The following is a 66,042-nucleotide window of genomic DNA, read 5'->3' on the forward strand; positions in this document are numbered from 1 at the left end:
TCCTTTACTTAAGGAAAAAAATAAAAAAAATTAAATTATGATTATGATTGAAGATTTTAAATTCTGATGAAAAATTTTATAAAGATTGATTTTTATGAAGATGGAAGTATATCAATTAAGATTATTATTTATTCGGAAAGATTATATCATATATTTTGATTTAATTATATTTTTTATTTTTATATTGTAATTGGTTTGATTATTATTATTTTACATACTTTAACTTATAAAAAGGAGGAAGAACATTGTAATGCAAAATCAATAAAAAATAATCAACGAAATGAGTTTCGTTTTGAGTGTGAATAGTACGAGTCAATATTTATTTTCTAATGATATGATTATGTTGTTTACGTTCGAGAGTAATTGTCAACCGGAGTTTTTGACGTTTTCCTGTAGTCTATCTCGTCATGTAAAGGTCTGTGATGTGACTGACAGAGAGTGGCTTCTTTGCTTCAGGTGGGAGTTGGGCCAACAGCCTCGTCATACTTTCTACCGTCTAATAGATGGGTTAATAAACAAAAAGAATACGTTTCAAGTTGGGTGTTGTAAACTCGAGAGGAAAGCACGATTGTGACCTCGAACACTTGTTCGTCAGAGTGGGGAACTGCTGCAGAAGTTTTCCGGCACCTTTTACGATTCCATTTCTCATTAACATCGTTGCCTATGCAGTTTTGTGGTCCTCTGCTTATCCATCATTTCAGTACCTGCCTTTTCCTATGGTGTCATTTGAAAAGATTACTAGAATTGATGAATGCCACAACTGTTATCCTTAATAGCACTTAATCACTTGTTTTCAGATGGAATTAGTGGTTTTTAAATTAAGATCCACAAGATGGTATATACATATACATAACAGATCCTTCTATCAACCTACTTCCCAGGATTTATTATTTATTCATTTGTGAAGGTGAAAAGGAACAAGGTGGTGTGCTCTGAAGAACAATGTGCAGAAGGATAAATCTGACTGTTGACAACCGAGTGGGAGAAATAGGAGGTAAAAATCTGGTTCCAGCTGAAATATTTATCTCTAAACAAGCTGTTTCTGATTTCTTGGTTTAGGCAAAGGGGATGGGGGGAGGTTTTTGAAAGTTCTCGAGGAAGAGGAACTTTTGGCCGATCTCTCAGAACCCAAGTCCATCCAAAGAAACAAACATACTCTTGATGACAATATTTCTCTTTTCCCAAACCCATGTTGGCATCTTATTTCTCTCTCTCTCTCCTTCCCTTGTTCCAGGCAGTAGTAACTTGGGGTCTTGGAAAAGCATCAAGTGGTGGGAAAGATGTGGAAAGTTGGAGCTAATCCTGGGGCAAAGCGTGGAGAATATACTAGGCTTACAAACACTCCAAACGCTACATTCCAAGCTGCTACGTAGTAAAACAAAGCTTTGGAGCGAAGCAGTGGCATCAGAATCCCCAGGATAATATCCAAGCCTTGTACTAAAGTCAGCTCACAAGCCGACGACTCCCCACCCTTCAAAAAATTCTCTCCTCTCTCTCTCTCTCTCTCTCTCTCTCTCTCACCCCTTTTGCATATGATCCATCCATCGAGAGATTGTAAGCAGTAGTTTACTGAACAAGCAATTTGAAGCTCACTGGACAGCCATGGTGCTTCGGTAGCAGAGATGCACTGTAGCCGGAAACAAAAAAGAATTGTCTGCATGTATTTGATGCACAAGGTTTTCCTCTTGAACTTCCTGTTTCCCCACGTTCGAGTCTGAGGCATCCGAGGTGGGTTGTCTGCCGAAAGGCACGTACTCGGACAAGCTTCTCACGTGCTACAGGATCTAAACATACATGCATGCATGATACGTGTTTCTTGCGTTGGTGATGCAGGTCGCTCGCCGATGGGTTTACAGATCCAGGAAGAGAGAGAGAGAGAGAGAGAGAGAGAGCGGCACACACCATGGACAAGTATTCCTTTTCTTGTCCTATCCGCCGTCGTGTAGGCTTGGAATTGCGGGCTGGTGGCAACCACATGCATGCCGCGTTACAAGGAATCAGGTGCGTAAACAAATGAACTCCCGTATTAGATCTTCAATTACTGTATCTGAGACCGTGTGGTTTGCCCCCTAAACCACGCAACGCCTCGGGCCTCGCGCGATGAAGCCTCGGGGTGGTGGATGTGGAGAAGTGTCCATGGGGGTTGGTGCCTGCCAATTTTCTTTGAGAGAGAAAGAAGGCAACGGCAGGAACATTTTGCACTGCAATTTCCACTCAAGCAAACAGATAAAGAACTTGGTTATGAGTTAGATATGAGATCATGATATATCGACTGTATAAAAGAGAAACAGAGCGAGAGAGAGAGAGAGAGAAAAACAATGGATAAAGGGGTACCTCCCTCACACACATGAGATGGAGTGTGGCAGCTTTTTCTTTAGGATAAAGGAAGTGAAAGGCTGGTCCTCCTTACTGCACAAGGATGCTAATGGAGAAAATATACCAACACATGGGATCTAATTGAAAGACAAACACATTTTACTGACCGTTGCTTCGTTCAATTGGAATCATCATATGTTCAGTGTCCGCCAATTCACTATTCTACCAATTTAAGACAACCTTTTTGGCGTACATCACTGTTTGTAATTATGAATCCTGAAGTAAGTGTTGAAACACTGATCCTCTCGTGTGTGATTGCCATCCATCATGATCGATCTGTTAACAAGGTTCTCCTTCCTTTTGTGCCCACATTAGAGAGGAGCTGGTTCTTCATTTGTGTTTATAGGTAACACACTCTGCTACCATTTTGATTCGTGTTTGTTGACTCATTAATATGGAGGTTTAGCAAATTGATGTGTTCAAACAAGTATACTTAATTAAAATGGTCATATCTGCCAAGTCACACACAAAGATCGAGTTGTGCAGGGTTGAGTCCATCAAGCAGCACAAAAGGGGAACACCAAATTATGGGTTAATCATTCCAAGTAGGAAAGGCATTGAGGCTCAGCTTTTACTCCCACTTCATCATGTGTGCCATCATATGCATATTCGCTTGCCAACTAACACCTTTTGCACACCTGAATCCATACACTAATCAATCTTTTATTTCAATTGCCACACAGAAGAGAGAGAGAGAGAGAGAGAGATCCTCGTGCTATCTATTTACGTCGGTCCTATAGGTTGTGTCTCATCCCTGTGAATGCTCTCGTTGCGGAGAGAAAAGTTGGCGACTTGTCTAAAGGAGATTAGAAGGAAAGGAAGGATGTCAGGAGAAGCGATCTCAAAGGCCTTCGGATCGATGCAACCGTGTCTGGACTCCAATCCTCCTGCGGCAAAGAAGAAGAGGAATCTTCCGGGAACACCAGGCAAGCAAAAACAACACACCGGAATCGAACTTTACCCTTTTACTTTCGACCGTTAGTTCTTAGACGATCCTCTAACTGGCTTCCCAGTCTTTGCCGATCTTGATGACGAGCAGATCCTGAAGCTGAGGTGATCGCCTTGTCGCCGAAGACGCTCTTGGCCACCAACCGGTTCGTGTGCGAGATATGTGGGAAGGGCTTCCAACGCGACCAGAATCTCCAGCTCCACCGCCGCGGCCACAACCTGCCATGGAAGCTGAGGCAGAGGAGCAGCAAGGAGCCGAGGAAGCGGGTCTACGTGTGCCCCGAGCCCACCTGCATCCACCACAACCCTGCGAGGGCGCTCGGGGATCTGACGGGCATCAAGAAGCACTTCTGCAGGAAGCACGGCGAGAAGAAGTGGAAGTGCGACAAGTGCTCGAAGCGCTACGCGGTGCAGTCGGACTGGAAGGCGCACTCCAAGACCTGCGGCACCAGGGAGTACCGATGCGATTGCGGCACCCTTTTCTCCAGGTACACAATGATGCTCTCTCTCTCTCTCATCTCCCATGAGCAACCAAGCCGAGAGAAACATGGCAAGTAGTTGGTGCTCCTCCATGCTGATCTCCTCTTACATCATCTGGCTTTTAGGGTTAGAAAAGAACCGAGTGTTGTTGCTGTCGTCGTCGTTGTTTCTATCACTGACATGCGACCACCTAATATATCTATCTCGTTGTCTTGTGCGGTGAACAGAAGAGACAGCTTCATCACTCACAGAGCTTTCTGCGATGCCTTGGCCCAAGAAACCGCGAGAGTTACAGCAGCCTTCAACAACGTGGAGTCTAACATGCTGCAGCAGTTCCCAATGTCCCATATCAAGCCCAGCGTCGTCCATGGCGAAGCCGACCAAGAGGTCAAGCAGCGGCTTGCGTTGTGGATGGGACATAGATCTCGGACCACTGATCCCTTAGATAATAACACTGGCTTCGGTGACATGCATCAAGTCGGCCCCGTGAGCGCTGCTGCAACCTTGTATGGTGATCTCCTCAACTCGTCCTCCAACCTGCACCAACTGGATCAAAGCCAGTTGAGTTGGGTTTACGGCGAAAAGCTCCCATCATCATCGAACATGGGAGCCATAACAAGTGCCTCGTTACCAGCTACAAGCACAGTGACGGAAGCTGAGACCTCGCAGCCTCTTCTCGGAAGCCTGCCTGCGTTGTTTAGCTCTCAACAGCGTCATCTGATAGCAGTATCGGATACATCTGCCACAGCGTTGTTGCAGAAGGCTGCGCAGATTGGTGTGACTTCCAGTATCCCATTCACAGGGAGCTTCGAGTCACCGAAGGGCCAAAATGCCAACGTCCGCGACAGATTTGATGGACTATTCAGTTCAAGGAGCCAACCAAGCAACCTCGAGAACATTGTGCCTAATTTTGCAGTGTCGAACACGTTTGATGTGTACGCTGCAAGGCACGGAAGCCCGCGGAGGGATGATATTGGAGGCGAGACGAGAGATTTCTTGGGTGTGGGGGTGCACACACTGTCCCAGCCATCGATTAATGGATGGATCTGATATGATCATGAGCATATATGCACGCGAATCTGTTCGGGGGAGGGGGTGGGCAGGAAAGAACAAAAGTTAGAGAGGGAAACCCTTGAGATGTTTCCTGAGGGAGCATGAAAGGTGGTAAGGTAATGTGTGCTTTATGGGAGTTGGAGGAGGTGTGTAGAGAGAAAAAGGTGGTAAAGTAATGTGAGCTTTATGGGGAGTTGGAGATGTGTGTGTAGAGAGAAGCAGTGATTGTTCGAAGTGGTAGGAGATCCTTGCATATTCTTATGGACCCTAAAGTCACTCCATGAGATGCTGCTGCTTTTGTTTTGGAAAGAAAGTGGGCAACCAGCGCCTCCTTTTTATCTCTATTATTGCACTCCCATCTCTTTCAGGGTTGTTTTTCTTCTTCTTCTTCTTCTTCTTCTTCTTCTTCTTCTTCTTCTTCTTCTTCTTCTTCTTCTTTTAAGATGGTTCTGGGAATGCTTTGGTCTTTCATCTAATAAAACCTAATTCATCAGCTTTCCTGTTAGTCACTCGTCAACTGCAGCAAGGCCAATGCACGAACTATAATACCTACTTACCAAGTGTCGTTGACTTTTGAGGACAAAGAGCCTTTTTTCTTCACAACGAAGCCACTGGCCCATCTCAGTTGCAGTAAATTCAGCAATGACACAGCATGTGACAATTTCCATGGAAGAACTTAGACATCAAGTTAAAACCAACCAGTTTTACATATACCACTTTGTTTTTGATGATACACAGTGGATCAAAGATAGCAAACAAATGTTAGAGAAAGATGTTTGTAGTCGGGAGTACAAATCAAATGAAGAACAAGAGAAGATCCACTAAGTTTGCGTTTCTGCAAAAAGGTAGCCACAAAACCCTGTGTGGTGCTCAATGTTCCTGAAGCATGAATGTGTCCGAGAAGGTACTCTCCCCCTTGAGCTTTACAGAAGAAATGTCACATGAAGATGCGACGCAGCACGCAGCTAACGATCACCAAAGATGGACGGATGACCAACTATTCTGCGCAACAGCCGGTTTTCTTAGCAGCAGCTTGCACGTCGTCGTCGGCGCCGATGTTGATGGTCTGTCCCTTGGGCACAGCCGACGGATCATCACCGAGATCAAGCACCTTCTTGCTGACCACATGGTAGATCTGGGTCAGCACTTCGGTGAAGGCAGTCTCCACGTTCATGGACTCGAGGGCAGATGTCTCCATGAAGAAAGCCCTCTCCCGTTGAGCAAAGGCCTGTGCGTCCTCCACTGAGACGGCCCTTATGTGACGCAAGTCAGCCTTGTTGCCCAAGAGCATCATGACGGTGTTTGCATCCGTGTGGTTCTTGAGTTCCTTCATCCACCTCTCCACATTCTCAAAGGTTATATGTCGAGTTACGTCATAGACGACGAGGGCACCGGCAGCTCCTCTGTAGTATGCACTAGTGATTGCTCGATATCTATACGATCAAAGAAGAACAGGAGATAGCATATATCAATCTGCAATTACGGGAGTAAGCTAATCTCCTAATTACATCATGATATAGCAAGTCAGAACAAAAATTAGCTACAGGCATTAACAATAAGCATTCATCTTTACATTACAACCAAGCTAAACTAGCAGTGCACTTACTTGAAATTATAATTTGATTTAGAGAATAATATGCATTTCTCAGCATGTCAATAGGTCCAATCCAATGAAAATTGAGAGAGGATCAAGGAATCGTTCCACATTATTAAGTATTGAAAGGATCGATGATAAATTTTGGATTTGACCTACAACTTAATAAGTCTAAATATACGTTAATCTTGACTCAGACTCAATAGTTTTTTAATCTCAAAAATCACAACTGAAAAATAGTCTGACATCAGACTTACAGAGTTTAGTTTATCTGTAATTTATTTCACATTCAAAAGACTTAATCAAAGCTCCAAAGCCATAAAGAAATGCTAATTACCAACAATCTGCAACAAAAAGTGACATAGGTTTGGAATCTTACGTCAAAATCGATATGAATGTTGTTTCTTGCTAAGGTAGATAGTTTTTTATATTACTTGGACTATAATATCGAAGAGTCCTGCATCCTAGAAACGACAAGCATCTTATCATACCATGTAGCATCTTGAGATAGCAACAATACAACATTTTTTGAAACTACATGATGCATTACTTGGACTATAATATCCAATAGTCTGGCTAGCATTCTTGAAAGAAACTACAAGCATCTTAGCATACCATGTAACATCTTGAGATAGCAACAATGCAACATTCTTGAAACTACAGAGCATATATTACTTGGACTATAATATCCAATAGTCTAGCTAGCATTCTTGAAAGAAACTACAAGCATCTTACCATACCATGTAGCATCTTGAGATAGCAACAATACAACATTCTTGAAACTACATAGCATATTACTTGGACTATAATATCCAAGTTCTTGCATTCTTGAAACTACAAGCATCTTAACATACCATGTAGCATCTTGAGATAGCAACAATACAACATTCTTGAAACTACATAGCATATATTACTTGGACTATAATATCCAAGTTCTTGCATTCTTGAAACTACAAGCATCTTAACATGCCATGTAGCATCTTGAGATAGCAACAATGCAACATTCTTGAAACTACAGAGCATATATTAGTTGGACTATAATATCCAAGTTCTTGCATTCTTGAAACTACAAGCATCTTAACATACCATGTAGCATCTTGAGATAGCAACAATACAACATTACTGAAGGAGGGATCTCTTTTACCCCCCCCTTTTTTTTCCGGAAATGAACAAACACATGAGAAAAAGAGCAGGGGAAAATAGAAACAACATGATAGCATTAGATTGACATAGAATCATATGCACCTAAAAGATAATTAATGTATTCTAAACAAGCAATTAATTTGTTCTTTGAATTAAAATCGGATATCACCAACTATAAAAGAAAACAGAGGACAGAAGAGGAAGAAAACAGAGAAGAATTAGGGCACATGGAATGGACGGGCAATGATCGAGTCAACAAAGGGAGATGGAACCGAAGAGGCATTCTTTTGTTAGGTTGTGGTACGGGATCGGACCTTTCTTGGCCGGCGGTGTCCCAGATCTGGGCCTTGACGAGCTTCTCGTCGACACGGATGGTGCGGGTGGCGAACTCAACGCCGATGGTGGACTTGGACTCGGAGCTGAACTCGTTACGGGAGAAGCGGGAGAGCAAGTTCGTCTTCCCCACCCCGGAGTCTCCGATCAGCACCACCTTGAACAGGTAGTCGTAATCCTCGTCCGCCTTGTACGCCATTATCACTCTCCTCCTCCTCCCTCTCTCCTTGTATTAGTCCCACAGAATAGAAGAAGAAAGACGTCGTCGGGAGAGAGAATGGGAGGACGAGAAGAATGGATCGAGGGAGAGGAGAGAGCGAGAGGGAGGCCGGGGGACGCCGAGCTTGACGATGGAAGGGGATGGTTCGTTGGCTGGAAGTTGGAACGAGAGAGGGAGTTCTTTTGACGGGGTCTCTTCGGAAACGGTAGCTGACGTGGAAGGTCGTTAGGAGCTATAATTTTACATGTGTTTTCTTTCTTTCGGCCTTTTTATTCGCTACCCCTCAACCCACTCGTTCTATGATTGGATTAGAGACGTGGGTCCACAGATCACACGCGTAAGACGCGAATTCCTTTGTTTTCGAAGAAAAGTCATTTTCTTGTTTTACCCTCCCACATACCAGAGTCTTTATTGGATATAATTTAGGTGGGCCTCACGTAAGCTCCGACGACCTCAAGAAATCGGACCCGTTGAAAGCCGAAACACGGTGGGAACCTGGAACCGTCTCATTGGGGGCCCACAACAGCCTGGTCAACCAATAGCGCCACTCTTCGCTGTTGACCCAAACTCCCAGTCGGATGTCCACGTGGCATAAGTATCAAGCCTTACTATATATAGTATGAAATCTAAAACAAGCATGTTTGCAAGTCAGATTGGAAATAGCATATTTTATATTAACTATTTAAAAAAGATTTTCTAGCAGAAACAATTTTATTTCTGCATTATTTATTGGCATAATCTTAAGTTTTTTTTTTTCATTTCAACTGTAAAGATAGATAGCATCTTTCCAACTACACAGTAGTGTTTTAGGTTTTTTCAGCATTTGAAAGATGAAAAGAATATTTTCATTTCCTTTTTCTTACTAATCAAATTATTTTCATTTGCTTTTCAGAGAAAAAAAAAGAGAGTTAAAAATCATCTTAACTGAAGACATCAATCAGCATGACAACATGTGAGATGGGCTTAGACAACATCCCCTGCCTTTCTATTTCATGACAGATATCAGACACCAAATTAAAACATGTTTTTCTTTTAACAGTGTAAATAAAATAAATATACAGAAGCAAAGAGAAGAAGAATCAACACTATATATATATAACAAGCATCAAACAAAATTTTTAACAGCTATTACACCGAGAAGAAGCATCCGCTACTGTTGTTTACATATCAACATATGGCAAACACACTTGTCTATAACTGGACTTTGGTTCTGCCATGGAATCAAAGATGACAGACATTCTGTGCAGTTTGCAACATTAGCAGACTATATATTGTCTTTCTTGTCATCTTCAGCACTGACAGTTACCTTATGGCTACATGGAGCAATACTAATGGGCAATCCCCCTATAACAAGTGGATCATCCACCAAACCATCACTTGAGGAGTTGGTTCCCTGAGAATTATCTTTGTCTTCAGCTCCTGGTGACTGAACCTCTTTTAGCTTGTCGGACTCCTTCCTGCTCAGCACGCTCTTTAGACTCTTGGATGATTTGCTTATGAAGTTCTTCGGTGTCTGCAGCATACTACTGCCTTTGCCTGGGCTTTCTCTCTCGCTGATCTCAGAGTTGCATCTCTCCTCATCCAGCTTTGGCACTCCATTTTTTTCATCAAAACCGTCAGGCATTATGACTTTGATCGACGTCCGCTTCTCCCCGATCGGCCACAGGTTAGGTGGTGGTGGAGGAGGAGCAACCACCTCCTGACATTGTCGGGGGCTTCCTTTCCTGGGACTTCTATGGAATACAGAACTCAACTTGTGCAGGCCCTTTTTGATTATTTTAAGCCGGGGTTTCTTTCCATCTGCAGATTCTTCGTTACTACTAGAATCACTTTGTTGAGACCTGGATGATGATGATCGACTTGGGCTTTTAGTGGAGCCATTGTCCTCCCGATGGAGTCGAGTATCAGGGTATCGAGCACGCCCCTTTCGAGGCTCCCATTTTTGGGAGACATCGCTCCCAGGACGATGCACCCATAATCCTATCTTTTCTTGCCCTTTAATATTAATGGGCTCAAACTCATCAGCCATCTTATGATGATGATATTCTTTCGCGTTAAGTTTCTCAGCCTTTTCATCTGACCTGCTCGTCATTGGTTCCGTCGTCTTTGATATTATTTCTTCATCACCGAGATCTTTCTGCTCCTATAAAAAAAAGTTGGTGTTTCAAGCCAAGATAGATTATCAAGCTTTCTTATTATCCACAAGGGTTGTCAAACATTGCAGCTGGCTTACCTTCTGTAATTCCTCTTCCAGTACAGTAATCGCTAGGTGGATCCTTCCCATTTTGACATTTTGCAGTGACAGCCACATGTCATGCCTTTGTCCACCCCTCAGATCATTGATGTTCACAGAACAGTTTCTGCAAGGCACATGAAAACCAGACTAATTAAAATCTGAATGATCTTAGTAGACATCTAAAATAAACAGAGTCAACAAATAGAATCAACTTTTTAACTTGCATTATGTTTAACACAGTCAATGATAACACCCTTTTCTTTACTTGAAACAATTGATAGGATTCTCAAAAAAGAACAATAGGTCGAGACAAGTAAACATATCTTCTGAAGAACAAGACAGATTCATGCTCGTCTTCTAAAGACTGCTCAAGTTACATGTGGATGGTCCATGAACCTTAAATTATTTATCACTTTTAGACAAACAGATAACTGTGTGTTCTTTATGGGCAGCTGTGCTTTCATCTACGAGTAACTGATTAGCCAGACCTTTGAGCTCTCAAATAAATTAAAGAAACCCAGATTTTTCATGATTTTGCACATAAATAACATGTTTGAAATCTGAACGAACCCAAGAATGTCATCAAAAATGGTATCCTTATCACGAACTTGAAGAACGAGTACATTGGTTCCCTCCCATGAACTGATGGGGATCTTGAACTCCTCCAACCACTTTGGAAACAATGTTTTCCGTTGGATCTTTGTCTGGAATCTGTAAGGTCCAAGGTGTCCCTTTACATATGGATCAGAAAGTCCTGCAACATAGTTTTGGTAATAAATCAGAGACTTCGTTTCCATAATGACATCAGACATTTCTCTCCAAAGGAAAAAGATAAAAAGAAGCATACCATTAAAATCAGATGGTTTCATATCAGCCCCTTCTAACATCTCCAATTTTGCATATCCAATAGGAGGCTTCACATTGACAGTAAACCAACCTTCTAAAATTTTTAAAGAATATATAATTCAGAAAATCATTCAAAAGTAGAATAAAATAAGACAAGTCAGTTTTCAATTGCTGAATAGCATGAAAATGGAAAACAACAGGTTTTTTTTGTCCCTTAAAGATGCCATATCTTTTGACACTACAACCATGGTAAAGTAATCACTCTTCCAGTTAACATCTTGGTCTCCTCAAAGTTTGTAAACCACATGTTAATATTTAACCATTGAAGTTGCAAAACATAATATTCTCTATAATATGAATAGATAATCCAAAATAATATTCTTTACTTAGCAATTAAAGCTGGATAAATGCGATGATTTCTACTGTCATTTACCTTCAGGAGCCAAAACAAATTTCTCCACATCAATGACCAGCATGTTTGGCTGCAAGGAAATATAAATATTAGTTATATTTGGCAGATAAATTACTTGTAAAATATATAATAGGTATTATAATCAATACCTCCTCAAGGAATTTTATTTAGAAAAGAATGTTAAATCTTTTGATTTAACATAAAATAGATGTATGATATAAACCAATTTATAATTAATGAGACTAATACAATGATCTTTCTTTGTTTTTGAAGTTCTTCAAATCTTCTCTTCGTTTTTGAAGTAGCATATTACTAAAAATTTCTTTTTTGAGAAATGAACTATGGACGTTAGTCAATTGGTTGTTATTACTTCTCAAGGTAACTAACTACAAATTCTAACATAAATAAACATCAAGCATTCCTATATATAATATACTATCAAAACAATTTTTACCATCATATCTGTCCAGTTAGTTCTTTTCAAGATTTGACATATAAGTACACATCCACCTATTGTACTTGTATCCATATCCATCTTACAGGAGTTTTTATATTCACCAATCTATATTAATATATTTGTTATTTCTTGAGAAACGACTTCCTAGTTACTTTTTAGAAGAACAAGCTATATGTACGGAGGAAAAACAAAAAAGAACAGAGAAGACAGCTATGGAGAACCAACTTACTGACCTCAACCAATGTCTGCCCAAATGCAACATCGAGCAACTTATCCTAAAATCAAGCAAATGAAAATATTTAATTGAAAAAAATGTTCATTGGATCTGATACCTACTTAAAAGTGGAGTCAACCACTTGTTTCTTACTAGCCATCCTGAAATTCCAGGTAGTTCAGTAACATCAACTCCATGTCCAAATATTGGTTTTACTGTCATCTGAAAATATGGGGGCTCTGCAAAGCATAGCCTGACTCGTCCAATAAATGGCCATTGCCGAAGAAACTTTACTCCCACCAAAACCTACAAAAAGAAATTTATATATTTATGTCAAAATAGCCTCCATTAAAATTTGATAATAACCTATCAATTTGTTCTGTATTTTCTTTTACATTCTCGATTTGTTTCTTTTATTTCTCATTTACACGTCAGAAATCTGACATTGTTACTAGAATAAATAAAACAGAAGCTCATATAAAAGAGACAACCATCTGTCATTCAAATCCCAAAATCAATATTTCATTCGGATCCGTATTTTCTTGTGGAGATACTGCATCTGGAATTTCTTGTGTATTACAGCTCCATGAGCATAAAGAGAAGGAAGGAAAGGGGAGGGATGGGGTGTTGCTGCCAAAAAATATCATCAAAGACATCTCTGTGACATGTGAATTTGAATATCTAGAGAACATTTGGACTCTATTTTAGTTTCCTTGTCAAACAAACATCAGAAAAGTTATTTTTTCATGTGAAAACAAATTTTAAGAGAAACCAAGCACACCTTAAATGAATTTTGGAAATGCACTATGAGCAACACTTATCTGTGCAAGTGCAATGTTGCTTGCAGAGCAGGAGATAGATTTTCGTACCTTTCCCTCAACATGCATGCCTGTGATATGCATATTCGCTGTTATCCCAAATCCCAGTCTTTTCCTCAGCTGCACCGCAAGTTTTGCACTCATATCATCTGCTGAAAGAAAATTCATTCCCAACTCTAGAACCTGTATCACATAGCTAGAACACTAAATAATTATACATGATAAGTGGCATCTGGTATCTGTTGCAAAAGAAAGAGTATGGCATACCAAGTGATCATCATCTGATGATTCACGAAGAACCCTTGCATCTATAAACATAGGTGGGTTCCTACCCAAGTAAAGATGCTGCATAACGGCTTTCCGCTGCAAAAATACAAGGCATACAATTAAATATTAATATATATCACAGAAAACCTTTTATAAAAAAAAGTATGAGCCTATCACAAGACCAGCATTTCCAACAATAATTTTCACCATATGGAAACTTATCAACTGCCCAGTCTAGACAAGTAATTTATGCAGCAACTACATTCTAAAGATGCCCTCGAAGTTCATCATAAGAAGCTAAATGCATCACAATGATGATACTTTCTTGATAGTATCAACAATTACAGTAGAAGAAGTCATAGTTGTAAAGTCCATACAGCTGTCCAAGGCTTGAACTTATCCAGAAACCATGGTATGATAGGCAAGAGAAATTGCTGGGATGCAATTTGTTCCATGCATACAGGCCATATCTTCTCAATAGCATGATTTAACCACCTGACTGATTCTGCATCAGAGAGAAGCTGCCACACCAAAAATAAATAAAAATGATGATAATAGCACATAATTTGAGGTATGTGGAACTTTGGACTAAAATGCTATTAAGAACCAGAGAAAAACTATCAGTAAATGAGAACCAGCAGAACACAAAAGAAACGCATGTAATATTATGGCCGAGGAAACACAGTCCAAAGATCAAAATATGAGAGTATATCATGCATACTCTTCGCTGGTTGGCAAATTTTCTTTCCTCAAACTGCAGTCGCTTCTGCAATCTCAATGTATAGCGTTCATTTACCTGGAGTATAACAAAGAAATCGTGACACAAAATAAGCATGTATTAACATGATCGAACATATATAGCTTATACAGTCAAAACAGAGACTCTCAAAAGACAGAAAAACAAGAGTGTGAAATCAAGATCATAAACATGGGAATGAAAAGGTGAAAATACATAACATCCAAATAAATGGAAACAGAAACAAAAAAATAACAAATCAAGAAATTGATAAACCGGTGGCCTATGTTGGACCAGCAAAAGCAACCAAGCACACGATGCTGGATAACAAAACCAGCAATCAGTCCTTGGTTCCCATGGAACGACAAGACAATAGGTCATAATCAAACAAAGATTACTAAGCCAATGTGAGAACTCCTATAAAGTTTGGACATCATCTCCACTTGTGAGTTGTTTTGTTGAAACACAAGGACAGGAATAGTAGGAGAAGCAGGTAGGCTTTTTCATTTTTATGGAATTTTTTATATAGTCCATGATTTCATCCATAATTTTCACCCACTAACTCAGCTGACATTAACGATCAATACACCAAAAGTACCGAGAGGTCCAACCAAGGACCAGAGGCTTATGGGTGTGCAACCAGTAAGGCAATCTTCAGATGATGAATTGTTGGTAGTTACTATCTAAACCAAGCATATAGCTAACATTCTTTGCCTGGTAAACTTATTTCCAAGAATTTGCCTGTATGTCTTGATTGACTATCTTGGAAACAATGGCCAGAAGCAAGCCCAGATTTGCTCAAGAAACAATGGCCTCTGTTCCTGACTATCTTGGAACATACTGAGACCAATTTCTGAACTTCTTGATACCATGGCTTATGTTCCCCAGTAGTTCCAAGACTGTTGGCAAGGTATCATAACTTCAGTTCCACAATACCAAGTCAAAATGTCAATCAATGGGCAAAGTATCATAACACTTTGCATCAATGGGCAAACAAAAGAATCAAAATGCGAAACTTGTTGCATCTCTAGTATCAACTTTGACAAGACTGCAACTAAGAAGATCATATGATACGCTCACAAGGTAGTCCCTCAATGTCTTAAATCTAGCTTGCCCAGTTTGGATGTCACGTTCAACAGTCTATATCAATCATTAAATTCCATGTTACAAACAACATAGTTTACTTTTATTAATCATTATTTATGAAATTATCCCTTTCTTAAACTAACTTGAAGCGTAAGACGCCCACTGCAATCAACCACGATGGGATCCCACTCCAATATCTAATATTTTTAATGTAGACAATTTTCATTGTTTAGATATCAAGAACATGTCGTAGAATTTCATAAAGAATTCTTTAGCACATGGCATAAAATTAATTCACATAATACCAACTGCATTTCATACAACCGACCAACCCTAATCAGCCAATCGTTGCAAGTCTAACATCACAACAGAAAGTAAAAGAAGAAAAAAGGAGGAAACTTTCTTCCGAAATAAACACGAGGAATTAAAATCCAACACAGGAGGATCTAAGCACAATCAACGGTCAAATTTCTTGGTCTTCTTCTCACCTTGTAGAGATACAACAGTGCCACAAAGAAGACGACCGGGTGCCCCTTGCCCAACTGCACGAGAACCCAGAGCAGCAGCAGCACCAAGGCGATGTGATGCACGATCGTCACCTCCGTGATGTCCATCCTCCTCTTCCCGGTGTTGTGCGATTCGGGGTCCGCGGGCCCAACTCAGGCATCCGCAAGCACCCGATCCGGCTTACTAAACCCCGTGGCGGTATCTCAAATCGGTGGGTTTTGCGGGGAGGATACGGAATTCGGTGGGTTCCGCGGGGGCGAACAGAAGCACACACAGCAGAAGGGTAGAGAGTCGAAGAGCGAGCGAGAGCGAGAGCGAAAGCGAGAGAGAGAGAGAGGATAACGCTTAACGGCCCCTCGAAGCGTGAGTACATTGACCTTAAACCGAACCGTCGAATAGACGACGGGGACGACGCTTGGAGCGTTCCTCCTGGTCACGACTTACGTGACGACTCGCGGATGCGCCGCGCATCAGACGGCGCATCGCCCTCCGTCGTGAGTGGGTCCCGCGCGGGCGTTGCATTCCATGGGCGGAGAGAGCGTCACAGGACGCGTATCGCACGGCAGATTCAGCGAACGTGGCAGGTGAGAGGGCCTTCCTCGCTTGTCGGCAGTGTCGCGACGTGGAGGACAGGCCATCGCTGTGGCCTCGGCCGTCTGATCTCCATCAGAGGGCCGGGTGAAGGGGATTGACAACCGGTCCAAACTGGAGGGCTTTAGGTGGGCTCTATTATTTTGGTCGCATCAGAAGACACGTTACAGTCGAGATGATTGACCATAGAATAATGGTTTAATGCTCGTAATCGCCTATGGCAAGGAAGGAAGCACGTCCGTCTGCATCGCTGTCGCGAGTACCAAATGATTCAAGGGTGAGACAGCTACGGATGACGGCTGCGACGAAGGGGAAGCGAGACGAGCAAACGGAAGGTGATCGATCATCCATGAGAGTCAGTTATTAGACCGATTGGGCTAATAGGCCATGCGCATTATGGGCCTTTTTGGGCTTTAAGGCAGGCTAAATTATGGTTCTTCGCATGTGGCATACGTTAAGGATATATATCCACTAATTTAGTTGATAAAAAAATTTATAATATATTATAAAAATAATATATATGTAATATAATATAATATATTTCATTAATCGAGTCCCTCGTGTGGCTCTTAGTAAGTCAAGTACCAATAAAATAAGGTAATGACACTTTCCATGTGAATTTTTACCCAATCAATTTTAATACGATGAATATTCACCCTGACTATATACAATTAAGGGCTACTATTCTTATGAATACAAGCCTTTTTCAGATCTAGCAAGCTTTCTTATATTATTTTATTTTTACGTAGGTATTTACTAACTTGAACATTAGAAGAGTATCATTGTGTATATTCTTAGTACAAGTTTGACAGAAAATGCTCAAGTTATTACTCCTTGTCGGAGAATTCAACTTGAAACTTACGTCGATACAATTACATTAGACTAACTCAAAATTTAAGCTTGACTTCATAAAAAAAAGTGTGCTAAATCAAGTCGACTCTATATGAAGTCGATGAAAAAAAATCAACATTACCATTAATATATATATATATATATATATTCCATAAAATATCAATGTTAGTATTTTTTACATTACTTTAAATATTAAAAAAAAGTTTGGAGTTAATTTTCTCCTCTATTACATTACTATAGCTGTATATCCTTTCCCTATTTTATCAACTGGAGGTGGGTCTTTGACAGTACTTGCCAAATAACCATCTTTTCTCTTACAAAATAAATTTGATTCTTAAATTCTTACCTAATGAACCTAAGCTGCTTCTTTGTTAATTTAAATCTAAAATACTAATTTAATTCTCAAACTTAATGAGGCTCAAATACTAATTTAAATCTTCCCATAGAGCTATCAATTAGCATGGAGAGATATAATATAGGACATATGTTTATCTTATCCGATCCAAATTGTCCACAGTCCAGTATCTTTTCAATAAACAAAATGTATATATAATTCAGGATGATTTCATCGAATTATTAAATGAATTATGGTTTACAAAAGAATGCATATGATACTTTGGTTTTAGCAAAATGTGGTTGGAATTGGATTGATGGCATAAAAATGATGAAGAGAGGAGAAGCAAAGGTCATTGGTATCAGTCAGAAACACTAAACACACATTGAGACCTTTGCCACTATAAAACATAAGTGATGCCAAATTCCCATTTAATCAGATTGTTCCCTTTCTGATTTGCATAAGAATAAAATTATTGGTTGAATTGTAGGAAAAGAAAGAGAAAACATCTTTTTTTTCTTTTCTCCTTTTTTGTTTCAATACAAAAGTAAATATATAGATAACTTGATCAAACAAAGCACTACATCATTGCAAGTGATTTAACTATTTTAATGCAAGAGATTGGTTTAGCTAATAATAAGCACACAGATATCAAAGCAATCTAATTGATATCTCCCTTCTATCTCTACCATATTCTCGCTCACAATACCCAAGTCCTCAACTCAACACAGACCATGACTACACCTTCCATTTAACATCATAGATTGGAGAAGGTGAGGATTGGCCTCACTGTATCACAGATTCATAGGCAACCAGCTATCACTACTGTGAAACCGAGCTTTACGAGAGACAGAAGCGAAGAGGACAATAAGCAAAGCAACAGCAGATGAATCTGCACAAGGATCGGACACTGCAGACTGCCGGAATCTTTGCAGTCAGATCCATGGAGGAATGCGCATCCTGGTCGTATCAGCTTGCACCATCACTGCCGAACTTGAGATCAGTGCTTCGTCGACCCTCCGGCATTTGGTGTGCCAGTCTACTCTATCGCATACTGTTCCAGCTCGGCTCCTGCTACGTCTCCACCGAAAAGATGGATGTCATAGTCAGCTGGGAAAACCTGGTGGTGACAGAAACCCTACTCACATGTCACGATCTCTTGATGTGAGATATGCTTCCCTTTGTGATTCTTGATGCTTGCTGCTGCAGAAGAAGACTTGCAGCTTCCCTTGGTTCCTTCTATTCTTTCCTTCACCGAGGCCAGCAGGAACCTGTGAAGCAAAAAGCCTTCAGGAGTGCGAGCTAAAGATCGAAGATCGATCAACAAGAAGGAATAAGATGGATCGAGTGATGGGCGGATCTTGCGCAGGACCGCGCAGCCTGGCCATAAACCAACGCATCGCTGTCCAAACCTATCGCCCGCTCCTTCCATGCCTTCTCCATCGGTATCTGCTGATGGATAGATGAGCACAGCGATGCGATGTCATATGGAAGTGTTGCGCGGTCTTGAGCAAAACCATCTTACCCTCGCCATGTCTTCTCACCCAACCCAACCTCGCCAACCCTGCAACAACAAGGTATCAGAAAAACCGAGACACAAGCCAAAGCAGTAAGAGAGAGAGAGAGAGAGAGAGAAAAGGATGGAGAAGAGGCAAAACACTGTCGAGGGAACACGAACAAGAAGAAGCGAGATCTATATTGTGAGGAGTGAGTCTCTGCAAGGGTCTTGTGCATAGAATTTATAGAACTACAGTGCAAGACAGACCGACGACTCCAGAAAACACTGCCATACATACAAGACTTTCGTCCAACTTTACTGACAAATCCATTCGCAAACACTTACTGCTCGTCAAATCTTGGTTCTGCAAGTTCTTAGTCTGTAGATGAGGAACTGGTTTAGCTCGAAGCTCATACATGAAGGATATAAATAGATTCATGAACCGTGGCCACCCTCGTGCTTTGAAGAGCGTGGTTTAGGGCAACAGTGACGTGCTCCGGCTCCACACAGAGAGGCCATTGCCGTATACAGCGGAAGTAAAGATCGTATCCCCACTATTTTGACGTCAAAGGAGTAATTTCTTGCCCTTCTGTGCGCGGGGAGCAGATTAGGAGAGATGAGATGCGGTGCTGCAGCTGCACTGAGCAGCTCTGACACCAGCTTTCAAAAGGTTTGCACGTTAAAGCTTGTCATGCCATTTAAACCCCTATCTTCCCTCCCCCCTTTTCTTTCTCTGAGAAGGAAGGAGGAGAAGTAATGGGCCAAAAGGGGATACTATGAATAGCTTGTACTTGATGACTGTTAGAGAGGGAGGAGTAGCATTTCCCGCAAAGACTGTGAGAGATTTATTGGTGGGGTGGCAGAGCTTTTTATGATGCATTTTAAGGGTTACACATGTTAAAAGGAAAAAGCTGGCCTTCAGTCACCCTTCAAGCAACCTTCCCCTTTTATGAAGGCCTTAACCATGGAAGGAGGACCCAAAGGAACTCCTGCTTGAGTACTAAAGGACATCTGGGGACTCTTAAGCATTGAATCCTTTACCTGTAAGCTGTATGATTACAACCCATCGAGTGCATCCCTCACTACCATTTAAGCTATGCATCACCGGTGAAATGAGCTGGTCCTCCCTCCACCTCGACATCTTTGGACACTCATGGCCTTAGTAGGAAGAGCATTAGCACAGTAACAGTGGAGGCTTACTGGATCCTCTCCTCCTCCTCCTCCTCCTTCCCATGGAGAGTGATTAGTGATGTCCAAGTCGAGAGAGGGGCTGTGAAGGAGGACGACACATGCTGATTCCGAGAACCAAAATCCACTGAGGTTTGCTCGATCGGTGATTGATATCGATGTCTTATTTTGCCCGCATCGAAGTTTGACACGGCTAAACATCGGAGCTAATTAATCATAGTGAGAAGATTCAAGACATATTTATATATGAGAAAAGAAATCACAGAATAACATTGATCTCTCCAATAATAAATAAAACATATTTATTATTGGTACCAACACTGAAAGGGTTTGCTCATTTGCAAATGGAAATTAACACTTCAGTGAGAAGATTCAAGATTTGCAAGTTTGATTGAAGAAACAGATGGCAAAAGAAATCACAAGTGTGGGTTTTGAATGCCAATATAAATTCGGAGGTCATTGCCATGCCACGCCATGCCGGGGAAGAGCTTCCACCCCAATTTCCAGTGAGAAGGAGAGGCCGGCGGACGCCAACGTCGGCGGATGGGATGGGCGCATCAGCAGCGTCCAAAGCCCACATCATTTCGCGAATCCCACCACCCGGAGAGTCACGACAAGGAACGAGAACAGTGGCACGAGGTGGCGGCCCCACCGATCCCGTACCACCACCTCATTTCGAAGCATCTGCGACGGACATCTCCACGTCGCTCTCGGTCACCTTCCTCGGCAGGAACGCGGCAGCGGAAGCTTAATCATGGAGTTAATTATCCCCACTTGTTCTAAATATGTGTTGGTTATCCAAAGCGACAGCCAAAAAGGAAGAGGGCGGCAGTGGTGGGCTCCACCGCCCACCACCCACCCACTGTGCTAATGAGTGACGCATGGCCATCATGTGCGTCATTCACACATGCCCATGCTTTTTAAGCCCATGAATCGCTTGGGGAATACCCCCCTCCCTCCATAGGGTAAACTGGTCTAATTATAATATTTTTAGCAATACCCAAAAATATTGTAATATAGTAACAGATATTATATTATAATATTATATTATGTTGTAATATTTTTATGCTATTGTTTTTATTATATTGTTGAAAATATTATACTCTAACATAGTATAAAAATATTGTAATTGGACAAATTCACCATATGGATTGGTCCATAGGAAGAAAAGGAAGAAAAATAGAACCAAAAAAATTAAGGATATTTTAAATATTAAATAAAATATTATTTAAAAAGTCTGAAGGACACTTCCTTGAAAATGACTTTAAAAAATAATTTTTTTAAAAAAATTCACTCATTAAGTTTCATCATAAAATAAATAAATAAATATGGCTTAAAGCAATCGATAACAAAATAAAAATATAAAATTTATATGTCAACGTCCATATAGAAATATATATATTTTTTATCATACGTAAATAATAATTAAAAAAATAAAATTCTCTTTCAAATTTAAATTTAAAGTCTCTTGTATATTCATTCCCTCATATAATATCTTTACATATTTACTAAAACCAATTGTAGTAATAGTAAAACTATTTTTCCTTCTTAAATATATATGATAATCATAAAAAAAAAAATAGTCTTTTCATACTTAAATTCTTCGTACTTTAGGTAACTTATTATAGGAACAACTCAAGAAAGTCAAAGAATCTAATATTTATTTATGTTTAGATTTGAGATCAATTATTACTATGACTACGATCACATCCATCTTACACTCGTGTGTGTGCGTGTGAAAACACAAGTACGTGACTTCGACGTATCAACCTCTCCTGCCCGAGCCGGGGAAGGAAAGAGCATCACTCCCTATCATTGCCGTCCATTTCACTTTTGGATTGTGATGCCCTTCTTCAATATCTATAAATATATTCATCAATTAATTTGATTTAGAAAGGCATTGGGCATTCGAATTGGATAATGGGTCAATTAGTGCACTAATGCCTTGTGTCGGATGCATGTCCTTAATTACCCCACACTGTTGTTGCTTGGCACCTAATTAAGTACCTCAACTCTCTCTCTCTCTCTCTCTCTCTCTCTCTCTCTCTCTATATATATATATATATATATATATATATATATATATATATATATATATATATATATATATATATATATATATGAGACTACAACCACATTTTAAAATAATAAAAAATATTATATCAAATGATATAGTGCTTATATAAAAATTTAAATATGAGATTAATAATATACTGATCGATTTGGATAACTTAAGAAAGACAGGAGTCAGTCAAGTTAGCTAACTGAGTCTTATACACTTAATTTCGAATTTATAAAGACAATATTTTTTTATTATTTATATTTTTTTATCATCATAAATTATGTAATGATTTTAAATATGCTTGTTGTCTAATTTCACATAATTATTAGATAAAAGAAAAAAAGAGATTTTTGTGTGTGTGTATACTTATGACGTCACCTCATCATCACACAATTTCCATGAGATTAATAAATGGGAAAAAAGTGACATAAATCCAATGAGTATAAGTAATGGACATTGTTCCAATTATATGTCTCCCAAATTAATATTTGAGGTGGCATAAAATAAAAGGCACCATCTTATTTATAACCAACTCCACCACCGACTCCTCCATTTCTCTCCTATCTTTTGCCCTTTCCAATTCCACTTCCACCTCCACCTCCACCACCACTCCACAATGATCTCTCCCTCTTCTTCATCGGCATCATCATCTAGGAAGAAGAAGATGAAGCGAGCGGAAACCAAGTGGCGGACCGCCGCGCAGGAGCGGATCTACCGCCGTCGCCTCCTCGAAGCCCTCCGCGCCACCGCCTCGGGGGCAGGGCCGCGGGCCGTCAAGGAGGCGGCTGACTCGGCCCTCGCCCTCACCGCCCGGGGCAAGTCCCAGTGGAGCCGGGCCATCCTCCTCGGCCGCTGCCGCCCTCGCCGCAAGCTCCTCCTCAAGGCCGGCGGCAAGGTCCGCCGCGGCCGCCGACGGCCGAGGCTAGCGGCTCCGGTGCCGGTTGCGGCTGCTGCTCCGGCGGGGAAGAAGGTGAGGGACCGGCTGCGGGTGCTGGGCCGGCTGGTGCCCGGGTGCCGGCAGCTTTCGGCGCCGAGCCTTCTGGAGGAGGCGGCCGACTACGTTGCGGCGCTGGAGATGCAAGTGAAGGCGATGAGGGCGCTCGCGGACGCGCTCTCGGCGGCGTCGCTGAACGCTGCGGCCGCGGGTGAGGCCGAAAGCCGCGTGGTTTGATGGACTCCTCTCTGCTTTCTAATTGTACATGATCGATGTGGGTATGCTGTGTATAATCAATCATAAAGTCTATATACTACTTGTATATGCCCCACACAACAATGATGATGAATTAGATATTGTTGCTTGCAAACTATCTCACTTCTTAATAATTTACTCTACAAAAGTGTTTATGTTGGGATCAAATTAGCAATTGGGAATTGGAGATTTGAGATTTCTGTGCAGGTTATGAAATCTTAATCCACTTTTGGTAGAGATGAGAAAAAGATGTTAGATTTTCTTTTTGGTGGGAGTGTGATACATCTACAGGGCAATTAGGTAGCTCACATGACTTGATTCTTCTATGTTTTGGGGTTCTTTTGTTTGCTAGTATGTATGTGTTTGCAAATAGTAATCTTTGCATTTGGGGTGGTAAAAGTATTTAATTATCTGATGCTAAATAGAGACAAACTAGAACAAAGGTAGGGGTGTATTTATACTTAAAGCTCAATTCAGGCACAGAAATAAAACTTATAACCATTACCAATGATGTCTCTATTAACACTCACATCTTCGACTATTACACATTCTTAAAAGAATCACTATCATACAAAAAACAATAATAAGCAATAATAATCAAAGATGGAAAATATGGGACTGTAGGACAAATTGAGCTCAGACACCAATTCCATAAAGGATGTGGTTGAATTGTGACTACATACACAGGTGACAGTGACTTGGACCACAAAGGAGAAACAACAGACTAAAGAGATAGAAACAGCAGAGGAATTAGAACAGGGCAAGTGGTGAAGGTAGTGAAAGTGTTCTAATGGTAATCATGATGGAGTTGGCAAGCCAAGCATGAACTGCAGCAGGTGATGGCCATGCCCTCAAGGCGATCATCAGACAAAGAGAGGAGATAACAGCTGCTTCTTTATTCTTCCTTCGATTGAAAGGGAAGGTGTCATCAGGCATGCATCATCCATCAGAAAAGAATCTGTGATTGCAAGTCCTTTTCATCTTTTATTTCCAGAATCTTGCGTCAAAATATCACAGTATATAGCAAAAGTATTTCTACTTGTTTATATCTCAGTCTGGTTCTTCTTCACTAGAGAATAATCTATGTTTTCTAGTTTTGGAGAGTTCCAGAGAAACCTAAATCGGTGTGGAACAAGAAATGTTTTAGATTTGATTCTGACAACAGAATAAAATCCCAGTGTTATTTCACAGAGATCATCTTCTATCCTAACAGAGATAACTTGACCTTCCTCTTCCTGTATGTACGTACTTCACACATCGATCTCAGCCTTCCATCCATATAAGGTGGGATTACAGATCTATATGATTCCACTTCATTAGAAACAATTGATGCTATTAAAAATATGGCAAGAGCACATCACAATCTCTAGCCAAAACACACTGCCAACCTCCACGAGGAGAATCTTTTTGCCACAGGACTGTTTTCTTGAATGATTTCCAGCATTATAGATCCCCTCAAAGTCATGGCTGACAAGCTTTCTAACACGATGACGCTGGAGAAACCACCCTGTTGTACATAAAGATCTCTCACGAGAGAGAAAAAATGAGATTGTTGCCTTTGATAACAAAAAGAATAAGCAAAACCTTCGTTGTCATCTGTACTCTGTCTCTGTGTCCTGCTTCCGTTCTCGCATTCGATACAAGTCTCTGAATAAAGAAGCTGACGAGTAAAAGGATCTTTCGGTCACCCTAGTTGTTTGCGTCAAGAGTTCACAGCTCCTAGTGCAAAATCGGGACAGTTTGCATTCAATCTCCATCTTCAGAATCTGTGATCGGGAAAGATGGATATCAGTAGTTTGCTTAGGCATTGCCGGCAAGTAGTAGTATCATGACTTGCAAAGCATAGGAAATATCCACAAAGAAAAAGTTCAGGTCCTGATCGAATGTCCTCACCAACTTGACCTTTATTACTCATCTGTGTCATAATCATTGCAAATATTAGTTTCCACCTGTAGGTGTGGAAGACGAGGAGGGTAAGAAGCATCGGGTTGAATATATAATATAAAGTGGTTGGGAAATTGTCCATCCATGACAAGGCTTCGATACACTCTTAGCTGGAAATGCAACCATTACAACAATTAGGAATCTAATAATAAATAACATGAGGAAGAACAGAGAGAGAGAGAGAAAAAGGAGGGCGAATCCACAAATAGAAAATGTTTCATCTTTGACTGATGCCTCGGCGCTAAAAATAAAGTGGGCGAATTTTCAAAAAAAAAATATTCTACAATTCAAAATTTTCTATATAGCATATTTATTTAAAATATATATAATTTTTTTTATAAATAATCATTTTATCATTGACTATTGTCAAACCTGCCATCGCCCCGCACGTCTTCACCACCATGTTCCCTCCCTATTTGTCATATTGGATTTGTCTTGAAAGAGGTTATCGTCGTCACACCCCTTCTTGCTCATGTGAGGGTGGCAAAAGTTGTCATCGCATACGATCTTTCCTCTCCTTTATCTCATCATATATGTTACAAAAAATGATTGTCATTATCGCAACCCTCTTGCTCGTGCGAGAGAAAAGATTGCAGGAGTAGACTCGAGAGGATGGACGTGATGCAAGGACGATAAGAAATGCAGTGCAAGCTTAGTGCAGGGTGACGACATAGGAGTAAAGTAGTATTTTCACATGATCAAGTGTGTTTTACGAAAATTTTTCAAAGCATGGATGTTCTGTTAGAAATTTTGAAAGTTCAGATTTTTTTTTTTTCAAAATTTCACTCAAATAAGTTTATTGATTAAATATATAGCTAATTTTATATTTAACGTATTACTTCTCTTATATATCAATGTTTTCTTATGCAATTATATTTCGCTCTTTTCATTAAGGGGGTTTCTAATTCCGAACATATCGTTGATTTGATAGCCAGCAACCTATCTATTTTCTCTGTTTTTTTTTTTTTTTATGGATTAGGGTGAACAAGTCTATCAAATTGGACTGGTTGTTAGTTATAGTATTTTTCTACTGTAACTCATATTGTAACTGATTTTTATTTTTAGATTGATTCCTAGCATAGGAATCATAAGTCTTTATGTAACATTTTTTTCATAGAAATAAAATAGTAAAGATCATTGGTATTTTTTTTCTAATATTTTTCAGTTGATTTGTCTTTTGTTATAATATTTTCTAATAAGATTATAGTATTTTTTTAAAAAAATATATATATACTAAAAACACCATAACCACATTGAAAAATATTATAACTTATATAGAGGACAAATTATTGGAATATTAATTTTTTTTTAAATGAAGAATCATACCTATTTGAAAACTGAGCAAGATTCATAAGTATTTTATTAATGTATTTTGAGTCAATTTTCTTCTAACCAACACACTGCTTCAATCTGTGTGTGTAATTGAATGTTGCTTCTATGGTCCTATTACAATATGTTCCTTCTTTACAAATATTTGTGAACATTGCTTGGGTTTCAAATAACTTTGGTTATTGGTTTAAGTACATAAACATAGTAAGTTGACTTCTATATGAGTTACAATGTTTTTAAACAAGATTATAATATTTTTGATATAATTTTAAAAATATTATAATCCGATTAAAAAACATTGTAATATGAGGGAGATGAACTCAAAATATATTAGAAAATTATTTATGTACTTTGCTCGGCTTTCAAATAGAAATAGGTATGGTTCTCTATTTTAAAAAATAAACATTCAAATAATTTTATAACATGGTTACAATGTTTTTTACACATTTTTTTAAAACATTTAACTGAAAAAAATTAGAAAAATACTTATTAAACTGGTTTATGTATGCTTATGAAAAAAGATTAGAAAAATATTTATGATTGATAGATCTAATGCTCTAACACAGTATTTTATAGTAAGTTTGCTTTTAGAAAAATATGAAAAAATATCTCCTAAAAATCCAAAAAAATGTTACACTATATATATATATTCACATAGCACTTCCATTAAATAAGAAAGACACAAACGAGCATTTTAATGATTACATCATCTCTTAAACATATAATTAAGATCCCAACTGATCAAGTGACACCAAAGGATTCTAAGATGTCGATAGTTGAAGTTTCATGTGGCAAGACCATTGGATAAAAATTAAACCATAAAAGGTTTCAACTAACTTAGTTGGTAAAGATTTGATAGCTTATCATAAGATCATAAACTTTAAATTAAAAATAAAAAAAATCAAACTTTACACATGAGAATAAGATTTTTTAATTATCTTTCCCTCCACACAATATCGTAGCGAAATGATACTAAAAATTCAATGAAAAATATCAAAAAAAAAAAAAAAAAAACATCGAAAAGGATCACGAATATGCATTAAACATCTTCGCTACATCGCTTCGTGACGATTGGGCACTATGATATGGTGCGCTTGTTCGATGTCATTGATATGCACGACATCCTCCAAGACCTCCTCGAGCTCAACCATCTGCTTCTGCAGCCAGTACGTGCCATCACCTTCCTTGTGCACTACGGTTGCTATCAGGGCGATGGGACCCCTATCCAAGGAATATTCATTGAGATCGAGGAACTGATCCGATGAAACTCACGACGAACGCCCTCGAGCTTGGGCTTACCGCTTCACCTAAAGGATCAGTCCGTAGGAGTTAACTATGCTCTATTATGTCAAGGGCAATAAAAGGAAGGGGGACTGTTGAGAGATATTCCAAAAGAGGCTTCGATTTTATAGTGGACTCTCTCTATATATAAATTAAAAAGGACAGGTCAAACATCCTAACAACATAGACTTGTCGACGAATTCCGAAAGTACAGACCACATTTGCAAATCAAAGTCTGGTGTTTTCTATTAATACCCTTTACTTTCTACTGAATAAAAGTCCTCTCAAAACACCACAAGTTTCGATTACGGTGCACAGTGTAGTAGTTTAAATGAAGAAAAGAAAGGGAGCAAACACTAATCGCGATATCAGTAAATAATGCAAGCAACTCATGTGCACAACCTCGTAACAAATCCTCCTCATTAACTCTATCGTAAATGCAAGAAAACGAGTTGTCATTTCTGTAACTTTCAACTTCCGGATCGGTAGATGCAAAAAAAACAAAAGCAGAGATTTGAACGAGTCAAGATTAGCCGATCCAACTTGCAGACGAAAACACAGATTATAAGGGAAAGCAAGCACGCCAACAAAGCTTAACGAGAAATTACACGAGGGAAGAGCAGGGTTCTCTAGGGCTAGGAGAAGAGGGACTCATCGATTTCGATCTTGACGATCTCTCCGTCGTCGAAGCGGTCCTTCTTGGGAGGCGAGGGCCTCTCCCCCTCGTCTTGTCCCGCGGCCGCGCCTGAGGGACACAGTCGTCACGCAGCTTAAAATAAACAGTGGCGACGGAAGACAGGAGAGGGCATAAAAGGAATGCTTGCTTACGTTTCCCAAGGAATGCTTGAACCGTTTCCCCTTCGCGGTCTTCTTATCTCCTCTGCCGCAGTAAACTGATCCACACGAGAAGATTGAGCGAAGGAAAAAGTAAGGGAACGGAATACCAGAGAGAGAGAGAGAGAGAGAGAGATAGAGAGAGGGAAGGATGGAACTGTGGATCTTAACCGGAGGAGAGAGGAGGAAGAGGGAACGATGAGGCGCGGGGCGTGGCGGCCGAGGGAGGAGACATCGAGAGGACGGAGCCAAAAACAAAATGGGCCGACTTGCTTCTTGGCCCAGCCCATTAACTTGGCCAAGATCACCGACTAGCCGAGGCGCGTGGCTTCCCAATGATAATTTGACCAGATTGGAAAGGAGAGTTGAGGTTTGACAAAGGGCACGTGACTCCGATGATAAATGGACTTCAAAAACTGGACCAGTTAAGAAATCGGATGATAACAGTTCATACGCGTACGGTATCATATCTTACCAGATCCAATTTTAATATCCAGATCACAATTGGATCCCATGATCCGCGGCTGTTCAAAGTCAGGAGATGCAACTGTATATTTACTGCAATTCCAATTACTTGTTATTGTATTTACACGACAATTAAAACCTACGTCCGACCAAATAGACCTACAAGGAGGAAACATTACAACATATTGTGATATGATGTTGTATGACCACTGAAATCATAGAAAAGGAAATTAAATGAAAGCCAAAAACCAATGCGGACTATCTATGATATAAAATATATATACACATATCTGACATGTATATATATATATATATATATATATATATATATATCACCAAAACCAACTGTGTCGACTATCTATGACCTTCGTACTGGTTGCCACCAGAGGCATATGACCGTAAATTTCAGCAAACAAATCGAGGCATTGAGACCTTTGTTCACTGTGACCTCCCATACTACTGATGCCATTTGATCCAATCTCAAATATCCTGCCTGTAAACATATATAGTTCAGTGAACTTTCTCAACCAAGTCAATGTACCGATGGTAGATTTTTTAGGTAACAAACAAAGCCATAGTCAACGGAGTGCTTAAAGAAGTAGATAGATGCGTTGAATTAGTTTGAGGAAGAACTAATTTAATCTGTACTATTATGTCAACACCATTCACTATTATGATCCAAAGAATATTACAGTCCTCACCTTTCACCCATATTGGAGGAGCACCTGTTACGTTTGCAACGAGGAACGACATCGCAATATCTTCACAATTCCTGAAGCATAAATCACAAGGTTTAGAAGAACATCGGAAGAAAAAAAAATTATAAATGATGATTTCATATTTTAATTTAAATCGGAAGGTAATACCACTATCCTCACCTGTGCTCGGTTACGTAATGACGGATAGATACAGGCATGTGATTTGTATAGAGATGAAGATACTTCTTGTGGAAAAATGCTGCCTTAGAGAGCACCATACTGTACGTGCCCGTCCACCAAACAGACCACCAGCCTCCATACCTGTAACGTTCCTTGTTTTCTTTCTGCACAAGAAACTACCATGCTTAGGGTTAATCTGAAACAAAGTTAATGGCAGAAGAAACAACAGAAGAAAGCGAAGATCTCGGTAATCAGCCACATCTTCTCGGATGAAAGGGTAAGATATGAATGGTGTAGATTCTATATGCATATTGTAAAGAAGAAGCACGGTATGAATCATAAAAGCAGAAGATAGATTTAAGGAGTTTAATTGTCGGATTAGTCCCATACTCTTTTACAACTAGATATGATCAAAGGAATACAAAAAAACGACAGGAATAAGAATGAGCTTACCATTTTATCCGGCCAATGCATGCGAGGTACAAACCCTACCATTGCGGTAGGGGCACTTTGCCACACACTGAAAGCCAACTCTACAGATGTGCAGGGAAATAGAACATCATCATCAATCGAAAAGATAGCATCTGTCTTTATATCCATGATTTCTTTGAATCTGTTGTTTAGACTGTCTTCTTCATTTATGTCGAATTTTAGTTCAAAGCCATTGCAGCTTTTACAATTTGGTTTTGCGGCTTTCCATAAAGCATCACGTAGGGAATCTGAAGGTCGATCGGGCTCGCTCCATACGATGCGAATAGACTCGACACCGACGCAAGAAGCATAATGAACGACAGATTGCTTTAGAAGGTCATTTCTCTTCCATGTGTTCATCACTATAGTGTACCCTCTCCTGTGAAAAGCAATGGTTATAGCATGTTAGGTGAGCCTCGGAACAAGTATTTGTTTGATTACAGAACAGGGGTTGAAAATAGGAGGTTTCTAAGTTCTGATGTGTCTCTTAATCTGTGACGAGTTTTTCAGTACTTGGATCATTGTTCCTCACAAAGCATACAGTTCAAAGTTACAGCAAAAGAAATGATATCGTATAGTCCATTGTTGCCTTCGGATAAATGAATAGACAGACCAAGCTTTTAATTATATTTTAACAAGTTTAACATCCCGACATCAAAAACATAAAACAACCAATCCACTGTTTTCTTACATCTCCGTGGATGCACTATGCGAACAAACATCCAAGTAAAATTTAAAGATTCCTATTAAGGTTTAATTAGATCTTTCTTCTTGATGGTTAAGATGACAAGCGCATCAGAAGTTTTATATATTCATCGAGTAAATATATAAAATTAAAATTAAAAAAGCATAAGAAGTCTTATGTGATCATTTGCTAACTTTTGTAATCTTTTTATTTAAGGATATGAGTGTTGGGGAATTTAAAAATAATATATGTAAAAGATTGTATTGTCAATGTGAGAATATTAAGGTAAATGTGTAGAATAATTAGAAAAAATTTAAAATAAAATAAGACATAATTGTTAAGATTTTAAGAATATGAAGACTGATATAGTTAGAAGATATAAAATAATTATCATCAATAGTATAACGAGAGGTCAAGAAAGACTAAAAAGACTTTAATAAAAATTTAAAATATTTTTTTAATTTAAAAATATCTCAAATATTTAATTAAATTTTTTATTATTATTGTTATTATTATTGTTGTTATTATTATTATTGTTATTGTTATTATAATAGATCTTTCTTCTTATTACAATATTTTATTTCACAAAACTCTTGACTTCCAATAAGTCTTAGTCTCTATGGTTGATTACACGATAGCTGACTGAAAGAAAAATAAGAAGATAAGAGAAGAGTTGGTTGATTATTTAATGATGATTATGTTGGGTCCAACCTTGTGGGCTTGGACTAATGATTTGGGCAAGTCCAAATCTGATTTATCAATAATTAAAAAAAAAAAAAGGAGGAGATCATCCTAGAGAAAAGAAAAATGAAAGAGGAGAGAGAAAAAAATAAGATTTTGATGACAAACCCATTTTAATACACAAAGAGGGAATAGAATTATTTGGCTTCAACAAATTTTTCTCAACAGATTACATCATTTGTTTTTTATATATTTTAAATTATTGTTATAATTATTATTTATTTAAGGGGTCCACAAGAGTTGTAGTGTGAGAGGATTCGAATCGGAAAGGGATCGAGTACATACCACCAAGCTAAGCTAGATGGTTGAATATATAATTTATCATTTATTCAATTAAGTTTTATGCTGAGATTGACTTAACAAATCTCATGAATTAATCATCTCCTGGACAAGAACAAAAATTCATTGAATTTGGAAAAGAAAAAGTTGATGGAAGTGCAAAGGACAATTGCGGCCAATAAAAGAGATTCTAACAGTGGCCGATCTCTATGATCGAATATTGAGAATACAGGATCAGGAACCGGAAGCATGTAAGAGACCAATAACTAGTGGACATCTTCCCAACAACTAATATTAGAGCCTAAGAATCATGTACTGTAGTCAAGACTGTTGGCACCCTGCAAATTTGTCATCGGACACGACAGTACCTATACGTAATAGAAACCTGTAAAGCGGTTCGATCGACGCCAAAAAGCTTGATTCCAAGATCGTGTGTTTGGTGCCCATATACATATAATTTCGTCGCTGGGAGGTATACTTACCCACTATGATAGAGACTCCCACATGACATGGAGAATATTAATGACATGTTAAAAAGAACACCCCATGTTGACACTTAATACTGCAGTAGCTCAATATTCATAAGAAGAAAGCCCATATATCATACATGTGTCAGGATACCAAAGCTTATGATTCGATTTAGGACACCATGTGGATATATTCTCCGAAGCAACTTTGCCTATATATTCCGATATATTAACTGTTGATTGAGTTAGCAGATATCTTAGTCGCTTTACTGTCAAGCCGCTTTTGAAGCATAATAGCGGCATATGAAATGAAAAGGTAAGCAAAAAACAGTGGTATTGGAGTCTAAATCAATTTGATTTGGACCACCGTATATGGAGATTTGGGTCAAATTCAATGTACTCGGATCTCTTAGCAAAGTGAGATTAATTTCTACCCTTCTCTCTCCATCGACATCTCATATATGATTATTAATCCTAAAAAATGGTTCTGAACGATACACGGGCATAATAAATCATTTACCCCAATAATCTGGTGCTTTAACAACTGTGATTAGGTAGAGATATAGGGGCATGAAAGCTTCAGAGCAACCCATTAAAGAAAGAAAAGGGAATAAATCCACATCTATAAAGAACGTATTCGAGATGTCATGCTAATTTCTAGGTAGTGCAAATTAGTGATGATAATTGAAAAGAAGAAGAAGAACGGACCCGGGAGGAGGCGACGATCCGGAATAGTGTGAGGGGCGGCAGCAAAGGAGGAGGAGGAGGATGAGAACGAGGAGAAGGGCGAAGGCGACGCACCAGAACAGGAGGAGTTTGATCTTGAAGGAGGATCCGGCGGGGAGCTGACGGAGTCTGAGAGGTATCCTCCGGCTGTTTCCGGAGGAGAAGAAGAAGAGGCGAAACCCTCCTCCGCCTCCTCCTTTCATCGCCACAGTATCTCACGCCAGGAAAGACTCCACCGCCACTTACATACCCACCCCTCGTCTTCTCTTTCTCCCTCTTTGACCCGCGGCTCCTCACGCTCCGGCGCCTGGAGCGAGTAAAACACCGAGCGACGATGGAAGTCGGAAGTTGAACGAGGGGCGAAACCACCCGATGATATCCCACGCTTAAATAGCCCGCTCGAGCCTCCCCCTCCGTCCCCGTTCGTGTCCGGTTTGTTATCCACGTAGTTGTCATCAACGAACCCACGGAACACACTCGCACGAGAGCCCCGCCAATGCACTGTCACCGATCAAGGTGGCGATTGCCAGAATCGACGGCCACGATCATTAGGGTACGTTTTCAAGTTACTTCCATGATTGCATAATAATTCCTCTTTCATCCTACCGCAGCCGTACATTACTCCGGTTGGGTTAGAGAGCTTTCCCGCAGCTATGTGCCACGTGTTATCGTAGACAGGACAACAGGGAAACGAGTGTCCTTATCTGGTTAAGTGAGGCAAGAATTGCATAGAAAAAAATGATTTGGAATACAAAATCCAAATGGGAAGTCAAATCGATAGCTAGTCAAAACAACTTAAAAGGAGAGGAAATAACTATACATTTGGTGGAGAAAAAGAGGATCGCTTCCGGACGCACTGAAGTACGTCCCGTGGAATAAGATGAGGTACGACAAGTATACAACAGGAAGTCTTCCACGGAGTATGCAGTGCACGTTATGATGTGCCTAATGCATGCCTTGGTTTGTGAAACCAAGTTTAACTACACTTTGGACATATTTCTATGGCAATAGTTTATTGTCTTGACATTTACAGTACGTAAGAGTGTATGTTAGGATTTCAAATGATAAGAAAGCAATTAATCCTCAGTTTTGACCCTTTTATGTCTTACCAACATGGAGAGTTCTTGTCAGATTCCAAAAGAGATGCCGGAGCTTTCTAATCTTTGATTTGTTCTGCTGGAACATTCAAGATACGGTGCGAAGCAAACGCCACCGCCCATCCAGAAACGTAAGGCTCGCCTCTTTCGTGCGACAGCATGCAACCGCGTTATTGGCTCGTCGAGAAAGCCGGAGGACGACGGCTGCTGAATTCCGTGAGCGTCCGGCATGATCGAAGCACAACGTGAAATGGATTGGTTTCAGGAACGGTGAGGGCTCAAAACGTACTTCGCCGTCCTCCTGCCGCCTCTACAGTCAACGAAGAATACTCAACCCAACTTTGTTTGTACTCTCGAAGACAGCGATGTCGAAAGCAACTCCATCGAGAGGAAGAGTAGGCTCGCCGTTGAATCTTCTCGTAGCGAACGAGGCAGGAAGCTGCAACTGACGTAGGAATCATGCGCTTCCGTCTCTGAGAACACAAGAAACAGGTAATGCCATAGAATTCATAATGTGAGAGCATTCTTCCGTCCCAAGCAAGCTAGTTTTTGTCATTGTCAATTCTAGAAGAGAATCGACTGGAATTGGTTTGGACTTCTGATGGCATTAATTATCACTTGTCGATTCTCGCGTCTTTGTCGATTGAAAGAATTCGTGCTTCTTTTGACATTGTCATATGAGCATTGCTTCGCCCTTTGTGCAGGGAGGATGACTAGCAATCTTCCCCAGCACGTGTCGGCCGGACCAGTTGTTGATGGTGTCGGTCGATGACTGTTGTTTGCCAGCAGTGAGATGGACACAAATTGGGTTGCCACATGTAAAACATTATTATGGAGGACTGATACTTCAAACATGCAGATATTTAAGGGACTCGTGCATAGGGCGCTTAGTAGACGTTGACGACTGGCACGTGACACGGAGTTAAATACAACGTTCTGTGGCCTATAAAGCAGAGAGAGATGGGACCCACTAAATGCCCTCATGTGGTGTACATGATGACGAAGCACGGCAGTAGCGCCCTCGGGCTGAACACCAACAGCTCATCCTCACCGACACCGTTGTCGTGGGGCCCTCCGCCGCCGCCCAGCCCCGTCGGCATCACCGAGTCGAACCCCGCCCCCTTCCCCTCCTCCTCCTCTTCATCCCCTTCCGCTGCCCCGCCGCCGTGCCCGTGGGCCACACGCCCGGCCACGACGCGGCACACCAGCATCGCCCGCCGCGCGCCCAGGAAGGCGAACTCGCGCTCCAGGTCCTTCGGCAACGCGCCGTGCGCGCCCCAGCTGGTGGCGTGCGTCGCGATCCCGTCCAGGTCCGCGTGCTTCCCCGCGAACCCGTGCCTCACGATGGCGCAAGCGCAGCAGTACGGGCTCCCGCACACGCCCGCCGGCGCCACGTCCCCGCCCCGCCCCGCGTCCGACGAGCAGAGGCTCGTGGTACAGTAGAACCTCAGCCGCTCGTTCCCGTCCGCGATGCAGCGCTCGTCGCCGCCGCCGTTCCTCGCCGCGTAACGTGCCGCTCTCGACCGAACTGCATCGCGGTACTCCTCGTACCACGCGAGGGTGCGGGTCGTGTTGTGGATCTTCAGGACCCGGTGGACGATGGGCGACTTCCCCTTCCACCCCGACTGGAAGATGATGCGGACGATGTTGTAGCCCGAGTCGGCCTCGCAGAGCTCGGAGAGGGAGTGCTTCGTGGCCTGGTGAAGCTCGAGGAGCTGATGCTTGCTCAGCACCTCACCGCATGCCGCGCACGGATAGACGTCGTTTCTGGAGGCGAACGAGTCGTTCTTGGCGGTGGACCCGGAGAAGACATGTTCCTTCCCGTCCCCACCGGATTGCGTGCCGCCGGCTCTGGCATCAGGCGACAAGGGGATCGATTGGAGAGGGGTGGAAGGGCAAACGGGTGCATCGCCGGGCGGGTGCAGCTGCGGTTCTTGATCCTTGCCTCGAGGTCTGCGGAAGGAGAGGATGCAGCTGAGATAGGATCGGATGGAGAAGGATTTGAGGGGCTTCGCATCGGGGTTGGAGGAAACCAGAAAGGAGGGGGAGGAAGGGGAGACCTTCCTCCTCTTGGGCGGCGGAGGTTGTTCCTCTGCGTTGTTGTTGCAGGGGAAGAAAAAGCAGCCCAGGTGGAGGAAGAGGAGGACGAAGAGGGAAAGCAAGTTGCTGAAGTAGGATCTTGCAGTCGTCATTTCGTCATTGGAATGAGAGAAGAGGGGAGAGGGAAACGGCCATGGAAGAGGAAGCAGGCTAGGATGGGGAAAGGTCTATTGCCAAGCTGCGAGCTACAAGTAAGAAAGGGTGTGGAGGACGGTGGCCGGAGTGTTGCATTCATTGGGTTCTATCCGCCTTTATCCGGACCTGGACCAAATTGTGACACGATGAACCAACCCGATCCGATCCAGTTATAGGAACTGTTCGAGGGTCGATTCGGTGCAGATCAGCCCAAGGCAACACGTTCGGTGGGACTTCGCTTGCAAATTTATTTGCGGTTGGTGGTTCGTGCACACTAGGAAACAATGAGTCAGCCCCATGAGAGCCCCAACTACTGGGCAGATGGCCCTGATCGATCGATCAATCGATCGATCGATCAATCAATCAATCAATCAATCAGTGAGAAAGCTAGGTTTCTTGGATCACATAATCGTAAGCCAGCGTGTTTTGATTTGATTTGATACCGACACGAGGTAAAATGTACCCATTCGAATCAGATTAGTAATAGGATAATATGAAATTACTTTAGGCCCAAGTTTTATCTTTTGGTAAGCATTTGAGCCCAAGATTGTATCGCCGGCATGGTTTCACCATCATAGGGACATTGGACGGCGAGGATGCAATATCCATTCTAACACACTCGGTTCATAGTCTTCTCTCCTACTAAGAGGCTCGGAAGCCGTCGCTTACAAGCATGGCTAGACAGGTCGCCTGAGAGAGCCTGCCGCTAAGGTGTTCGACGCCAAGACCTCCGCCAGTAATTTCATGTACAGAGAAAAGAAGACGAGATATGCGTCAATGCTGATGCCACAATCTTGCAGCATTTGGCGACTTATGGTATGATGATCATGGATAAATCCTTTGATAAGGAAAAGAATTCGAGGAGGAAAATTCCATAGACAGTGATGTGGCTAAAAGATAAAAATGGTCCTGCCTCAGGAGCATAAGCTAAGCATTTCGACAAACAGGTGCTACACGAGAGAGATGGCCCTGGAAAGATCGGAGCTCTCCCACACCTCGACACCTTCCACCCCTTCCCTGCTCAGGAAAAGACGATCCCCACCTCCTTCCATCGCTTTGATGAGCCCTCGCCTCGCGTCTTCCTCCTTGTCCACAAAGATCCTGCGGAACGCATTCTCGCAAACAGCTGCCTCCGTCTCCCGTTCGCTCCGTCGTCGTCCTCCTTCTTTATCCATTATCTGCGACCACACCTCCAGTCCCGCTTCCCTGCCCACGAACACCTGGTTCTTGTAGCAGCGGAGCACGCTGTTGGCCCCTTCCCCGGCGCTCCTCATCCCGGCGGCGGCGCTCCGCTCCTCCAGGTACACCCAAGGGTCCTCCCCCAGCCGCCGCATGTCCGCTACTGCCACGTCCCCCGACCGCCAGCAAACCTTGTAGATGGCCGAGCCCTCCCGGTCCACGTCGGCGTCCGCGAACGAGTCCCCGAACCGCCGGCTGCTGCTCCCCGCTCCGGGCTCGTTCGTCTCCCACACCGCCTCCCCGGACCGCGGGTCCCAGAGCCGCATGTAGCCGGCGTACCCGAACGCTCCCGCGCTCACGGCCGCCGCGAAGACCAGCCCTCGCTCTCGCACGTGCACCAGCCGCCCCGGCGCCGCCGCCTTCGCTGCGCTCCCACTCTGCCGCCCGATCGCCGCCGTCGGTAGCAGCGTCGCCGGATCGACCGCTAGGATGCAGTTCTCCGGGTGAGGGCACTCGAACGCCGCGTACACCGGGTCGTCGGGGCCGGACCACCCGGCAGCGATCGCGGTCACCCTGGCCTTGTACACCCGGTGATCGCCCGGGTCGGACCAGTGGACGGATCCTACATGGCGACCGCCGGAGACGTCGTAGAAGTGGAGACCTGGGGAGTCCAGCGAGCCGGCCGCGGCGACCTCTGGCCACACGCGCTGGAGGGCCGTGATCTCGTCCAGATGCGTCCGCACGGTCCCGGTGTCGGCGAGGCTCCAATCGTAGGCGGAGATCTGGCCGCCATGGGCGATCCAGACGGATCCGTCCTCGGATCCTGCGGACAGTGCGGTGGGGAAGGCGTCGGATGCGGGGCGGAGGGTGGCGACCAGGGTGGCATCGAAACCGACCAGTGGCGGCGGGGACAGAGCCGACCGGAGGCGGGCCTCGACGCCGTAGTAGAGGGCCTCTTCGAGGAGGTCCTGGTTGGAGAAGCGGCTGAGGACAGAGGAGGGGAGGCGACCGGAGCGGAGGAGGGAGAGGAGGGTGGAGAATATCTCGGGATCTCGGTCGATGAAAACGGGTGAGGGTTCTTCGTCGGAGTCAGGGTTGGCGCGGAGGCAGAGGGCCGCGAGAAGGGAGTCGGGCCCGCCGGATTGGAGAGTGGCCACGGTGGTCTCGAAGAGCTTGCCGCCGACGTCGAGGACGACGCGAGCGTTCGGTTGCGAGGCCAGGGTGACATGACTGAAATCCCTTCCTTCCATCTACTCCTCCTGCTCTTCTTCTTCGGCTGGGGAAAGAAGGCACTTGGATGAAGAACAAGGCAGTCGAACTCGAGGGGATGAACAAGTTGGACTCGCTGTCTACACTATGACTTTGGGCTTCAACCTTCAGGGTCAGGACTCGCACGCCATGGACTGGTCAACGTATTACCCTTGCGGTCTGCACGATAGCAATAATTCACACACACACACACACATAAATTTCATTTAAGGTTTTTCTATCCTATTTTAGTTATTTGAATTACTTTCATGGTATTTCAATTTCTATGCTATATTGATAATTATCGACTCTCTCTCTAAGTACCGACGACCATAGAGTAATCAAAATAATCCAAATTCAATGGAGCTCTGTTTTGGTCTCGAGTCAGTAATAGTCGTTCTTGGCCGATAGATTCTAATTACACTTCCATGGACTCGGTGAATCTATGGATGCATGTTTGCCTGTTCCGTTGACCGTGTTGAAGCCCATGTTGGCCTTTCCCCCGCGGTCAGGCGCCGTCTGCTCGCGGAGACGGCCGCCGCAAGCGGACGGTGGGAAGGGCCAAACCGCGGCAACAGTTGCTGAGGTCAAAGATTGCCGCGGGAATCAGAGAAGCAGCTGCAGCAGGCGAGACGCGGCAGTGGATTCGAGGACACGGGGATACGAGACCGCAGCCACCTCCCCGAGACACACGTATCGGCGAGGACAAAGGAGCCGGACATGAGAACCAGGTCCCGTAGCCCTCCTCGGCCGGAGGCCTCCGTGCTGCGAGAGGGAGGAGGAGGAGGAGCGGACAAGCCCTCGCGACGAACGCTACAGGACAGAGACGAACCCTCCTCTCTCGTGGTGGTTATCGGCTTTTGGTTGTTGTGATGCCCGGTGCGGAATCCGAGAGGCCTCCGAACTCGGACCCTCGTGGCGGGGAAGCTGGCTGGGTCGGATCGTTGACCATGGACCGCCCTGTTCTGCACCCTTCGTGTTCGATCGCCGGTCGCTTCGGCCAACGAAGGCCGCCCCGCCGTGGCACTGGTCAAAGGTGTCATGAACGCCGCACACCCTTCCATGGCGCACGCATGCAGCACGCCACAACCGAGCCAACTGGTCCTCCTCCTCCTACCACGGACACTTCACCATCTCTTCCTTGCTTCGTGTGATTCGGACCAATGGGTCGTCACGTCGAGCTGCACCTCAGATACCAAACATATAGTAATATATCCTCTGTTTCTTCTTTCTTTCATGTCTGCAAAATGCATTAGTGATTTATTATTATTCTTTTTGTGAGACTGCTGTTGAAATCCATCTTTGATCCTTGGTATCCGTTAAAGTGGAATTCCAATCTGGAATAGTGGCATTGTGCTCCATAGACACCAGCGGAAATCACGTAGGTGGTTTCCGCTGGTGTCCATGAAACAAGCAATATACAGCAACAAGAACACACAGAGAGAGAGAGAGAGAGAGAGAGAGAGAGAGAGAGGAAACTCAAGATGTGGATCATGAATCGTGCTGTTGGGAAGTCACGCGAGCTCTGTAGCTTGTAGAGATAGAGAGAGAAAAAGAAGAGTAGAATGAATGAGGACCATGGGCTGTTTGCCTCAAAGTTGCAACGGGGAAAGACCAGAAAAGAGCGAAGGCCTCGGAAAGCGCAGCTCGAGCGCACGCAAAACGGATTTCCCGTGCATGAAACTTTGGGAGGCCGGAGATCGCAAAGTAAGTGGGAGCAACGATGTCAATGGAAGGGGTATAATAATCCGAGCCAAGGAAACAAGTGGGAGCATGTGTCCAACCCCCGCCATTTTTATATGCCCTGCAACAAAAAGAATGAGCTCAAGGAAGCCAAGCTCGACTGCCTTCAAATCTCTCAGACACAACCTCTTCTCTTGCTGCCCTTTACTACTTGTTCTGTGAATTAGACTCCCTAAAAGGATGACATCTTCCTCAATCTTGTAAGGTCAGTACCAAAAGTTATGCCTCGCGGCTGTCCTCCTATCTTCTAGTGCAGTACGAATCAGTGGTTTGTTTCTGTGGCAAATCAGATGAAGAAGATGAGTGCAGTTTGAAGCTTACCACAAACACTAATATTACCGATAACTATTGGAATCAAAGTAGTCAAACCGTCGCCCAGATTAACATGATTAAGCGGTCAGAGTAATAGAATAAGAATTGGCATGAATAAGAAGACAAGCAATAAGACAGAGATGTATCAGACACGATGGCGCTTGGATATGTACGACCATAATTAATATGACCTAAGGATGTCTGCTCGTAGGTCGAGATGTTTGAACAGTGGCAGCTTTTGCGCATGTCCCCCCGGCACGACCAGAGCGAGCATTATGTTACTGGATCAGCTTTAAGATCTGCCACCAGATCCTTCTCTTCCACTTGTATATAAGTTGCTGCCTTCGGATCTATTGATTTCAGAACTCACTGAGAGCTTAAAGGTCTGAGGGCAAGGAAAAGGCCAAAAGAGGGTGGGAGAGTACTGAGCAATGGGCGAGGGAGAGCGGGCGGCGGAGTCGGGCGGGTTTAGCGCGACGAGGGCCGGCGCCAAGTGCGGCCGCTGGAACCCGACGGCCGAGCAAGTGAAGGTGCTGACGGATCTGTTCCGGTCCGGGCTCCGGACGCCGAGCACCGACCAGATCCAGATGATCTCCGCCCATCTCAGCGCCTTCGGCAAGATCGAGAGCAAGAACGTGTTCTACTGGTTCCAGAACCACAAGGCCCGCGAGCGCCACCACAAGAAGCGCCGCCGTGGCCCCCGAGACGAAGAAGACGACGACGGAGACCACCAGAAAGCAAGAAGCAGATGCTTAGCCAGTGAGTTCATATACATCCACCTCCATGCACGTATACATTTCTCTATATATTGTTGAAGCTTCAACACACGAGCTCTCGTAAGTCACAAGAAGCGGCTGCAGGCCATGAGCTAATCTCGCCATAAAATGACGATGAAAAGCTCCTGCAGAAGCTTCTGTTCTCCGTATCCACTCTGCTACACGCATTCACTGAACTAGGCTGTGTGCTATCTCAGGCTGTACGAAGGGGAAGCAGGACTTGTTCTGGCAGCGGCAGGAGAGAGAAACCGAGACGCTGGAGCTGTTCCCTCTGAAGTCTTGCAGCTCTGACGAGGAGAAGGTGATGTCGATGAGGAGCGAGCTGTGGGGAAGACCATTCTTGGACGCCGCAAGAGACCCGCCGTTGGATCTGCGCTTGAGCTTTATATAGAGTAGGTCAGAGTGAGTGACCCATGCTTTGGCCTGCAGGGAAGAAGGCTTCGACTGTACTCAAAGACATGGCTTCTGTGTGTACCCACGGATGACCTTGAGTGCCTGCCGAGGAGGAAGAAGAGATAAAGAACTGCATTCGGTTTCAAATTTCTACTGAACTCTTTCTTTTGTTTTCTGGGATCCAAGTACAAATCACTGTGACGACACATGGTTCCGACTGTACCCTGGACGACAGGGATCTTGAGATTTCGTGTGCTTCTGCATGTGGATTTGACTGCATGCTCCGCGGTTCTTTTGCTCGTCGGGAAGTCCGCCTGCTGCTCCATAGAAATCACCACCAGCATAGCTTTGTCAACGGCTTTCTTCTATCCTCCAGACAAATCTACCAGAGAGACACACCCCCGCCCTCTCTCTCACTCTCTCTCTATATCCATCTCCATGTAATGGCACTGCAAGGAAGAAAGCAGCTTAAAAAGGATCGCTCTTTCCGAACTGGTAAGCTCGCCGGAAATGCTCCCATGGTGAAGCAAGAAGAAATGAGTCTGATATAAGTCCCATATTACTAACGACTTAAAGAGTTGGTAAGACAAATTTAATCTTTCTTCGTTGTTATAGCGGATTTGGGATCAATGGGAATCACCAAACATATTAAGAGAATATTCTCATCTCATATCACTGCAGCAAGATCTATACATAATAGATGATGGATACTGCAGTTTTGACAACCTCACGTAGAGGCCGACCTATTATTATGATTTTTGAACCATAATAATCGATGAATTTTTCTTATGGAGAATCACCACAGTAGTACATTATTTTACCCTCCTAAGATATCCACACTAATAAATTATTTTTTTATGATTGTCAACCCAGTAGTAGATAATTTTACCATGTGAAAAATAGCCATAATAATAAAATAAATAGCTATACTCAGATAACTTTAAACTGTTAGTTTCTATATGAGCATATGAATGTTAATCATCAACAAACTAATAAGATACCTTAATATATAATTATGATAACTTCAATATTCACATTTGCAATGTTGGTGGAGTCATAAAAGCCTACAAATTCAAGCTAACTTTGTTGGCATCATTCTGTGACTTTCATCACACTCAATATCTCATTGTGAGACATGTACTAACCATATTACCAAACAAAAAGAAAACTGCATTGGTCAATCTTGATGGAGCTCCAATTAAATCTCTTAGATCGGATATATGTCGTGGTTCTGAAGCCAACGAGATCAGTGAGAGGCTACAAGTACCATTAGATGCACAAACAATTAGACAACGCAAGTTTGTCTGCCAACTAGCGATCTTGGGGAGAGGGAGGAGAGGACATAAGAGCGTGCAGGCAGCGATAAGTCGGATCTAGTCGGCGACGATGCAGCGGTAGCGACAGAACAACGGTGACGACAGACGTGAAACATCGAGGGCTGACTTGATAGATCCGGAAGGCGATGGTGGAATACTAACTTTAGAGATTTCACCGATGATAACAAGTATCAGCGACGAGGACGACAGTAGTGGGCCAATAGCAGTGTCGACTGCAACGGGCAGTAGCGACGGTGGCAGCAGGATTTGTGAGTCTCAGTAGCGATGACAAGAAGACTTTTAAGGCATGTTTGGATTATATGGCCGAAAACACACACATTATCCTCTGGTCATTTAAATCATACTCTTTGGTTCATCTATTGTTGTGGTTTTTGAAAACTTCAATATAAAAGATTAGTTAATAAAATGCATATCAAAACATTACTGTTAGATATTTATAACTGTGGTCATAGAAAATCACAATCCCTAAAGAACACTTTTGGTGCAGTGTATTCATTTTAAAAATCTCAATAAAAATAGGTGTTATTCTATTTTTTATTAGATAAATATTATAGAGATGTTCTTGTTTTCTAGATTTATTAATATAGTAATTCAAACGGGTCCGTTTAAATGCATCAATTTGAATCTGAACGAATGATAGAAAATTCCTTTCTCATATATATTTGGCAGTACATCGACCGTCACAGTGAACGAGACCACTCATCAAGCACGTGACATGTTACGTCACTCACGATCGCTTTCACGATTAACTGCGTCAGCCCGGTGGCCCCCTTTAGTTGTCGAGAGGAATCTTCGGGACCGACACTTGTCACGGGCACGTTGCACACCGGCGCGCCTTTCCACGGCTTATGCGGTCACTCATGACCCGCGGACTGGTTAACGGTTCGGTATGCGAGCGGTGACGTCGATCGTGAATTTTCAGGGTCTTGCTAAGCCGACTCGCGGAGCCCCATCTGGTCGCCTCTATAAAACTCTAAACTTCATCGTTACTCCGTCTCCTCCGACGGGAATAGAGCGGAGCGGGGATTTGTGCATCGTTCTCAGCGTGCGTCGGCGGAGAGCATGGGAAAAGCTTCCAAGGACAAAAGGGTACGATCTAACCCCACCGGTGGTTTCTTTGCTCGCTCTGGTTTGTCCTTTGCGCCGTCCCGTTGATGGTTCCGCGTTCGCGTGCGCGATGAGTTGCAGGATATCTACTACCGTAAGGCAAAGGAGGAGGGATGGCGCGCGCGGAGTGCTTTCAAGCTCCTTCAGATCGACGAGGAGTTCAACATCTTTGAAGGTGGGTGGAGCTTTTATTTTCTTGCCCTAATTTTGTTCCTAACACATACGGAACATCGGGATCAAACGGCAACCGTGTCGTTTGGTTTGCTCAAGGTATTGGGATTCTGGTTCTTGATTGAAACCTTATGGAAAGCAATCTAATGCAGTTATCAGCAAAAAAAATCTGCATGTAACCAGATTGTGGGGCCGAAGAGTATAGCGCACATTGTTTGAATATTATCATGGAATGATACACTTTGGCATAAGCTACAAACCATAATGGAATGTGATAACAATAACATGTTTGATGTTTAATAGAAGCACTGATTGTCCGTTTCTGTTTTCCCTCTTTTTTTGGGGGGGCATTGTATTGAGTTTGCAATTGTTCTTGTTTGGTGCAACTTAGCCAAGGGGAAGATAAAATTTCATAGTGAAATTGTTCACTTTGAGGAGAAGATTTTTTTTTCTTGTCTTGCTACCTTTACAATAAGTACCGCAGGGAACTTTTAATGTTAATTCCAGTGTTTTAGGAAGCAACTGTAGCATGTAGATGGTCAAGGTACTCCATAACGTATATGATGGACTTAATAATACATGTGTTGCATATTAAAACACTAAAATAATCTAGCACTAATAAAGAAATGCAAGATCAATATTATATAACGAACAAGAAACTTTGATCCAATCAATCGATACTTGTTAAGTCAGATTTTGGTTGTTTGATGTGGAAACTGGCTCAGATCCAACCAAGTCCCTTTCTTCGAGTTAGTTCCATGGTGAGCTTCACCGAACTGAGTTGAATCCCTGTAAAACTACATCGAGTACGTCTCTGATAATGCTCATTCGATGCTTAAGTTAGTAACCAAATCAAACGATTCAGACAATTCAGAGGTAAAAAGTTGTGTGTGTGGAATGTACCTGAGGAGCCCTTTTATAGTGGTCTTTAGGAACCTTTACCTCTGTGGTGTGCGCTAATTATGAAGAACATGGTGCGTCAATCCCAGGCGAAAATATTGTCCTTCTGCGTCAAACCTGAGATGGGGTAACATTCGGCCATGTGGTATTGATCGGACGGCGATGTGTCAATAGCTGGTTGTCTGGACCTGGTCATTAGGCTCCGAGGTGTTGGCAACATCATTTTGTCCCCAACAATACTAAATACTACTTGTACTGATGTGATGGTGAATAAGTCACATGGAAGGTTTGATAGGAGATTGCACATTCAGGTGAACTAGCTGTTGAACATGGAACAAATAAAGTAGGCTTCTGCTGAAGGATCAATCAAGCATAGTTTTTTCTTGTAAGAGAGAAGACAAGCAAAAAGTGTTGCCGTGATGAGAAAAATATCATTGGGAAGAGCAAAACCAAATATTTTCTGCTGTGGGAATATGTTTTGCAGTTATACCAGGAAAGTAGCAGAGAAATAAAAGATAGAGAACAGAGGAACAGAAATGTGGGCATTTGTTCTGATATCCTAAAATTGCAGTAGCTTAAATCCATTTCCTTAGAAAAGTTGCCTTTAGACCAGTTAGTTGTATTAGGCAGAGTGGTCACATTCATATCTTTGGAGGTTCATCTTTTTGACAACACCTAGGCAGGTGGAAAGTTGGTAGCATCTAGCTGACCTATGTAATCTGGTCAATTAGTAAAAAAAGAAAGTTGATAGGTATTTTACCTATGGATTGGCCAGATATATGTGTTTCATTCTAAGACAGTCACTGTGAATAACCCTTATAAGATTTCATTCCGATTTGGCAGGAGTAAAACGCGTAGTTGATCTGTGTGCAGCTCCTGGCAGCTGGAGTCAGGTATGTTTTAAGACTGATTGTAACCATGCTATTGGTTTGATTTCTATATATAACTCTTGAATATTTATCACTATATTAGGTGTTAGTGGTCATAGTAACTCTCCTCTATCGTTATTGATTGCTCCTTGATGACTTTTTGTTTTAAGCAAAACATGTCAACTGGGTCTAGTTCCATTATTGTTTTTTATCTAATAATTTTAATGTTGGTGCATTGTAAAACATACATTACAAGGTTTATCCACTATTACGAGTTCCTTCTGAGCTATCATTTTTTCTATTGAACTGCTTACTAGCATTTCACATGGACTGCTTTATTTCTGGCTTCTCCTGCGTAAAAATCCACTCCTCTTGTTTGATGAAATGTTTGTTCTTAAGAATCTTACATGCATGCCTTTATTGATCAATTTTGTGCATTTAATTCATATGTCGGAAGGTTCTTGCAATGTCGACCCATGCAGAATAAAATCCAACTTGGGTCTTTCTTTGCGTATGAAGCTGGGCCTAAATAACCTATGCAGTGTTTGGTCAGTTTTTTTTTTATGTTTGTTTGAGATGCCGAGAGATGCAGAAGCCGACGTTAATGTATTCTCCGGTTACTCCAGCCTGTTTTTGTAATCTTTTTGATTTAGAAGTAGGAATGATATTGGGTATATATTTGTAAATGCATCTCCTTGATGGTTTTCCTTGGTCATCTGAACTGATTGAGCTAGGCCGTTGGATAATCCTGTTGGAATTATTTGAATTAAAATGTTTTATGAGATCCCCTTCCATCCATCATATTTGGATATTCTGCATCAGGTTTTGATAGAAAGAAATACTGAATGGTTGTTTAAAGTTCTTTTGCATGTAACTAACCCCATCAGCGCTTAGTCTACATATGCAAGGAAAAACTTCTACTAGGTTTTCCAATCAATGATTTAAAAAGCGTTAGGCACCAAGGTCCAAAAACACTCGAGGCGCTCGGTGCTCACTCGAGCGAAGCGAGGCACTAAAATATAAAAATATATAATATAATTAATAAATATAATTATGTAAATAAAAATACTATTAAATTAATAAAATCTAAGGTACAAAATCACAATGTCACAGTAACAAAAAGTCTTAAAATTCAAAACAATAAAATTTTACATCAAAATCATCCAGTATATAGTTACTAGTGTACACCTAGCAGTATACTGCTAATATATTGTTAACAGTATACTATCGAAATGAGAAGAGTGTGAGTAAGAGGAAGACTTAGGTTGCTGACTGAGAGCAACGACAGCGATAGTGGCAGCGGCGAGCAACGATGGTGGCAACGACAAGCAATGACAGTGGTAGCGACAGCGGAGAAGAAATCTCGGCGGCAGAATCGTGAGCAGGGTTAGGGTTGGGGAAGTCGTGAGAGGGATGCTGGGAGGTTGATATTGGTGTTTTAGTTGATTCGATTGAACCAACTAAAGCACCGGAGATCGAACTAGACCTGAAACGCTAGTTTGGTTGTTTGGTTTAACCCGGGTGCTCGCCCGAAGCGCCTAGCGCCTGGGCTCGGGCGAGCGCCTAGCGCCTGGGCTCGGGCGAGCGCCCAGGTGGCGCCTCTTTGAAGCGCTTGGAAATGAAGTGAGGTGCTCGGGCCTCACCTTGTCTCGCCCGAGCACCTAGGTGAGCGCTTGAGTGCCTATTGAAATCGCTGTTTCCAATTACCAACATCAACCATACTCTCTAATGTAAAATGAATAAACCATATTATTTGGTCTTGAAAGTACTTCACTGCATTATAATAATCATAATGATGTTTGAAATCTCTTCTATCATGGCTAACTGTTCCACCTATAGCGTTCTGTGTGTGCTTAATAGGTGTCTGTTTAACCGATACATGGTACACATCATCATATATTCAATGTTAAGTTTTTGCATAGCATGAGTAACAATTTTCAATGGAAAAATCATTAGCTGATATGATTTCCTTGTTTCTTGGAAAGTTTCCTATGTGATTGGTCATTGTCAACTTCAGTCATTTACATCTGCAGGTCTTGAGTCGAAGATTGTATCTTCCAGCAAAATCGTCACCAGATTGCAGGTAAGAGGCTGCCTTGTTTTGCATCACTGAATTTCTTTTTATAATTAATTGTTATGTATTTATAAATATATTAATTATTAAGGTTTGTGAATCTATGGATTGTAAGTAAACAAAGGTTTATGAACCTATGCAAAAGTTACTGGCTCCACACTTGTAGGAGCCTTTGGTACTGTGCTGGTCTTTTCTATATTTGAGAATTCATGTATTAAGGTGTAATACATATTGAAAGATTCAGACAATGAGGGATGGTTTTGATTGAAGGGATTTCTATTTGAAAAAAATGAAGAATATGCAAAAGTAGTTTATAAAAAAAAGGATCAATCAAATCTTGTACAGACCACAGATACTTTAAATCATTCCTTGAAATTTTGGTATACTTGGCATGGCTTCTCAATTCATTGACTGTTTTTTTTTGTAGGGACAGTGATCTTCCACTTATTGTTGCAATTGATTTACAGCCTATGGCTCCTATAGATGGTGTTATTCAAGTTCAGGGTGATATCACTAATGCTCGAACTGCTGAAGTGGTAAAATTCTATTTGACACTTGTTTTCAAGGTTTCAAATACCATTCAAATTGGTATCTGTCAACTTGTATTAACATATAGTTGACAATGATTGGGTGTTTAATTTTATTTATTTATTTATTTTTGGTGATATTGGGAAATACATGGTGGAATATTGGTACCATACTGGTCTGACCAATTGCCAAAACCAGTATTGGACTCAAATTCAAATCATTGCCACTTACATATATTTTAATAATTAGACAAATATCTTATGCTTCTCCCATAACAATGTCATGAATCTTAAGTCATGCAACTAAGCTTGGATAGTGAGCTATTCTGTGGCAAGGTTTTCTTGAGCAACAGAGTAAACGAGTTTGTCAAAATTTGTTTTTCATGTCATTTAGTCTTAAAAATGTTAGGAAACTTCAAGTTGCTGTTTTCCTTATTGTTTTCTCTAGTTCGAGGCTGTGTGATCACATTACTTAAGTTTACATTTCTGAGAATTCATTTTTCGGAAGTCTTGTTTTGATTATTTCCCATGTTTATTCATTTCTGACCTTAATTTTTATTTGTAGGTTTAGCTTTATTATATTTTTCTTGATTATTTTTTAATATTTAGCCACATTTTTTATATGGTTTTCCTGAAATGCTCTTATATTTAATATCCTCTTTTGGGAAATTACCATTAGGAAGTGCCTGTATTTATGCTTCAGTACTATGAATTATTATTCATTTTTATAAAAAGAGATCACTTACCAGGTAATCAGACATTTTGATGGTTGCAAGGCAGACTTGGTTGTCTGTGATGGTGCTCCGGATGGTAAGACAGTAAATATAGTACAGTTAATGCATTCCTACTTTTTGTTGCATTTCAGTTATTAGTGTCTTTAATATGTTCATATCTCTTAATTATTTCAGTTACTGGTCTTCATGATATGGATGAATTTGTTCAGTCTCAACTTATATTGGCAGTAAGTGCAAACTTATTTATTGTGTCTTATTTTTATGTCATACTTTTCTAATCTTTATTCAGACAAAGAAAGTAATATGAAATTGATTGAACACCAAAATAAGGTTTATGTTTCAAACGTGTGAGTTCCCTCAGACTGAGGATTGCCTGTTTCCTGCAATAAGAACTATTGATGTTGGAGATAATTAGGTTGATAAGTAAAATTTCTGAAAACCATCTCGAAGTTGTAGGATCATTTTGCAGCAAAAGTTGTTGGTTAGATGAGAAGCAGATCAAGACAGAATAGCTGTTACCACTGGATGGCATGAAGTATTGCTCTTAAATATAGTATTTACTACCATCACTTACTAGCTAATACTTGCTCTTCCACTATCTTAGGCATAAAGTCTTTACTAGGATCCTTACCTTTTGTTAACCATGTTATGCCATGTTAATGATCCCATGGTTGGTTTTGTGATGGAGTATTGATCTACACTTCATACATGGACTGAGAAGTTATTTTTAATTTTTCATTTATAAAATATTTCTGCCATGATTTTGTTTTGGGATTCTAGTACAATAGTGTATCTGATGAAAAACTCATGCTGATTTTCAAATTTGGTGCTTTTCATGTTAGCTGGAGCAAGGTTCGTAATACCGTACCGTACCGGAGTTTCGATCTGGGCTCGGTACCGGTATGGTACGGTATACTGCTACAGTACTGATACAGTGTCGGAATGGTAACATATGGTCCGCGTACCGAAAGTCTGTCGGACCGGTACATATCGCCCGTACCGGGCGGTACGGACCGGTACTGCAAACCATGAGCTGGAGTGAAGCAAGCAGCTTCTCTAATAGTTAGGAAATTTATTTGTGGCTTCTGTTTGATTGGGATACCTATTTTCTTTCACACATGTTTCATTTTGTTTTTTTTGTTGGGCAAAATGGAAACTGGAAAAAACATATAAAAGATGCAAACAGATGAAGTAGGCTTGTTTTTCATAAAGATACATAGACCAAGCCCAAGCTGATCTATGGTTTGAACATTTTTTTGTTGGATTTCATTCTTTATTATGGATCTTGGTCATGCTTGAGTTGAATCTGGAGTGTTAGATTTAACACTATTGAGAAAAATAGACTTGTAAGATGGTTTGTATTGTGGTTGAACTTGCAAAATTAGGGAAAAGCTTTAGCTCGACTAAAATAAAATGGATGTGTTAGTCTTCACCCGTTCTTGTATATGGAAGTCTTAGTTCTGTTTTATACACCAAATCAATTTAGGTTGACCCTGTATATCTCTTGTCAGTTTGTTTCACTGCTACATCATAAAAAGTTACTTTCATTGCATGATTAGAACAGGAAAATTTGAGCCATGATTTTCTAGGAAACTACAAGCAGAAGTGTTTCATGTGATCCCCCTCTATTATAGGAAGAATTATACTGAACTTGCTCTTGGTACTACCACTCTACTTAATAGCAGTATCAAAACCAGGATAGGACAGTGAATACTCTAGAAGTAATAATGTCTACTTGGCATTTCATTGTTTCTTAACATAACAACTTTGGATCCCTCTTGTCTATATCTGCAATTAAATTATTTTGTCTTAAAATTCTGGATAAAATACTATAAACATGGAGGGCTTAACTTCCAACTTCTGTATTTCCAGAGTGCTTTCTAGTTGACTCTTAGATTCAGTCTTGTTCACTTTGTATAGGATTAGTTGTAGAATGTTGCATGAAATTTATTGTGAAGTTGTTGAAGGTTTTACACTTTGTTGTATCATTTTGAAAAGGTTAATCCATTATTGGTTGTCTTATGTATAGGCACTAACAATCGTTACTCATGTACTTCGAGTTGGTGGAAAATTCATTGCAAAGATATTTCGGGGTAAAGATACAAGTCTTCTCTATTGCCAAGTAAGATGCTTCTTATACTTGCTCCTTCCCAATTGCTCTTTCTAAACATCTCAATTTGAAAAAGGAAACAAAAAAATATGCTTTCTTTAGATGTGAGACTTTAAATAATAAAAAGTTAAACAGGTATTGTGTTGTTGGATGCCTGGTAAAATCCCTTTATCTTTTTGATACCTGCCTTATGTTAAATTCTACAACATAGTACATGATTTTGACAATTTGCCTGCCTCATTTCATAGTGAACTTCAATGAGGATCTTTTGCCGTAGAGAGCAATTGACCACTGCAAGAAATAAAAGCCACGAAAAAGGCAGACATCAAATTAGCGTATTGTTATACCATCTATTCAAGTCCACAATATTAACTTTTAGGAAAACTGAAGATTGACAGTGAGGCTACAACTGAGGGAGATTAATTTTCAGAAAAAAGATCTTCAGTGCAACTTTATGTGACAAAGTCATTTATGGAGCTCATCAATGGTTACAAGTATTGTTTCTATCTTGGTTTTTGACTAAACACTCTAACTGATTGATGGACTCTTAGGAATTGTGCTTAATGTTGACGAGTTATGGAGTATAAAACTTCTTATTGCTAAGATCAGTTGATATAAAAAGAGGTCATTCTTTTAAAGATGATAGTATTAATCTTTAGTTTATTACTTCATTTCTTGTTCATCAGATTAAGCTCTTAATTTTGACCTGACAAAGACTATTAAGTCCCCACAAACTTATTGTGCTTTCTTATGTATCTTTGGATTTGAGACAGATCATTTGCCCTAGAGATAATAATTAACTGGTTTAGACTCTTTACAAGGTATCTGGCTAAGTACACCTAGAGGAAGCCTATATCTGGTTGAGCTTAATTGCAAACTTGATAGTGAAAGTTGAAATAGATTTTGTGGTAGCTTAGTGTGTTAGATCATGTTATGCAGCACACACGGCGATCAGGTTTGGCTTGGGTTTACCTGCAAGCCCCCAAACCAATCCAAACATACTGGAGTTGCAGCTTTGTCATAGGATTTTGAAACTGTGTGTACATTAGGTATTCAAAACTTCCAAGAGATAGAGGAAACACTGTAATTAGCAGAGGTACACATGCAATTATCTACTTACAATTCATTTTGAGGATGAAACTCCTTGCATGATCAGCTATTTGTGATACACTGCAAGGAGAACACTAAGGATATAGGAAGCTATTGTGGAATAAAGGAAAAAGCAAGGAAGAAGATATATGGGGTTCTCTAGTTGCACCAATGGAACAATTTCAAAAAATTCTGTTGGATTCATAAGGATTCAGGGAAAAGTTTTGTTGTAAACGCATAAAGAAGTTACGCTCAATAAAAACAACCTTATTATTTCCTATTGTTTCTTCTCTCTTAAATATAGCTTGTTTTTCACATACTGTTTACAGCATTATTAACTGAATGGTTTTTTCTCTTATGCAGCTGAAATTATTTTTTTCTCATGTTACCTTTGCAAAGCCAAAAAGTAGCCGTAACTCAAGTATAGGTAAGGCAACATGTCCTTGTGGAAATGCCTTTTACATCACCGTGTGACTAAGTTGATATTCGGGCTGATTTTAGATGTTATCCCTGTAAGTTTGTATGGACTGTTAGCATGTAGCCAACTAGCTCGACTTATTACTGGTCATTCACCTTCACTGTTACTGGGTTACATGTGTGGGGCTTCCATAAATACATTTGCAATCAAAGATTGAAGTATTGCATATCGTGCTGACATTAGTCACATGGTGCAACCATAGTACTGTGCCATCTTCAAAGGTCCTTTGGATAATACAATTGATAAATGCGGATCATGTTTGTTGCACAACATGTGCTGATTAAGATTGACGACGAGTATACTTACCTGGCATACACCTGTGTACCATGCTCGTTGGTATTTTATGGGAGGTTCTTACATACACTCGGCATACTGGTCCTTCAGTATGTGGCTGCTATATGGATGCTTAAATTTGAAAGGATTGAGATGCACAGGTCTATCTGATATTATGCTGTGATTGCACATGGGGATATGCATGAATTTACATGATTCATTTTACTTGGATGTTATGAAAACCTTCTTTATGTCCAATGCATTTGACCTCTTGTTCTGCTTATGCTGATTTCTGGAGCATTTGTGCTTTGCGACCATCTCCACTGAGGTGTATAGCAAACTCATTTATATAATACCGGTCAGGAATATACAATGACCTTGTACTATAATTATGAACTTGATTAGGGAACTTATATTTTCAATTTTCTTTTGTCAGGGAATGGTTATTTTGTAAATCCAGGGCATATGTGTCTAGAAAAGATATTTATACAATTATTACTTAAATTTGGTGATGAAACTTCAATATGGTCCCAGCTTGCATATCTTCTCGTGTGATATGGTGTATACCTTATTTTATGTAGATACCATAAAACCATTTAGGGGTGTGAAAATACAGGCCTACCAAACTAAGAAAGTTGGCATTGTTTCTATACAAGCAATACTTGTGTCAGGGAGGTGTCCCAGCATAAACATGTAAGTGAGGTGATCAGAGGAAGACAAGGGTGGGACAACCAGTGGGGTCCTTGGGAATCATGCCACTTCTCCAATTCTATATGACAGTATCTTAAAAAATATTCTATTATGAAAACTGAAACAAAACCAAACCAAACCTTTTGCTTGTTTAATATGCATGTTATGATAGTTCTAGGCTGCCAAGTTTCTTATATATATATTTATATATATCTTTATTGCAGAGGCATTTGCAGTTTGTGAGAACTATTCACCTCCTGAAGGATTCAGTGAGAAAGATTTGTATCATCTTTTGGAAAAAATTGGCAGTCCTTCTGGTGTTGAAGATTTAGGTCAGCTACTCACTGAACTTATACAGTGCATGATTTATTTTGTTTCATTTATGGTGGTTGCATATTCATTTTTTCCCCAATTAACTTGAAAAAATCTTGACTGTATAAGTAAAAAAGATGGATATGAAATAAATCCTTTTTTTCTTGACTGTACAAGCCACTGGAGATCTGATATCAGCAAGGTATTTAAAGATTAAAAGGATGGAAGAACACCCTTTGACTGTATTGATATGCTTCTCACGACACATTTCTTCTTTTGTTTACTTGCATGTCCACACCATGATTGATTGTTGACCTAATTAGGAATAGGCTTTATTAGTTAATCATGAGATTTCATTGGATGTCAACTAATGCAGTAAATTCTGTTGATTTATAAGCTATATCGACCAAGAAGTACCTCTTCAATGGAAATATAACAGAGGATATGTTGGCACAATGGCCAGAAGAGAGAAACTGACCTTTGCTGGTATAAATAATAACAGATCAAAATTTTGATGTGCTCTCAACCAAGAGGTACTTCTTTTGTTTACTTGAATGTCCACAAGTGTCTTCTATGGCATGCCAATTGTCAAGTATCACAAAAATGTACAGAGGCAACGCTTTCATTATGATACAAATTGATGATTTAAGCGCAATAAAGTGTTAGGAATATTCCTAACTTGGTCAACAATCATATGTGTTTAGACAATTTTTATGCTTTCACACTTTTGTTACATCACTGGAGGTAAAACTTTATGCCTGCCCTTGTCATTTGTTGCATGATATTCCATTGAGTAGATTATTTATGAGTTGTCATTCTCTGTATGTGCTTATTTTTATTGTCTTGAACTTCTATATGTAGTCATGTTACAATAAAGGAAATATGATAAATGAATTTTCCATTGTTAAGTTTGAAAATCTTGTTTTAGCGGGTTGGTAAAACATCCTTGTCAAGATGTTGTTCCTGTGAGGTTTCATGCGTCTTCAACTAAAAAGGTTTTTCTTGGATAACATCATGTTTCTATTACAGACTGCCGAAGTGGGTGGTTGGAGGGGCCAAACAAGGTTTATATTCCATTTTTGGCGTGTGGTGACCTCAATGGGTATGATTCTGATCGATCATACCCGCTTCCACATTCTTCAGAGGGTGGGTGTTACATGAGTTTGGATCCCGTACAGCCTCCCATTGCTCCTCCGTATAAAACTGCACTAGAACTCAAGAAAGCTGCCAATCATGGGATTCTAGAAATTGACAAGCTCTCTCTCAACTCCGATGAGTAAACTCTAGCTTTAATTTAGTAATTGAGATAGAGGTTCAGAGGCTGTAAGAGCGTGTTCCGGTGGCATTTCTTTTCTTTTTTTTTTTTTGTCAGCATCTGATACATTTTGTTGTAAGCTAACAATTTTAAGCAGTCTAAGTATCTGATTCCGATGGAATTGAAAGAGTTGTTTTTAGGATTCCCTCTGGCCTGTTATTTTTTTAGTTTTCAAGGCATGTTTTCCTTTTTCATAATTAAAAGATCAACAGGGAAAAAGAGTTCCTTTCAGCATTTTCTCAATAACTTTAGTTCCTGGTTTTGTCTTTGGCAGATCTCGAACTGGAAACACGGAATTCAACACCAGATGGGGGAAGCCTGACAGTCGAAAAAAAGTCAACACAGCAGAACCGTTTCTAGAGGAGAGAGCTGGAAGTGTGCTGGTGTGGTACAAAGCTAATAGAAAAATTGATGGTCGAGCTGCTATCCATAAAGTTTGCTTGCAGGATGAGTCTAGCACGACCTCCTCGACGAGGAGTTGAGGAACTTGATGCAGTCTTCTAGGGCCTCCGACAGGTGAGAATCTCCAGGAGGAGCAAACCTCTGTGGAGTCATGTCGGCGTAAACATTGGACGGTGGCTGTCTTCTGCTTCTGGAGATGAGGTGCAGGGCCGTTGACGTCCTGGTATCGAGAAGGCGGAAGAATCTTACCGCCGAGACACGTGCGCTCCGGAGCAGCCGAAAGGGAAAGCCTGTGAGGCCGTGCTTCTCCTTCGAATCCCTGGAATGTATGCTGGATGTGAGAGAGATGGTAGGCTTCTCATTGACATTGTCGAGGCGGAAGGCCATGCGCCTATCGCACTACAGCATCCGACTGCCAGAGCTACAGAGATGGTTCTGCCACAGGATGGCAGCGAGACATTTATGGCGAGGCATCTGCAACATGCCAAGCAAAGAAATAAAGGTGGGGAAAGGCGAAGAGGGGTAGAGACTACAGAGGAGGAGGTGAGGTGGGCTGGACTGTTGTTTCAAGTGAGTGAGCAATGGATGATGCCTGATAGAAAAGAGTAAAAGTGCGAATCGTTGTGGAACGCTAACTGGGGCGGTATATGCTTGGGGTATGGTGGTAGAAGAATCTTATCATCCTTGAAGCAAGTGAAAGCCCGGCCATGAATGTGAGAAAGAAAAGGGTCGTGATGCTACATGACAGTTTGAATACCTCGTCCCCAATCCCTTCATTTCTTTTGAGGTACGTTTGCTTGGACCTCCTCAGACTCTCTCTCTCTCTCTCTCTCTCTGTTATGGTGAGTGCACCGAGTTCAGAGCTCGCGTGCTCTTTCCATGGAGCTCTTTGGGTCCATGGACGACCATTTTGCCCGGGTCCTTTTGCCTCACAATACATATTCTTAGGGCCTCTGACAGAACCTTTATGTTAATATGTTAAGAGCATAATGTATCACTCACTGGTTCGAACATATTACTTCGTGTATGTAACCGGAGTAGGGGTCTGCCTTGCATGAGAAAACTATGTAAGCCGATCCAACATCCGCCTTCATCTTCAGGAAGGCTACCCTTCGAACCAGCATTGTTGCTTGCCTCCATTTGGTCCAATACCTCTTTCTTAGCAAGCTTCACATATTATGTTCTCGAATGCTAAGCCAACCGGACTTGTTTTTGTTCCCGGAAAGCGCTCTGGTAGCGTACAACCTCCGACATAATCATTTAAATATCTTCATTGAAGATTTCGGAGTACACTGGCTAGACTGTGTGAATTAATTGTAGTCAATAATGTGAAGACAGGTAGATAAGGAATGATGTGATTGCTCTTAATCTGATTGGTGGCATTGCCCTCAATAAAAAAGAAAAAAAGGGAGGTGGGGTGGGGAGCAGAAAAGAACCACAAAACATTGGCTGTCGTTATTCTTGAACAACTTATACTTGGTGGCATTGCCCTCGAGTGCATTGTGTTCTATAAGATTTATTCCCTGTTGATAGTCTATATCATTCATGTACAACCAACCATCTCCGGATTATTTTCAGAGAATGCAATATCTGATGATTTTGATATCATATTTGCTGGATTATATTGTCTCGGACAAATTTGCTCATTGCTGAATCAACACTGTTACTCATGTAGCGTCCAATAATCTCCACTTTCCATAGTCTTTTTGCAGCAGCTAGACTTGTTTATGCGCACGCTAATCGCACAGAGTGGGGCACATTTGCTTTTTTCTTCCTTTGCAATATGCTTTGCTTGTTTTGTGTTAGGATTCCAAGTTCTATTCGCACTCTTAGTGAAGCTTTTTGGGGTTGCATCCTAAATTGCCGAGTTGTATGGAAGAACATGTTGTCCACCTGACCAACCCCAGCGGTTCCCGTGGCTGGCGACCAATACAAAATTCCCCTCCACCGCAACAGGTGAGTCAGTCGAAGCTGAAAACGACTGGCCTTCCTCCCCAAATAGAAAAATAAAGGCCACTCACTCTCTTTGTCTATTCTTTCAGTTTGAGAACAGTACATTTACAACGGATTACATTAGTGGAATAGACACATGCTGTTCCAACAGATTAAATGGGTGGAATGCAGGCATGCTATGCTGTCCCGAGTTGATAAAACTGTACTAATCATGGACATATCCACCCCCATGAGTATTTGCCGGTGGAATTTATCACCCATAATATTTAACTTAGATGGCAGAGAATATTCCTGGGCCGACGTGACACACACCCTGACATCTGTATGATTCAGAAGAAAATCAATTCCATCGTGGCTCATAGACTCGAGCACACCCAAGCCTAGTATTATGAAGTGAATGGTCGACTATATCGAAGGTCCTTCGGCTAGCCCCTCTAGCCGATGTGTATGAAGAGATCTACGAAGAATACATCGAAGACCACACTCCGAGGCTTCAAAGTCCTCCAACAAGTTTACTACTAGCCAACCATGTGCATGGATGCGATCGCCTATGTGCATAGGTTGTAACGATGCCAAAAGTACGCTTGGGTGCAACACCAACCTATAGTCTTGCTAAGCCCGATCGACAATGCCTGGTCGTTTGCCTAGTAGGGAATCGACCTATTGGGACCGTTCCCACCTGTGTTGGGGTAGCGAAAGTTTCTTATTGTTGGTATAGACTGCTTCACCAAATGGGTATAAATTGAACCCTTAGCGACCATCTCGAAGAAGCAGGAGGAGGGATTTGTTTGGAAAAACATAATTACTAGGTTTGGAATCTCGAGGGCCATTATTACCAATAATGGAACATAGTTTAATAACTCAAAGTTTAAATGGTTCTATTAGTCCTACGAGATTCAATTGAGGTTCAGCTCAGTGGCACACCCTAGACCAATGGCTTGGTCGAGGTCACCAACCGAGCTATACTTGAAGGGTTAAAGAAAAGGGTCGTAGGGGCACAAGGCACTTGGGTTTATGAACTTCTGAGCATACTCTGGTTATCTTAGACTACTCCCAAGACTGGTCCGAGCGAGTCTCTTTTTAGCTTGGCATATGACACATAAGTAGTACTACCACCTGAGGTGGTCTTTCTGACCCTCCGGGTGGAGAATTTTGATGATGCGACATAAGAAGGACTTCGAGCCAACTTGGACTTGATCAGTGAGGAAAGAGCGGAAGCACTCCTCCGAGCCCTCAAATACAATAAGGCTATGGCGAGGCTCTACAATTGCAAGGTTCACCCATGACAGGTCAAGTTCGACAACCTCGTCCTCCACAAGGCCGAGGTCAACGACTCTACTAGCTCTTGAGGGAAGCTGGTCCCAATCTAGGAGGGGCCCTATTCGGTAACTGAGGTGGTTCGAGACGAGACTTACCACCTTGAAACCATGGAGGGAAGATCACTGCTGAGAACTTGGCATATCAATAACTTAAATAAGTTCTACCCCCGAGATCGGACCTTGGATCTCGACACAAATTGTGCATCATTATCGGGTCGGAACCCCACAACCAAGACCGAGCCCCTATCGATCGCAAAGAAGAGGAGAGATGGAAAGATCTTGACCAAGGAAGCACTTTTCATTAAATGAAAGTGTTTACATCATTGACAGGTCGAGTGCTCACAACCAGATGAAGACCCGATCGATCATAAAAAAAAAGCTATTACAAAAGAAATCAAAGGAGTTAGTATTGCTAGGCAACAAAATGATTGATGCATCACTCGACGGTTGGTGGAGGGTCAAGGCTGTCGTCAAAGAGAACTTGGGTCTCCATCGGGACATCCTCGTCCTTTGGGCAGTTGACGAAGGGGTCCTGCTCGACCTCCATATTGGGATATTTGTCCTTGAAACGGGCCAGGGCGACCATGTATCTATATTGGTACGAGACCTACCTTGATCTCTCTAGCCCCCTTCAAAACCTAAGCATCTCCTTGTATTGGGTGATAGCCTCCTTCGCTCTTTCAAGAGCGAGGTGCTGCTCCTTTGCCATGGTTGGGCCGCTTTAAGCTCATTTGCAATCCCGAGCAACTCATCCTCCAGGACATAATTGCTAGTCATAGGTGCCCAGCAAGTCAATCACGTGAGTGATGGCACGTGTGACTGGATACAGAATCTTTTTACTTATTATATTTTGACATATATCATTTTATAATTATTGCATATATATATATATATATTGTGATGTCCTTGGATTTGTGCAATGGGAATCAAATCGTGATGAGATCACGAAAATGAGATCGATTCACCTTTAAACACATATCCTAAATAATTTCGGTCATAGGTTACTCGAGAGGGACATCGTGATAACCGGACAGACTGGTGTGCTATATACCCATCCATATGATGGATGTAGCTGGTCTCATAGCTGCTCATGTAGGGACACTAGGGATATAGTACACGTGCTAATTGGAGAATGAGTTTACTGATTGATCCGCTTATGAAATGCTGGATGATTGATGATGCCTTATTGTCAAACAACAATTCCGTAGTCCTAGTGGTATATCTGGTCCTTAGACTTGAGACACCAAGGATGTCCTGTATGAGTGCTCCACTCTTTGATACCAAACTTATAGGTTTGACTGTCCCAGATCTAGTACAGCTGGTCATTGGGAATGGTAGTCGACCTTACGAGGGCTATTGAGTGTCGATAAAGGATCATCCACTCTCGGCGTCATGAGAGGAATATCCTATGTATTCTTGCTTAGACAAATCCCTAGCCAGGGTCATTCGGGTTGAGAGAAAAATGGTTCTCCGGGAGACTCCGATTAGAGCGAGACTCGAGTAGAAACCGTATGGGTCTGACAGCACCATGCTCGATATACGGTCTCTGGGATATTAGATGGATGAGGGACTATAGGTACACGGTAACTAAGGACAGACATGTCCAATGGATTAGATTCCCCTGTATCGTCTGGGGACTACGGCGTAGTGGCCTAGTACGTCCGTAGTCGATGAGTCGAGTGAATTATTACAGAGATAATAATTTACTGAATTAGAAGGAGTTTTGACAGGTTTGACTCATGACCAACTCGATTGGGCCTAGAGGGTCACACACATATGGTAGGTATTGCGATGAGTAGAGGTTCGGATATGAGATATCCGACGGAGCCCTTGTCTTATTGGATATCGAATAAGCCCCTGAATTATTGGATCCCATGGATGAGATCCAATAAGAGCCCATGAGAGATTATTGGATAGAGATCCACTAATCTAAAAGGCTTGGGTTATTGGATGCAGATCCAATACCCACTAGGGGAGGATCCATTAGGGTTTGACAGGGGACCTCTATAAATAGAAGGGATTCATAGCCTCATAGGCCATAGCCTTTGCTTGCCTCTTCTATTCTCCTTCCCCTCTCTACCTCAGAGCAGGCTTGGAGTTTTGAGGAGCGTCATCGCAGCCCTGCTATGTGGATCATCGCTAGAGAGGAGGACGCTTGACCTCCTTCACCCTCTCCTAAAGATCTGCAAGGAAATAGGGATATACGATCTCCCTAGGTAACACAATCTACTCTATACGCAGTTTTTTTAGTTTCGCGGATTTTGCATACTAATCTTCGCACGACGATGAACATCTATTTGGGAATCGGGGATTTTGTTTTCTTGTTCTTCCGTTGCGCATGTGATGTCGCCCCCAAGATTTCCCAACAATAATTTCTTCCTCTAGTGTCTGTTAGCTACTGCTTGGCTTCATTGAGCCTCTAGTCGATGTCCCCGAAACCTCCAGACCTATAAGTATGGTATCAAAGAGTGGAGTACTCATACAGGACATCTTTGGTGTCTCAAATCTAAGAAACATATACACCACTGGGACTAGGGAATCGTTGTTTGACAATATGGCATCATCAACTTGTTGAATCTCAGATTTTGATGATGGAACCAATTGATAATGTTATGATCTAATCTGCGTTTTGAGTAACGTATGACTAGTTTTGATCAGGAGAGGCAAATTGATTAAAGTAGGAAGAATAATAAGTTGGGCCGAAATTGAACATGCCAGAAGATTGGACGTCAAACCGGATGAATGGTCGACGTGTCGGTAGAAGGCTTCGTGCCATGAGTTCGGGCATTGGGCCAAGAAGATCGGATATTGCACTAAGGAGATCAGATGTTACGAAAAGGTAATATGCCGATTGGGCAATACGCCGAAGGAGAGGACGATGCGCTAAAGGATTGGATGAAGCGCCGGAAGAACCAATAGCATGCCGGACAATAGATGATTCGTGCTTCGTAATAATTTGTCTAGATTGAGTTAGTTTAGATCGTAATTAAGTTGGTTTTGGGTGTAACCATTCCAACTCAATTAGGGGCCCATTGGGCTTGAGTTGGGACTGTTTTGGGCCAAGTGGAAGGCTCATTCGGTCACCCAAAGTTATGAGGAACCACCCATGAGCTGGAAAAGTCAAGAGCATACTTTTCCATGCTGTCAAGCAGTGGTACCGCTAGACTAGGCGATGGTACCACCGAGTGTCAAGAGTGGTACCACCAATCTGGGCGATGGCACCATCCAAACACAGTCTCCCAGACTATGTCAAGCAGTGGTACCGCTCAATGTCAGTGCTACAGGCAATGGTATCGCCAGTACCTCGAAAATAAGGAATGAGACACTTTTAGACTGTAAGTTTGAATCCATTTGGGACCTATAAATGCCCCTCTCATCCCTACTCAGATAACACAAGAATTGAAAACAAAAACAAGGGAAAATTCTATTGTAATCTTGTGAGAGTTCTCCTCCTCTAGTCTAAGTGTTGATTTCTATTTAAGAGAGGAGTAAATGGGGGTGTAAAGGTTCTCTCCTGATCTTATCAAAAGGAGAATAGAGTTGTAATGGTAGTTGGTCTTTGCCTATTGAAGGAAGACTGTTAGTGGATGTCGATAGCCTCGACGAAAGAGGAATTAGGAGTGAATATAGGTCACGATGACCGAACCACTATAAAACTCAGTTTGCATTTACTTTAAGCTCTTTACTTTCATTGCAAACTACTTTACTTATTCACCACGCTTTCGTATGCTTTCAAGTTAACATCTTTCTGATATAGTTTTTCATTTAACGAAAGTTTTTTCAAACCGATGATTTTAATAAAAGCACTAATTCACCCCCCCTCTTCGTGCTGACTCGATCCTAACACAACTGTCCAGAATTCCATAAGCAAATCAATTAGTGAACTCATTCGCTAATGAGCACATGCACTGTATCCCTAGTGTCCCCACATGAGCAGCTATGAGACCAATCGCCTCCATCATATGTACGAGTATATAGTACACGAGTCTGTTCGGTTATCTCGATGTCCGTCTCAAGTAATCTATGATCGGGATTATTTACGATCTGTGTTTAAAGGCGAATCGGTCGCATTATCGTGATCTCATCATGATCCGATTCCCATCGTATAGATTCATGGACATCACAATATATTCAAGTAATATGCAATATAAAATGATAAAATATTAAATAATAATAATAAACAAAAAGATTGTATGTCAAGTCACATGTGTCATCACTTACGTGATTGGCTTGTAGGGCACCTTTGACTAACAATCTCCCACTTGACTTAAAGCCAATCACCTCTTTGTCTGATCCTATCATACCCCTATGACACTCAAAGACCACATAAGATAACGACTTTGTCAGTAGATCTGCGATATTATCTTCGGATGAAACTCTTTTTACTACTACATCTCCTCGGGCTACGATCTCTCTGATTAGATGGAACCTCCTCAGAATACTTTTGATGAGACCTCGGTTCATTCGTTTGAGCAATCGAGCCGTTGTTATCGCAATATAAGGGAATCAGCTCCTCGTTGCCCATCGCGACTCCCAGATCTATGATGAACTTCTTCATTTAGAGTCCCTCCTTTGCTGCCTTTATTGCAGCAATATACTCTGCCTTTGTTGTCGCAATATAAGGGAATCGGCTCCTCATTGCCCTTCACGACTCTCAGATCTGTGATGAACTTCTTCGTTCAGACTCTCTCCTTTGTTACCTCTGTTGCAGCAATGTACTCCGCCTCTATGGTCGAGTTAGTAATAGTATCTTGCTTTGAACTCTTCCAACAGACTACTCCTCCATTCAGGGTATACATATACCCTGAATTCGACTTATTATTATTGACATCAGATTGGAAACTCGAGTCCGTATAGCCTTAAACCTTGAGGCTACTATCTCTATATACCAGTAAAAGATTCTTAGTCATTCGCAAGTACTTAAGAATATACTTTACTCCTTTCTAGTGTTTTAAGCTTGAATATGTCTGATACCTGTTTTTGACACTTAGAGCATCTGTTATATCAGGCCTGGTACATAGCATGACATACATGATAGACGCTATCATTGAGGCATAGGGTATCCTATCCATGTTCGTCCTTTCTTCAAGAGTCTTTGGGAATATACTCCTAGAAAGCGATATCCCATGTCTCATCGGTATGAGACATCTCTTAGAATTTTTCATGCCAAACCTTTTGACATTAGTGTCTATATACTTAGATTGGGATAAGCCAAGCATCCTCTTGGATCCATCTTTATAGATCAGAATTTTTAAGATATAAGATGCTTCCCCTAAGTCCTTCATGGAGAAGTGTCTAGATAACCAAGTCTTTACTATAGATAGCATTCCTCCATTATTCTCAATGATCATGATGTCATCCACATATAATGCTAAGAAGGTGATAGCGCTCTCACTTACCTTCCTGTATATACAAGGCTCATCTTTATTTTTAATGAAGTCATAAGATTTTATTGTCTCATCAAATCTTGTGTTCTAACTTTGGGAAGCTTGCTTCAGTCAATAAATGAACCCAAGCAACCTACACACCTTATCTGGATAGTCCTTAGACACGAATCACTCAGGGTGTATCATATACACCTCTTCCTCGAGGTTGCTATTGAGGAACGCGGTTTTCACTCCATCTGCTAGATCTCATAATCATAATATATTGCAATAGCCAATAGAATTCAGATGGATTTTATCATGACTACGGGTAAAAAGGTTTCGTCATACTCAACACATTGTCTTTGATGATATCGCTTAGCCACTAGCCTTACTTTTTAGGTTTCTACCATTCCATCCACTCTGATATTCTTCTTGAAGATCCACTTGCAACTGATGGGTACAATACCCTCGGGTGCTTCAACTATATTCCAAA

The 66,042-nt window shown here is 41.6% G+C and overlaps 10 protein-coding genes across 15 annotated transcripts in view; 5 read left to right on the forward strand and 5 right to left on the reverse strand.

The window, feature by feature from the left end:
- Positions 1-1,690, forward strand: part of LOC135583741 (putative homeobox-leucine zipper protein HOX26) — a 6,128-nt gene extending 4,438 nt beyond the window's left edge. The window contains exons 3-4 of one of the 2 annotated variants that reach the window (XM_065117233.1): positions 457-994; positions 1,235-1,690. The gene's annotated coding sequence lies outside the window, so the exon portion shown is untranslated. The remainder of the gene's footprint in view (positions 1-456; positions 995-1,234) is intronic. The other variant, XM_065117234.1, reaches the window with a different exon arrangement.
- A 1,123-nt stretch (positions 1,691-2,813) lies between these two features.
- Positions 2,814-5,197, forward strand: LOC135617221 (zinc finger protein MAGPIE-like). Its single transcript, XM_065117231.1, has 3 exons — positions 2,814-3,302; positions 3,416-3,812; positions 4,032-5,197. The coding sequence occupies exons 1-3, from the start codon at positions 3,137-3,139 to the stop codon at positions 4,852-4,854; spliced, it is 1,386 nt and encodes a 461-aa protein (XP_064973303.1). The 5' UTR covers positions 2,814-3,136; the 3' UTR covers positions 4,855-5,197.
- Positions 5,198-5,595: 398 nt separating this feature from the next.
- Positions 5,596-8,288, reverse strand: LOC135617222 (ras-related protein RABA1f-like). Its single transcript, XM_065117232.1, has 2 exons — positions 7,909-8,288; positions 5,596-6,290 (listed from the first exon to the last, which is right to left on the reverse strand). Exons 1-2 carry the CDS (start codon positions 8,124-8,126, stop codon positions 5,855-5,857), a joined length of 654 nt encoding a protein of 217 aa, XP_064973304.1. The 5' UTR covers positions 8,127-8,288; the 3' UTR covers positions 5,596-5,854.
- Positions 8,289-9,215: 927 nt separating this feature from the next.
- Positions 9,216-16,101, reverse strand: LOC103991683 (C2 domain-containing protein At1g53590). The gene is made up of 12 exons (XM_009411208.3): positions 15,708-16,101; positions 14,119-14,193; positions 13,775-13,918; positions 13,398-13,493; positions 13,182-13,313; positions 12,466-12,618; positions 12,332-12,373; positions 11,663-11,711; positions 11,231-11,323; positions 10,954-11,137; positions 10,381-10,507; positions 9,216-10,290 (listed from the first exon to the last, which is right to left on the reverse strand). The coding sequence occupies exons 1-12, from the start codon at positions 15,831-15,833 to the stop codon at positions 9,412-9,414; spliced, it is 2,100 nt and encodes a 699-aa protein (XP_009409483.2). The 5' UTR covers positions 15,834-16,101; the 3' UTR covers positions 9,216-9,411.
- Positions 16,102-22,787: 6,686 nt separating this feature from the next.
- On the forward strand, positions 22,788-23,595 carry LOC135616123 (transcription factor bHLH149-like). Its single transcript, XM_065115305.1, has one exon. It carries the CDS (start codon positions 22,868-22,870, stop codon positions 23,420-23,422), a length of 555 nt encoding a protein of 184 aa, XP_064971377.1. The 5' UTR covers positions 22,788-22,867; the 3' UTR covers positions 23,423-23,595.
- A 3,909-nt stretch (positions 23,596-27,504) lies between these two features.
- Positions 27,505-34,108, reverse strand: LOC108953347 (glycosylinositol phosphorylceramide mannosyl transferase 1). 3 transcript variants are annotated; one of them, XM_065117236.1, is made up of 7 exons: positions 33,523-33,965; positions 30,625-31,021; positions 30,172-30,335; positions 29,995-30,065; positions 28,823-28,887; positions 28,603-28,739; positions 27,505-28,020 (listed from the first exon to the last, which is right to left on the reverse strand). In XM_065117236.1, the coding sequence occupies exons 1-7, from the start codon at positions 33,741-33,743 to the stop codon at positions 28,017-28,019; spliced, it is 1,059 nt and encodes a 352-aa protein (XP_064973308.1). In that variant the 5' UTR covers positions 33,744-33,965; the 3' UTR covers positions 27,505-28,016. The 3 variants fall into 3 exon arrangements, 2 of the variants coding, with proteins under 2 accessions (XP_064973308.1, XP_064973309.1); XR_010488651.1 differs by lacking the exon at positions 27,505-28,020 and having other exon boundaries at positions 28,401-28,739; positions 28,823-29,786; positions 33,523-33,962; XM_065117237.1 differs by lacking the exon at positions 27,505-28,020 and having other exon boundaries at positions 28,401-28,739; positions 33,616-34,108.
- Positions 34,109-35,446: 1,338 nt separating this feature from the next.
- Positions 35,447-36,987, reverse strand: LOC135617225 (uncharacterized). The gene has a single exon (XM_065117239.1). The coding sequence runs from the start codon at positions 36,827-36,829 to the stop codon at positions 35,618-35,620; it is 1,212 nt and encodes a 403-aa protein (XP_064973311.1). The 5' UTR covers positions 36,830-36,987; the 3' UTR covers positions 35,447-35,617.
- Positions 36,988-37,691: 704 nt separating this feature from the next.
- LOC135617224 (protein ENDOPLASMIC RETICULUM-ARRESTED PEN3-like) lies at positions 37,692-39,563 on the reverse strand. Its single transcript, XM_065117238.1, has one exon. The coding sequence runs from the start codon at positions 39,299-39,301 to the stop codon at positions 37,823-37,825; it is 1,479 nt and encodes a 492-aa protein (XP_064973310.1). The 5' UTR covers positions 39,302-39,563; the 3' UTR covers positions 37,692-37,822.
- Positions 39,564-41,735: 2,172 nt separating this feature from the next.
- Positions 41,736-42,642, forward strand: LOC103991898 (WUSCHEL-related homeobox 9-like). Its single transcript, XM_009411439.3, has 2 exons — positions 41,736-42,113; positions 42,328-42,642. The coding sequence occupies exons 1-2, from the start codon at positions 41,786-41,788 to the stop codon at positions 42,519-42,521; spliced, it is 522 nt and encodes a 173-aa protein (XP_009409714.1). The 5' UTR covers positions 41,736-41,785; the 3' UTR covers positions 42,522-42,642.
- A 2,139-nt stretch (positions 42,643-44,781) lies between these two features.
- On the forward strand, positions 44,782-58,519 carry LOC135617226 (uncharacterized). 3 transcript variants are annotated; one of them, XR_010488652.1, is made up of 12 exons: positions 44,792-44,949; positions 45,049-45,142; positions 46,882-46,931; positions 48,941-48,990; positions 49,409-49,517; positions 50,258-50,318; positions 50,417-50,469; positions 52,272-52,364; positions 53,805-53,868; positions 55,107-55,214; positions 55,592-55,727; positions 56,224-56,338. XR_010488652.1 is itself a non-coding variant. In XM_065117240.1 (11 exons), the coding sequence occupies exons 1-11, from the start codon at positions 44,923-44,925 to the stop codon at positions 56,472-56,474; spliced, it is 960 nt and encodes a 319-aa protein (XP_064973312.1). In that variant the 5' UTR covers positions 44,782-44,922; the 3' UTR covers positions 56,475-56,663. The 3 variants fall into 3 exon arrangements, 2 of the variants coding, with proteins under 2 accessions (XP_064973312.1, XP_064973314.1); XM_065117240.1 differs by lacking the exon at positions 55,592-55,727 and having other exon boundaries at positions 44,782-44,949; positions 56,224-56,663; XM_065117242.1 differs by lacking the exons at positions 55,592-55,727; positions 56,224-56,338 and adding an exon at positions 56,784-58,519.
- The last annotated feature ends 7,523 nt before the right edge of the window (positions 58,520-66,042 follow it).

The sequence above is a fragment of the Musa acuminata genome, chromosome BXJ2-7 (assembly GCF_036884655.1).
Source record: "Musa acuminata AAA Group cultivar baxijiao chromosome BXJ2-7, Cavendish_Baxijiao_AAA, whole genome shotgun sequence".
Taxonomy (NCBI): Eukaryota; Viridiplantae; Streptophyta; class Magnoliopsida; order Zingiberales; family Musaceae; genus Musa; species Musa acuminata.

Bases quoted from the DNA above. Each gene is read 5' to 3' on its own strand.
- LOC135617226 (XM_065117240.1), top strand. From the start codon at position 44,923: ATGGGAAAAGCTTCCAAGGACAAAAGG. The intron at 45,143-46,881 runs GTGGGTGGAGCT...CCGATTTGGCAG, and splicing joins GGAGTTCAACATCTTTGAAG to GAGTAAAACGCGTAGTTGAT. The intron at 48,991-49,408 runs GTAAGAGGCTGC...TTTTTTTTGTAG, and splicing joins AAATCGTCACCAGATTGCAG to GGACAGTGATCTTCCACTTA.
- LOC108953347 (XM_065117236.1), bottom strand. From the start codon at position 33,743: ATGAAAGGAGGAGGCGGAGGAGGGTTTCGCCTCTTCTTCTTCTCCTCC. The intron at 28,888-29,994 runs GTGAGGACTGTA...CGTGTGGATCAG, and splicing joins TCCTCCAATATGGGTGAAAG to TTTACTGCGGCAGAGGAGAT. The intron at 28,740-28,822 runs GTAAGCAAGCAT...TGTGTCCCTCAG, and splicing joins TCAAGCATTCCTTGGGAAAC to GCGCGGCCGCGGGACAAGAC.
- LOC135617221 (XM_065117231.1), top strand. From the start codon at position 3,137: ATGCTCTCGTTGCGGAGAGAAAAGTTGGCGACTTGTCTAAAGGAGATT. The intron at 3,303-3,415 runs GCAAGCAAAAAC...GATGACGAGCAG, and splicing joins GAATCTTCCGGGAACACCAG to ATCCTGAAGCTGAGGTGATC. The intron at 3,813-4,031 runs GTACACAATGAT...TGCGGTGAACAG, and splicing joins TGCGGCACCCTTTTCTCCAG to AAGAGACAGCTTCATCACTC.
- LOC135617222 (XM_065117232.1), bottom strand. From the start codon at position 8,126: ATGGCGTACAAGGCGGACGAGGATTACGACTACCTGTTCAAGGTGGTG. The intron at 6,291-7,908 runs GTCCGATCCCGT...TTGATCGTATAG, and splicing joins GACACCGCCGGCCAAGAAAG to ATATCGAGCAATCACTAGTG.
- LOC135617224 (XM_065117238.1), bottom strand. From the start codon at position 39,301: ATGGAAGGAAGGGATTTCAGTCATGTCACCCTGGCCTCGCAACCGAAC.
- LOC103991898 (XM_009411439.3), top strand. From the start codon at position 41,786: ATGGGCGAGGGAGAGCGGGCGGCGGAGTCGGGCGGGTTTAGCGCGACG. The intron at 42,114-42,327 runs GTGAGTTCATAT...GTGCTATCTCAG, and splicing joins AAGAAGCAGATGCTTAGCCA to GCTGTACGAAGGGGAAGCAG.
- LOC135617225 (XM_065117239.1), bottom strand. From the start codon at position 36,829: ATGACGACTGCAAGATCCTACTTCAGCAACTTGCTTTCCCTCTTCGTC.
- LOC135616123 (XM_065115305.1), top strand. From the start codon at position 22,868: ATGATCTCTCCCTCTTCTTCATCGGCATCATCATCTAGGAAGAAGAAG.
- LOC103991683 (XM_009411208.3), bottom strand. From the start codon at position 15,833: ATGGACATCACGGAGGTGACGATCGTGCATCACATCGCCTTGGTGCTG. The intron at 12,619-13,181 runs GTACGAAAATCT...TTCTTTTTGTAG, and splicing joins GCATGCATGTTGAGGGAAAG to GTTTTGGTGGGAGTAAAGTT. The intron at 10,508-10,953 runs GTTCGTTCAGAT...TGTGCCTTGCAG, and splicing joins ATTTTTGATGACATTCTTGG to AAACTGTTCTGTGAACATCA.